At 39.7% G+C, this 67,990-nt stretch overlaps 3 protein-coding genes across 3 annotated transcripts; 2 read left to right on the top strand and 1 right to left on the bottom strand.

Annotated features, from left to right (window-relative positions):
• The first annotated feature begins 7,300 nt into the window (after positions 1-7,300).
• Positions 7,301-26,527, top strand: LOC139725329 (cytochrome P450 2U1-like). The gene is made up of 8 exons (XM_071636416.1): positions 7,301-7,787; positions 11,903-12,096; positions 13,806-13,954; positions 20,259-20,400; positions 21,705-21,904; positions 22,733-22,911; positions 24,088-24,380; positions 26,220-26,527. Exons 1-8 carry the CDS (start codon positions 7,627-7,629, stop codon positions 26,399-26,401), a joined length of 1,500 nt encoding a protein of 499 aa, XP_071492517.1. The 5' UTR covers positions 7,301-7,626; the 3' UTR covers positions 26,402-26,527.
• Positions 26,528-31,752: 5,225 nt separating this feature from the next.
• LOC139725328 (cytochrome P450 1A1-like) lies at positions 31,753-37,796 on the bottom strand. The gene is made up of 5 exons (XM_071636414.1): positions 37,748-37,796; positions 34,467-34,840; positions 33,597-34,090; positions 32,668-33,136; positions 31,753-32,178 (listed from the first exon to the last, which is right to left on the bottom strand). Exons 2-5 carry the CDS (start codon positions 34,831-34,833, stop codon positions 32,006-32,008), a joined length of 1,503 nt encoding a protein of 500 aa, XP_071492515.1. The 5' UTR covers positions 34,834-34,840; positions 37,748-37,796; the 3' UTR covers positions 31,753-32,005.
• Positions 37,797-60,102: 22,306 nt separating this feature from the next.
• LOC139725349 (uncharacterized) lies at positions 60,103-62,871 on the top strand. Its single transcript, XM_071636434.1, has one exon. The coding sequence runs from the start codon at positions 60,678-60,680 to the stop codon at positions 61,404-61,406; it is 729 nt and encodes a 242-aa protein (XP_071492535.1). The 5' UTR covers positions 60,103-60,677; the 3' UTR covers positions 61,407-62,871.
• Positions 62,872-67,990: the final 5,119 nt, after the last annotated feature.

Raw genomic sequence — 67,990 nt, 5'->3', positions numbered from 1 at the left:
TCCCTTTTCCACACTCGGACCTTCATACGGAAATAGTGCACCAGAAGTGCGCTTCCGGAAACGTTGTATTAATGTATATACGGCAACAAAAAGGGAGGACATTAGTCTGTATAATCAGTCATCGTAGGAAGGGGGGGGGGGGGTAATAATACACTCGTTCCTTTTATTCCAGACATTTCAGCGTAGTTCACTGAATATATGATGATGATGATGAAGTCTTGTATAGCGCCGGTATCCGCCAAGTCAGGCGCTCATGGCGCTTGCTCCAAAATAAATACATAATTCAGCTTAAATTTCATATTGTCGTCATCGTTGTTGTTGATGTTGAATTCTTAGTTTCCTACCTTGAGGTCAAAGAAAGAAACAGCATAGCTATGTTCAGAGACTCCAACTCTGTGTCTCCCGTTGGAAAGGACTTCTTACTTATTTGCTATTGTATGTTGAAAAAATAAGCCTTAGATAGCACCAGAGAGCATCTAGAACCCTCATGGGAACTTTGCGCTTCGCACACATCAACTTGGAATCTCCCGTTTGCTTGGGGTTTCAGGCGGGAGAATCTCCAGATCAGAAGGTGCTTTGGGTTGGAGTCTCTGTATGTTGGTAGATCATCACCTTGAATTGAAGGATAAGTAATATTATGTTGTCCAAACACTTCATGTATTTGTGATGGTGTAAACACCCCTGCGGTTTACTACACGTTGGGTTGTTCTGCGCAGTATACTGAATATCTTTAAAGTGTGTACCCTGCCGAACAAAGACAAAAAGAGCCATCACCTCTCCCTCCCCTCCCCCCCCCCCTCTCTCTCTAACTATCTATCAATCAATCTCTCGTGGGCAGATATACATTTCATACCGCGTATAGAATACCAAAGTGTACATGATATCATAGCCATTCATCGTCAAGGAAACTGGTTTTGAATAACCTCACCTGGTTCGAATGTCGTATTCAGTGAACACTATTGTTACACACCATTATTCGCACCTGGTTCCAACTCTGCCTATAACAAAAGACTGTAAACATCATCACCTTGGTACTCTGTGTAAAACCTATGCCGTGAAGTTCAGAAACAGGACTGATATTTTCTCAAGTGTTTCCTCCTTGCTATTAGATTTTCCCTTCGCGTGTTATGGCAGAGAGTATGAATATTCTTTCCTGTCTGTGATGTCATAAATGTCTCTGGTTCAGCGCTGTATGTACGTACGAAAAATATGAGAGAAAGTAGACCTTATAATACTGCCCTACTTTGGCATAAGGAAGCAAGTGACAAAAGTGACATTTCTCGTAAAAGAGCAAAATGTGTCTGTCATTTACACTGATGTCAATGGACTATCATGCATGTCCTATCTAACATATCTCTTAGTAGGATGAGTGTTTCTGCATGAAATTTGGCCTGGAAGAAGAGCTCATTATGTGAATTATGAAAACATCAATAACTCAAATTCAGATGGTATGTCACTTGCTTCCTTTTGCCAAAGTAGGGCAGAATACCTCACAACAATAACAACAACGACGAGGATAATGAAATATTTTTTTGTTTTAATGGATTTAAGTATTCATTCATCGTTCAGTCTGGAATGACCTCGTGATGACTGGTTGATTTTGCTGTTATTCCCAACTGGAGCACGACAATATTACGAGATAACCACTTCGACCGCGTGTACTTGTAATGATTGCTTTACAACTGCATGTCCGAGGCTCATCCGAACATGAATACGAATTCAGAACTCATCAGTAACCCCTCACGGTATGATTGCCAATGACTGCCACTTTTTAATACACAATACATTATAAGTATCAAAACTTCAGTACGCGCAGAACGAATTTCAGTAGATTCTAAATAGAACTGAAAGAGGCGAGTAGTTGTTCCTTGCCAAGCCTGAAATCAACGTACGTACGGTGAATATAATTATGATTACACTAGACAAAAATGCCAAAGCCGGAAACCAGCGCTTGTGAATTTGATTATGCCAGAACAAATGCAAGAGCTAATCAGGTCATTGCTCACGAAATGCAATGAGTTCCGTAGCTTTGGAAGAAAAGACATTCACAGCTATCCTTCGCGGTGCATTTCATCTTCCACGTGCTCGAACAATATTTTCGCGAAAAAGACGATGCGGGCCCAGATGCTGGAACGATCTCTTCCTTCGCCCTTTAAACGCAAATTAAGAGACTTTTTGCTGAATGTATTAAATCTTGTAGACATCAAAAAGATTTGTAACGCCTTTATAAATGTGATCAATTGCTGTACATCTTTGTTCCTACTATCCATACCTTATCAATACGTTGGAGATCGCAATCAACTGGGCCTTGCCTTCACGCTCTCGGAATTCATCATTAGCAATTCCGCAGTTGATTTCTTTTTCCCCATTTTCTTCCAGGAGCTCGACTGGACGGGACGTGCTCCTGATAATTTATTAGTACCTATTGTACACTACACTTGCTTGTGCTATTTATGTTGAATACTTACTTCCAATGCTACAACAGTCTTGTATATACCAGAGTTAACAATATACAATAATCACGTTTTATTCTGAAAGCAAATTAAAACTCGGTCACATATATGTTTCACATTAAGTTTAGTTATATATACCTCAAGTCCTGTATTAGGTATTACCCTGACCTGATCTGAACTCTCTAATAAATATATCTGCTCCCCGTTTTTCAGTCACAAACATTTGATTATTCGGGACTTACAGCCAAACAAGTTTGATTCATGACAGGTCCTGTCATACTTCTCCTTGTTCAACCCAAACCGTAATTTCGACTTCGACCAGTATTTATCATCATATTTATGATTACTGTGTGCATACGGTCATAGGCTCTACAGAAAAATTCAAATCCATGTTAAAAACGAATTTTGTTTCGTTGAATAGTCTCATGTCTTCATTTGTGTCTAACCATCTCTAAAACTCTATACCTTCTTCCTGTTTCTTTCCTTTTTTTCTGCTAGCGCTTAGAGACATATGAATGTGATAATGCGCTATATAAGTCTTGTATAATATGATATAATATTATATGAATTTTCTACGTGTTGGACTTCGAATGTTATTATAAGAAGAAGGTTATTAAGGAGTCTCGAATACGCCATTTGTAGTTCCAACAAGGTTTTTATTCACAAAATTTTCGGCTCCATCTAAACCCCTTCCTCTTACATATATATACACGTGTATATATATTCATTATTGTTCACTATTGATAAAGTACAAGATCTTGTACTATCATTTTCAATGAAACTTGATAGAGAAGTGTGAAATAAACTGAAACTGACACTGAAACATAATCACAAAAATTGCGTGAACTCCTTCACGACTAATACTACAAATATTGTATTGAAATGCGATAAAGCAAACAGTTGATAGCAACGAGTATAATGAGTGATCTAAACTAACTTGATAATGAAAGGTAAACACCGATACAGAAAAAAAAAATACATGGGTGCAAGGGAGGTGTTCTTTGTGTCCATACGGCGTAATGTTACCCGTGTGACGTCTGAATCAATGAATGTTAACTAATATTTGTAATGTCTTTTGTTTTTGTTTTTTTGTTTGTTTCTACACTTCATGTTAGTTACGTTTACACGTTTCTGTTAGGTTTCTTTTATTTACCTTTAAGTCTATCCGTTTTATGAGCATGATGGGTAAGTTTAGTTAATCATGCACTGCTTTGTCACATCATAGGTAGATTGCTGTTGTTCCACTTCGTTTCTCATTTGTACAATAAATCATTGAGCAACATAAAACATAACTGAAACTGAAACTGAAATTGAAACATCTTATCGTGACTCAGCATGGTTTAGGATAGCACCTACAGAGGTCTTATGGCTTGACGATAATAACAGGAAGTTGTGAGTTCCAGCACGAGTCTCGAACACGTGATTCACGGCATTTTAGTGCGTCTTTGTACTAGAGAGAGTACTGTATTGTAGTCGAGAGCACCATAATATGCCCCCCCCCCAAAAAAAAAAAAATACAATCGGATTTGCGCATTGATAACTTAATATGATTCAACTGTTTGAATGCTATTTCAGGGTCCAAAAATGTAACAAATTATACCGATAATTATTTTGCACGAAATCCCATTCAATTTAGTTGAGTGGTCACAAGTGGATCGTTGTAAAGCATGTCATGGGTCTGATTCTTCCACAAGTTTAGCACTTGGATGCTCTTGGATCCACATAATGTGTGAACACAATGGACAGAACTTGGAGGGAAGGGATTCCTGACATGTTCTACAAAAATTCCCATTTCTCTTTGACCAGTGAAGCAAATCGGATGGGGTTTTCTGTAAGATTTTGGATAATAAGTTGTACTTTCATGTACCCTGAAATCGTATTTGGATTGATTCACAATTTTTAAAGTTATTGTTGAGAAGGCTCCCGTTGTCAATTTTTCGGGGACATACGGTATATTAATATGATATAGGCCTGCTTCACTGGTAAATCCTCGATTCCGATCGGTTGAAATTTGAGGTATTGATTCAATAGTGGATGTTGTCACCGTCCGATAGTGCTAAATATTGCGCCATAGAACCAAACCGCCCTCTTTTGGTTAGTTGCGGTACGTTCAATTGGGGTCATCCCACTAGACCGACACCCACGAGTCATACCGCCCACGAGTTCGACATTGAAAACAGGTCCACGAGTCATACAGCCCATGAGTTCGACGCTAGGCAAATAAAGCCCATGAGGCTGACACTAGGTAAAAACAGCCACGAGTTCGACAGATACAACACGGCGCGTAATGTGTCGGTCTCGTGGGCCTTGTTGGCTTAGGCCCCCATCTCACTAGGAAGGCGACCATGGCGACCATGGCGATCGTGACGATTTAACAAATCGTGGCGAGATCGCCGTCCGTCTCCATTTTTGGCCTCCGAGGCGATTGCATGCTACGGTTTCTCTACGCTCAACCTGCGCTGTAGGCGATAGTGCCACGATAATGTTATACGACGCTGCCACGTTTTTGCCGCTTTTCCATGCCGACGAGACGCGCTGCTTCTGCGATCGTATTGCGATATTCGTACGCTTACCAAGACCTCGCAACAACAGTGATTCGATCAGAGCGACAGTGATACGGCTCATGCTACGATCTCAAGCGATCGGGGTATAAAATGGGTTTCATGATTGAATTTCTTCTGGCAGATGTCAGTGTCAAACCAACATGGATATGCAGAATATGGTTTTACTCTTACATCTTGGCATTCTAAAACACATCAGTTAGAATCTGATGTGAAATTGCATTATTTTGTCATCCATTCAATTAAAAGGGTAAATGTGTATATAATATTAAAGAATCGGCTTACGAGCAAACTACATCCTACAATGAGACAATTTTGTGAAGATATGTTTGAAAAGATTACAATTAAATTTACTTTCATTGACTTTCAATGGTATAGATGTACGACAAACAAACAATTTAGTAAACACAGTAGATTCGTACTGAGTATACGTGGAAAAATTGAATTTTATACGCTTTTCTCCATGTCCACCTTCCTGATCTGTGCATCACTTTCTTTCGTTCATGGCTGGTTCTTGTTACGTAATACTGTAAAAGTGGTAATTTTCATGGCCGATGGGGGCCGCTTTCGATGCGCTTGAGTTACGTCTAACGCGTTGCTACCCCGTTAGAGTTACGAATGTGGCGCTTTTAATGCGCTTGTGAGGCGATTGTGATACGCACTAAAACCACGGCGACCTCGCTACGGAGGTTTTGGACATGTTCAAAACTTCCGTAGCGAGGTCGCCGACCATGGCGATGGTGGCGACCCTCTACGCTTCTGAAGCGCCCAAGATACGACGGAGAAGATTTAAAGCGAACAAGCCACGATCCGCCGCGCTTTGTAGATTTTTGATGATCGTAGCGGAATCGCCGTCTAGTGAGATGGGGGTATTAGTGTCGAACTCATGGGCTGTATGACTTGTGAGCTGTATGACTCTTGGGCTGTATGAGGTCATCCCACTAGACTGATACCCACGAGTCATACAGCCCACGAGTTCGACATTGAAAACAGGTCCATGAGTCATACAGCTCACGAGTCATACAGCCCATGAGTTCGACACTATAGGCAAATAAAGCCCATGAGTTCGACACTAGGTGAAAACAGCCTACGAGTTCGACAGACACAACACGGCGCGTAATGTGTCAGTCTCGTGGGCCTTGTTGGCTTAGTGTCGAACTCATGGGCTGTATGCCTTGTGGGCTGTATGACTCGTGGGTGTCGGTCTCGTGACGTGCACCCGTCCAATTTACATGTACTTGTATGTGCGATTGCAATACAAACATTATTGGCAGCGCAGACGACAATCCATCATTGTTCACAATACAGTGTGTAAATTGGCCAGCACGATCGATGTCGCCCACGACCATGACCACGCAAAAAAAAAGTCATGTAATTTCATTCGGTATATAAAAGAGATATTGACTTTTTTAATCGGCGCATTGTGGATACTTATCATTGCCCCTCGGCTCGGGATCTCAAGTTTAACTCAATGCTATGACCCTTGGAGCCAGGTCCTCAGGTGATAGCATGCTATATAATCAGGGAGGTGAGCTCACCTCCCTGCTATAATGTAGATCCCTCGAGGGCGATAATTACAAAAATGGCACGAGAGCAGTCCATACTTGTATACAGTACTATTTGCTTTACAATTCGTTATACAGTTATAACAAACTGAAGATTTGATAGCTTCATGCGTAGTGATAGTTGGTGCATCGTCGCTTTACCAACACTCAGTGTACAACAACGATGTACAAAATGTATAATCATCCCGGGACAGCGAAAGTTTCTGATATTGAATAGAAGAGCGCGCAAGTCATTTCACACTGGCATTGACTGGTCGATTCTATCTGTAAATGACACCACGTCCAAGACGCTGGAATGTGTGGTTTGATTTTGTTGCACCAAACTTCTTGGTTGCATCAAAGTCTTTTCACGTTCTTTTCACGACATGAAGTTTCACGCTTGCTGAATTGATGCTTCATTGAACCATGGAGGTAGTGGACTGTGATTGTCAAAACGAGGGCTTTGAGAATGTGCGTCAGTGTTTTGTCGCATTCAGGTTGAAAGAAGTTACACGGACCTTCATCGTCAAACGCTAAACGTAACTCGATCTGTGATCCTATTGGTCGGTTGGCTGACTGTCGTCATTGCTTATCGTAAAGACATGCGTTTCTTCACGACGTTTCATTGTATATAGTTGGGTATGTACGTACGAAAACACGTGACTTTTGTTTTGTTTTGCCGCGAATGATGGATCAAAGTTGTTGAAATGAGTTGCAATTGAATCGGTCAGCGTGTCAATCATTTTTGACGTCAAGGGTGCTGTAGACAGAGTATTGATGTGGCGGAAAAGATAATGTGTATGATATGCGGGTATATAGCTGGTATCAATTCGCACCCCGATTTTGCCGAGGGACAACGTCGCCTAAAGACCGAGTACTGATTATTTTGAGGGTTACAACGTGAAGAACTCTACCGTGGAGAGGTACTTCGTGCTCACTTTTTGTTGACGATATCGATTCCTCTTCCAAAGTCGGAAAAAAATTAAAACACACAGAAATTTCCACTTCAGCCAGCAGTACGTGTCTAATGAGTTCCTGTGTGGTCTATTGGAATAGGAAGAACACACCATGGAATTATACTTCTTGTGCGATTTGCGGTATGTATTGATGTCGACGGTGGCCGTACTGTTTACATCGTGCTTGGTGTCTGTTTTGGGTGGAAGGAAGAGGAACTATCCGCCCGGGCCACCCGTCTGGCCACTGTTGGGGAGTCTCCCTTACCTCGCCAGGTGAGACAAAATTGATAAGATTAGCTACTCCCAGCAATAATGCATACACTAAAGCTAGTCTCCTCAGGTGGAAGTTTCTCACTGAAATCCGACTCCGATTCAAGCTCATTAATTTGTGTCGATTGTTACTTCCCTGTCGTATGCGGAAATTTATGAAAACATGCTATAGGTATCAGTTTCATACGTTGTAACGTTTCATGTTATCAATTTCACTTCTCTTCATCCTACAATCGTTACGTACACTGAAGCATGTTGGTAGGACAGTTCGGTGAAAGAATTAACATAATATGACAGTTGGTCTACTTATGGTATGGATAATAATTGTTTCTTTGCCATTTGGGTCTCGTTGATGCATTGCTATGAATGACGTTTACGAAATCTCGAGTCATTGATACGTAATGTACGACATACCATGCACATCGAATCGTGTATTCTCTATACATAGGCCTAGCTTTAAATCGTGGCGGTGCACAATAACAGGAATGAGACAACCAAACTCAATATTCTGCCTGATTGCCCTCCATGAAAGAGCCACAATGGGTTTGAGTAAACAACCTAGCTTGCCTGTGAAGATTCCTTTCCTGAACGAGACCAGTCAATCGTTGATATACTGTGCTTCACTCCCGTTGGTATTCATCCCCAGTTTCACACTTCCTCTATCACGTACGTCATTCCCATCGAGCCATGGCTATGTATACAAACCAAAGACGATAATGTCTTATCGTCTTGGGCAAAGTGCTTTTCTTCTGTTGTAAAAACAAGGAAAAGAAAAAAAAAGTGCACGAATAGGTAGATGAACAAGTAATACAGCTGATGTGATAAAAATAAATGATAACGATAATATTTACCACCATGATGTACATAGAAAGAATATGTAGTGAATACTCTTGTGCTGAAATAGAATGGCAATGTTGAAAATGAAATGATGATGATGATAATGATGACGATGATGATGACGAGGAGGATGAGAATGACGATGATGAGGAGGATGAGGATGAGGATGATGATGATGATAATGACGATGATGAGGATGATGATGATGATGATGAATAATGGATAAGATCATTATTGTTGCCGTTGCAATTGCAATAATCCAAAAATGCCATAATCAGCAAAACCCTGAATGGTAGCAATAACACATCAATGATAAAGATATTTGTCACGACATTGTGTACTCGATCTCTAATGATTCCGTGAAATACAGTATAATCATCATTATAGGCCCTATATTAATAGTACAAAGGTTTATGAGATCAGAGAGGTGTTACAGAGAAGGAGAGACAACTCCTCCTCTCCTTTGAAGTCATGCACGGCACCGCCGAGAAGTTATGCGTTCAACTACAGGTGTTACCCATGTGCTTTGACAAAAGAGAGCATCAATAATCGGGACTAGCGCTCTCACATCTAGAAATACTTGCCCCTACTGCAATTCGCTCTCTCTTTCAATGTGATGGCAACAATGAATTTGTGTACCTTGAATTTGAGCAGCGAATCAAAATGCAGTGTAAAATTGACAATTTTAAGAGCGAATAGTTTAAAAGCACGCTGGAACACGCTTTAGCGGTACTTTATTTGAAAGATCAAAATATCCCAGATTAAAAGATAGAAAACTAACGTGCGGAAATGTGCCCATTATGGAAAAATATTAGGTTTTTAAGAGGGCCTAATTTTCATTTCATTTCGATTTGCGCATTACGAAGAAACTAGAAATACATATTTATAATATTGAATTCTTTCCTAAACTATTCTAAATCAATTCGAGTATTTCATTTAAAATTTTACGGTGAAATAAAGCTTGTAATTCATGGAAAGGTGAAATGCGTTCTTCGTTTCCGAACTTCGTCTTGCAACTATTATAGAGCGGTGCCGAGCATGACTTAAAAACATAGTGGAATGCTAGACATCCCATTGTCATGCCTTGAACCCAAACACGTGTTTGCATGAATTAGGAAGAGTTGCCACTCCATCTCTGTAACACCTCCCTGATGAGATATTGCACGCTTTCTAAACCTGTTCGTTTTTCAATCGTATCATTGGAATCTGAATACTGGTATATTTGATATAGGGTAATATTGATGTCTTTCTTTCCTGGTAACCATTCGTTTGCTGGTTCCAGCCAGGGACCAGCAACCATGTGAAAAGCAGAAACCAAATTTGAAGATGCATTTGTATAGTAACGGGCGAATCACAATAGCTATATTTATCGAACCCTCGGTCACATAGAATTCATCAAAAGGAAAGCACTGCATCAGAAGTAATCTGGCCCTTTGTAAACTTGGAAAGCCTGTTGCCATCTGTATAGATGGGAAACATTCATGGTCTATGTATAGAATGCATTTACGAAACCCAGGTTTATTGTCCGTGACACCGCAAATAACAATGCATGGGTTGTCGGAATGTCGTCACATTTCTTTTTTCTTCATTTTCATTTTTTTTTTTTTTTTGGGGGGGGGGGGGGAGGGAATGGCGCATTCACCTATAGTCAAAGCCAGTAATTTTCTGCGCTACTTCACACATTACTTGAAAATTTGTTAAGTCAGGTATATGCCAGTTCGTTATTAGCTCATATAAATATTGGTTTAAATGACCTTTCTGTTTTTCTCAGTTGGTTATAGGCACTCGATTCGTTTTCAATGCGAGTCACGCACGCAACAAAATGATCGATCTTCCGAAAATTAAAATACTTGGGAAAACCTCCGTGCCATTGTTCTGAAGTGAATACATTAACAAAAGACTTTCTATTGATAATGTGGTATTTAGGCTTGCTGTCAGGTGGGTAAATAATTATTAAATTGGCAATCATGCACCATGCATTGTTGGTACAAAATTTTTTACAATTTTTCTGCTCATGCGCAAAGTGTGACTTTAATACGAATTGACTGATATACATACATAATTATGGTGCACAATAATTTTGCAGTCAAACGCGCGACACCAGATCGGAATCATTACGTAACCATGTAGAAAACTGTCAAAGAGGTGAGGAAGCGAGGTGAGCTATTGCTGTCGTGGAACAATTGACCATCAGGAAATTGTTGTGTGAAGTGGAAGTGTACACTACGCCAGCAGCAATTTGTTCTTACTCTCGGAACTTTCAGGGACAAAATTTAGCATGGTGATATCTGTGTAGCCTAACCAATGCAATCAAAATCCCACAGAATCTACCATACAGTTTATTTTTACAGGCTAATAATGAACACATAGCACAAAGCGTAACGCTTGAAAAGTATGTTTTTCTCGGAGTGACATGGATTGTATAGATAAACGAGTAGGACCAACATTGTCCTCTCACTCGTAAATCCTGCAAGGTCATCCACCAACGTAATAGGATTCTTCAGCAATCTGATGGTATCATGTCCTGTTTGTTAGTCTGCAATGACCCGTACTATAAGAGATCTTCCTCCCACGTCTAACTAAACTAGTGAACTTTTCCCCCATGGTATCACCGGAAATCGTGAGAACGGTTCTTCCGTCACTGACTTCGCCCAGTTTTTGGCATGATCACGATGAGTTTGGAGAGAGAAATCGTTAACTCCTGAAATGCTGAGAAGTGATTACAATATTCTTCGCTGCTTGTCCAACCCTTTGAAAGTTGAAACGGTCACTATAAGCTCCCAATAGATCAAGTCAGGTTCATGTTGTTATTGTTGTATTTAAAAGGCGCCTGTTGTTTTGTTTGAATATGATTATTTTCTTAAACAAAAACATGATTGTATATAGCTTTACTTCAAGCCTTTTTATGTAGATCTTTCCACTTGATTTCATTTACACGAATACTTACTGATACAGGCGTTTTTCATGTGAATGTTACTTCATATTGTGTCAGATCCTGTGATCAGATGATATGGCCTCTATGTAGACCAAAGATCAAATAATAATGTTGACATGATACACGGGCAGACTTCAACTGTCCGTAACTGTGTATACATTTACGTTTATACACAAGTAACTTTAAACACCTCCCGAAACATCATAACTCATTACCTTTCTTCTTCATCATCTACTTCTTTTTTTCTTCTTCTTCTACCTCTACTACGAACTCTTTTAATTCTTCGTTCCTTTCCAAATTTTTCCTTCACTGTAATTTCACTTTATTGGACGTCTCTCATGCACAGATTACGACTGCCGCATTTACAAATGCTGACAAAATTGCCCGAGGATTACGGAGACATTGTCTATCTAAGAATCTTAGGCTTTGACATAGTCGTTTTGAGCGAGTACAGTGTCATCAAAGAGGCTTTTCATCGGGCCGACTTCTCTGCGCGGCCAGTTCCAGTCTACTCTACCGTCGCTGGTCGCCGAAACTTTGGTAAGGCTGACAAAAATATCATTCCATCATTATGACATGTTAAGAAAATACAGGGATCTGTTACTGATCAGCATCATGCCAATGGGTAGTACTATGTCAAAGTCAAACTTCACAAAACCTGAATATCTTATCCTGAACAAGCAAACTTAAGTGAACCATCGAGTTTAATCTCCTTTGATGTTCAAGGAAGAGGTGAAACATCTCCAGCTCCGCTAGATGTCAGGAGCAGTTTTTAGCAGCACATTAATAGCACTGTACATAATGTGTCTTCATGAGCAAACGTCTTGAAATGCACTGTACATGCATAACTGCACCTCGCACCACACTAGTACGCTGATACACCACGAGGTGGCCTGTACTTTATTGAAAGAAGAAGAAGAAGAAGAAGAAGAAGAAGAAGAAGAAGAAGAAGAAGAAGTAGAAGAAGAAGATCGTTGATATCTCGGGTGCTGTTCGTTATTCCGAAGGTTCGTTAATCCGAAACACACAAATTCCCTATACCTTGAGATTCGTTCATCCGAAAATGGAAAAAGGTTCGTCAATCTGAACATTCGTGGGGTTATTCCGAACGTTCGTTAGTCCGAAAATGAAATAAGTTCGTTATTCCGAAGGTTCGTTAAAGGGATAGTACAGTATTGGTTGAGATGAGAATTTGGGGTTTTAAATTTTTGCAAGATACCAGAAAACACTTATGATATAGCACAAAGCATACCATTTTAAGAGCATTTCAAAGTTTATTTGATGAAAATCGGGTTTGGAATAACTGAAACACCCAAAAACAAGGTAAAACAAAGCGATCGTTACAAAGTGTGGGTTCCACACTTTATTAGAATCGCTCTTTTTTGGATATCTAAGCCATTTCAAAACCAATTTTTATCAAATAAACGTTGAATTCCTCATAGAATTGCATGCTCTTTCATATTTCGCATGAGATTTCTTATTGTCTCACTTAAACATATTAGAAACATGAAATTAGGTCTCAACCAGTACTGTACAGTACCTTTAATCCGAAAATGACACAAAGCTCGTTATTCCGAAGGTTCGTTACGGACTCTATTTCACTTCGGATCAACGAACCTTCGGAATAAGGAACCCTAATTCATATTCGGATTGATGAACCTTCGGAATAACATACGTTATCACATTTTCACATTAACAAACCTTAGGAATAACGAATCTTCGGAATAACGAACCTTCGTAATAACGAACCTTCGGAATAACGAACCTTCGGAATAACGAATTGTAACCGATATCTCAAAGATTATACCGATGTGAAGCGACCTTTGTATTAACGTGATTGTTCTAAATCGTCATATGCAGTCATCTCTTGCGGCCTTGTGAAATTGACGTATTTCAATAAACGTCTTATTCTGATTAACTTTATTTTCCGAGGGATAACAGTCTGTGAATCTGTAATGTCTTAGCACAAACCTCCAGGGCCCTGTTTCACAAAGCCGTTCGTAAAGTACGACTGTATGTCAATATTTCATCTTTATACATTGGGGCAGAAATACACTTTCAACTAAAAACGTGTGTTAAGAATGATAGTTGTCATTTGCAAATTTAAACTTAAACTATGTAATGACTAGAAAACCTTCTTGGCTTGCCATATTAAAGTCGTTCGTAAAGTCGTGCATGAGCAGTTTTATGAAACAGGACCGGAGATATATTATGCTGAGATCATTCAATTTCACAATCGTCTGGTACAGGTTTGGTCACCTCCTCGGGTGAAGTTTCTCGCGAGCAGCGGCAGATCGCCCATTCCTTCTTCCGCACCTTTGGGGTTGGCAAGACGAGGTTCGAGGAGGACATCAGAGCAGAAACGTCACATCTGTTGGAAGAATTTCAACGAACAGAGGTAATAACATGGTACATCCACTTCAAATTGCTTCAATTATCAATAATAATGCGCCAAGATGCAAGTATATTCAGACACACGAACATAGGACATATACACTCCTGTCAAATCTAAATACTTTCTTATATACTACATTTTATATGGGGACCAGAAGTTCCCTCTTGAATTTTAAACGAGATATTTCTACAAACTTACTTCCAAAGCATTCTAAACTAGTTGGTTGATTTTGTTCTTACATTCAAATGAATAGCTGAATGCGATATTATGCCCTATGCAGGTCAAATGAAAAATCTGTACAGACAGAAATACGCTATTCACTTCAACCATTAAGTATTTTAGTGCGTTTTGGCTCGAATTCACGGAGCGCAAAGTGTCGCATAGCCTATATTTTGTTACGAAATCAGACATTTTCGTCGACGAAATGTACGAAATAGGCCATGCGACACTTGGCACCCCATACAAGTTACGGTCTTTGCCAATAATGGACACAGATGGTATCAACTTCGTGAATTCGGGTATTTGAGTCTGTTAGGTTACTGTCACACACACACACACACACACAAAACAACGTAGAGTTTTGTTTATGTAAAAATAAAGAGTTTGAAAAAGAAAAAAGCGACAGAAAAGAACGTCAATGGTATATAAGCAACCCTCAACATTGATGACACAGCGGGAAGATTTACCACAAGACTTCAGTAGAGGTTAAGGGAACAAATATTGTTCAAGTTATTACGGAACTGTATCATAATGATTGTGGAGTGAATGCGTTGCCATAGTATAGCATCTAAATGTATGATGGGCTGGGTGCTGCAGTAATATGACAAAGTGAAATATGACGAGTTTTCCTAGAAGGAGTGCAGTCCATACTCTAACTGATAAATTGTGCAAGTAATCATACGGAAATGTATCACAAGAAAAAGAGTGAACGCGTTGCCATAGTAACATCCACATGTTTGGGCTGAGTGCTGTAGTAACTTGTGAAAGTGAAAAAAATGACGAGTTTCCGTGCAAGGAGTGGCAGCATGATACTCTTTTTTAAAGCAAAGTGTGCAAGTTGTTACGGAACTCTATATGAGAAGGAATAAAGAGTGAACGCGTTGTCATAGTAACATCTACATGTTTGAGCTGGCTACAGCAGTATCATGTCGAAGTGAACGTATAATTACGACGAGTAAATTCCGAAAGGAGTGCCACCGCTCTAATTTGCGTCACTCGCGGCGTTGGACAGAAACTTGATGAAATCAACTTACTCTTTCTTGGCCCAGACTTGTTGGCCGCACCTTGGAGCTGTCACAAACTAGTTCCGTAATAGCACCTTCATGATGTTGGGCATGGCTAGAAAAAAGAAAGAAAGAAAGAAACAGATACAGGGAATTGGCGATTGCATGGGTCAAAATTGGAAATGGAGAGATAGGAGGAGGGGAAAGAGGAAGAGGAGGAGGAGGATGGGAAGAAGAAGAAGAAAAAAAAAGAAAGAGAGAGAAAGAGGTATATAGCGAGAGACGTGGGGATATAGAGGAGGAGGAGCAGAAGAAGAAGAAGAAGAAGAGAGCGAGAGACGGGGATGTATAGGAGGATGATGAAAGAAGGAGATATAGAGGATGGAAGAGATAGACAAAATGAAAAAGTGTGGGAGACTGGGAGAGGGGCAGACAGACACATTTATGACATGTATAACGTTAAAAAAAAGAGCATCTGGGCGACAGAAAAAGAAGGAATGAAACTCATTGTTATTGTTATTGCTATCAAGGTACACTGACAGTTGATAATCATCTTTCTTGTCATTGACACTGCAGTTTAAGAGGATGGAGAATTCTCGTCATAATTATGACGATCAGTCAAATTAATATTTCTATGGTAGCGAAGTTTTGTGTCCGTCTGACATGCCTTGAGGGAAGAAACCCCGCAGTCCATCGGCGACCGACATACAGGGAGAGATCCTAACCTTGATACTATCTGTTCACGCGTGGTGTGAAAGTCGTGTATAGCGTCCCTGCTAAGATCGTCAACCTTTGAAACGGAGAAGACTATGACCCGATGAAAATAATGAGCTTTGTGCCTCATTCAGAAAACCAGTTCGTCGCAAAAGACAGCCTCAAATCACTATTGGGAAGCTGGATTATTCATTCTTTTGGCGTTAAGACAGTAACATAAGCTATTGTATAGGGTTATCCACCTCCTTGCAGGTCTGGTTAATTCCAAGCGACAGAGAAATTTGACAAGGTTATGGCGTACGCTATATACCACCAGCCAAAAAATACACAATTACGCAACACCCTGTTCGACAAACAGAGCCAGTTACTAGGGAATCATAAAATTTCCTGACGTTCAAAATTTCAGATGACGTAATAACAGAACAGCATACACGACATGACAAAATGGAAAAAACTGCATCTCAACCACGCGTAGAACAAATTGCGCATAGAAATATCGCACAAACTAATGTTGAGTGACCTGCATTTAGTTTCCTTTCATGAAGTTTATACAACTTTAATACGAATCAACTGTAGGACGTCAACCCTGTGATATCACGGCAATCAAGACCAGGAAACAACGATCGGATTAAACGAACGCGAATTCTTTATCTCATCTCTAAAGAAGCATCCGACATAATCTACTTTGATATAAAGGGCGATCTCCCATTGCAAATCCTTCATTTGAATCCGTTTGCGTTGTGGACATCCCTGTTGTCAAGATGACGTCACCAATGGCTTTTCACATTCACAATAGGAGAAGAAAAGAATTTGGGAAAATCCGGACAGATAACGCACCATCATTGACAGTATTATGTCCCTGATGACCAAGTAATCTTCTTGTTGGCAGCCTTCAAGGCGATGCAAAGGGACTGTATACAGTTCTGGTTGAGGTGGGGATTTAGCTTTTAACGTTTTGCGAGATATTCACAAACCACGCTATGAGATGTCAAAGAGCATGCATTCTAGGGGGTATCAAAAGTTTATTTGATGAAAATCAGTTTTGAAATGGCTGAGATATCCAAAAACAAGGTGAAGCAGAGAGATCATATAAAATGCGCGGCCTGTCGCCTTTTATTATTATCATCATCACTATTTTGGATTTTTCTGCCATTTGAAAACCAATTTTCATCAAATAAACGTTGAATCGTTTTTCAAATTACATGCTCTTTCATATTTCATAAGAAATATCTCTTTATCTCACGAAGGGTGGGATTTCACGGAGCGCGCGAACGATTTGCGAAGGACGCGAATGACAAAATCCAACATTCCGAAAAGTTTTTCTCCGGAAGCGTTCCGACAATGAAGCCGAAAACTATTCTTGCGCAATTTGTGCAAAGTTTCCACGACGTATGTGCGAATGTCGTGTGTATCATTGCTAAAGTACAGCATGTTTCGTACACGAAGAACACGCGACGGAAATGCGAACATCGAAAAATTTTCAATAATCATGGGATCAAATGTACCCAAGGAGAGGTGGAAGCTGTCTTGAGTTGATTTTTATTTCTTTCCTCTATTTCTCCTTTCTTTTTCTCTCAATTTTTCTATCATGTGCTTGCCTACATTTTTTTTTTTCCTAGGACCTATCTCCACTAGTAAAGCATTTGATTTTTTTTTGCAGTTCCTCCAACACATAATCTCTACAGTTCAAATGAAATTTTGCATACCTTAGATTAATATTAAGTGTATTCTGCGATTTTTTTTTTTTGGTATATCAAACATTTCTTTCTCTTTGCTAGTCTTTAATTTCTTTTGTTACTGTAGTTGTTAATAATAATTGTTTGATGTTTAGATGTATGCTACGATTTTTATTTGTAGAAAACGTATAGGTCATACATCCCCCAAACATGCGCTAAACGTTCGCGGGAATGTCTCAAAAGATACGCGAACAGTTTGCGATTACGTCGTAAAATGATCGGAAAAACTTCGCAGATTTCGCGTAACATACGCGAGACATTCTCCAAAGTTTCGGAGTCTGTTTGGGGTTTCACGAACATTTTGCGAACATCGCGCGTGTCTTGCAAAGGTCTTGCGCATATGACGAGGCTTTAAAGACACTTTCGAGAACAATTCACGAGCAAATCACGACCAAGTGTGCGGAAAAGGTTCGCAAAAAATGTCAAACTTTTTTGAAATTCTCGCCGAAGTAAAAACGACATTCGCGAACAATTGACGACGCTTCCGAACCCTCACGTTCGTTAAGCGATCTTTTGCGTCCTTCGCAAATCGTTCGCGTGCTCCGTGAAATCCCACCCTAAGGAATGTTATAAACCTGAATACTCACCTCAACAAGTACTGTACAGTCCCTTTATAGACATAATTACTGCCACTAAACGGTTAGAATCTCGCCCCCCCTCCAAACCATGAAGCCCTTTTTACACTTGTGTTTCCTAACCCCGTACTTTCTCTGACCCAGGACTATCGTTAGCCCCGCACCAATTTTTTCAGCTTTATACACTCGCCAATTAGTCCCGTACTAAGCTCTAGTCCGGGGCTAAGGAGAAAATTGACCTTTCTACACTCGTATTTCTAGTCCGGTACTTTCCAAACCACATGAATATTCATGACTACGCTGTGCACTGTACACGTACACGCACGCAACGGCAGCACTTGATTACCTCGTTTCTGATTGGTCAGTGGGGGTCGGACTTCGTCTCCTGCGCTTAGCCCAGGATTAATTTTTTCGTTCTGTTTACACTCGCTTGCTTGGCACCGCGGTGCTAACCCTGCTATTTTGCAGGGCCAGATAGTACCGGACTATCGGTGGGGCTAGCCCACTTTGGCAAAAACGAGTGTAAACAGAAAGTGGGCTAAGGATAGTCCCGTACCAACGGTGGGGCTAAGCCCAGCCAGCTTACTCATTGTACAAGTGGAATGAAATGAATCGTGCATACTTGCTGTGTCGGATGTAGATGCAGGATGAAGCTATGTATACAACAGTATATGATAGCTGCTTCCCTGTTCTTAGACCGCCTCCTCAAAATGCTAGTGACGCTGATACCAAGAATCAGATGCAGTAACCACAGTTAGATTGTAACTAGCAGATAAACCTGCAGTCAGAATAATAGAGATGATAATCAGATTTTGCACCGCTTTCATTTCTCATGTTATAGCTACTAATGTACACGAGAAATAAACATATTATTACCGCAAGATGGGTTGACAACCATTTTCAAAAATGTCGATGTCCAGCATTATATGCCTATCCTGCGAATAAAACCTTTCCCGTGATTAAACCTCACTTGTTGACGAACAAAGAATGGTAGTGAAGTTGTTATCAAAAGTATCTCAAATTTTCTCTTTATTTTCTTTGTTTTCAAGCAGGTTCAATCATAAATAATATCTTCTCATATTGACAAGAATTGAGTTTACTCGTTTTGTCACCAAACTCGTCATAATATATTGCAAGACAACTGCATCACCAGAAGTTGATATTAGATTTTGATATTCAAACGCAACAAATCATAGTAATCTCTTGCGAATCTTTGCAACGCGACTGCATGGTGTCTGTACTATTGGTAAGGGTTTTGTTTCCCTATAATGTACCGTCAGTCCCGATGTAACTCAGTTGCCATGGATTCGGGCAAAGAACGGAACATTATTGTTATGATTGAATACTTCAGTTGGCTCGGGTCAGACATGGATGACATTTCGTGCAATCACATTAAACATGTGCGCTCTTCAATAAGAGTACATTTCCTTTTAACGTTTTGTGTAGGAGTGCAGTAAATCTTGAGATCTGGGGCATGATTACATGTATTTTTTTTTATCCCATCAATGTCGATGTCGTGATAATACGCAAGAGACCCAGATAACGTGTGTGGAATGGGGATGCGTGTGGGTGAAGGTCCAAGGATATGATTCCTAGTACTGTTAGTATCCTGTATTTCTGCATTCCCTATATTTTTTTTTCGATTGTGTAGCTTACGTGGACATATTGTTTATGACTTGCATATTTATCGGAATAATAATAGAATCAGTTGATAGCCTATAAATGACTGTAGGAGGGTATTTTACAAGTTGAATTGCCCTCATATCTAATAATAATATGTCTGTGTGTGTGTTTGAGTGGGTGAGCGTGACAGAGAGAGAGAGAGAGAGAGATAGAGGAAGAGAGAGAAGCTTTAAAGGGGGTCATGTAAATATAATATAGGCCCTATAACGGACAAAAGTAGCTTGAACTCAAAGGTAATTGCTAAAAACTGATGTCTGGCAAATCCGAGGGAAATGATAGTAGGAAACGCGTGCAGCCTTGTGGGGAAAACACCGTTGTTTTTAGACCTGGAATTACAATGCTATGATTTGTACGTAATATCATTTGTCTATTTCAGGGCAAGACATTCAACCCAAAACAAATAGTAAACAACGCCGTGTCAAATATCATCTGCGCAGTAGTCTTCGGTTCCAGACACGAGTACACAGATCCCGATTTCAATGCACTGCAGGACGCTGTCAACTCAAACCTGAAAATAAGTAAGTACGTTTCACTCAATTTATAGTGTTTTTAAACACACATGCCCATTCTTCTCTTATTTCTACTCTTCCCCACTTCATGTATCAGAGTTGGGACAGCCGTCGTATTTACTGATTCGACAGAGAATGAGAGAAACAGAAGAAAACTACAATATCTTTAATTAGTCTCCAAGGTTAAATAGCATGTATGTGACCAAAATACAAATATATAGGCAGACATCTTTCGTGCCGTGTGTAACGATGTGTTTATGTGTGTGTGCGTGTGTATTATGGGATGGGGTACTTTGTCACAATAGTTACGGTCGTGGCGTCTCTTGCTCTGCAATTTAATGTAGTTTGAAAGATACAAAGAAGATATTTGATGAACTTTGTCAAGTTATACCGTGTTTCATATTATCTTATGTCACCATGTGTATATTATCATATAATCAATACAAGATGTACAACAATTTCCAAACTATCCTGCATGCACATATTTTTTTTTTCAAAAAAAAAATGGAATCTAAAAACTGTAGGACTACCAGGTTACAAAACCAGGAAGCGATATAATCTTTCATACCAACACTATTCATTTGGAGTCATCGGCTTTCAGATCGCAGCTATTCTGTCAAGATTATTTTGCATTTCGCTGGTAACTTCCCACACTCTGTATTTACTGCGTTGATTTATTTTCTTTTTGTTGTTTGTTGTGAAAATGAAAACAAAACTGAAAGAAGTGAATTCTGTTACAAGCATTTCGTGACTAATAAAGATATTGTTGTTTTGTCAAACTGAAAGACTTTAGTACTGTGGAAACTCAGCAATTATTTTGTAGAATTTGCCAAGTGGCAAGAATTGATTCTTTCTTTACATCCCGCAAACAACTTTCCTTCTCGAAAGTAAGATTTAATTCAGACTTTAAAGGGATGGTACAGTATTGGTGGAGATGAGAATTGGGCTTTTAACTTTTTTTGCGAGATACCAAGAAAACACTTACGATATAGTACAGAGCATACCATTTTAAGAGGAATTAAAAGTTTATTTGATGAAAATCGGGTTAGGAATGACTGAAACATCCAAAAACAAAGTATAAATCAAAGCGATCGCAATAAAGTACGAGTCCCACACTTCATTAGAATCGCTCTTTTTTGGATATCTCAGCTATTTCAAAATCAATTTCCATCAAATAAACGTTGAATTCCACATAGAATTACATGCTCTTTCATGTGTCATTAGAGGTTTCTCATAATCTCACCAAAAAATGTTAGAAACCTGAAATTAGGTCTCAACCCAAACTATACAATGAAACGACACGCTTTTGGCAGGTAAATCGGGTGGACTGTTCTTTTTTCTGGAGAAGCTTGCTCGGATCCCTCGGACTCCTGGCTACCACATTCGACAGAATGTGTCCAGCATCATCGCCCAGCTCCGAAAGTTTTTGGCCGATCACCGCAAGGACCACATCCCGAACAACCCACGTGACATGATCGATATGTATATCGATAAAATCGCGGAAAATGAAAAGGTACTGCATACTAGTAAAAAGACAAGTGACAAATTTGTATATGTCCAGGGACACAGCAATTGCTATACAGGTAAAGTTTTTACCTATTCATTGCAATCATGAAACGTTAAGCAACATAAAATGTTGATATAATCGCTTGTCGTTGCTCTGAAAAACGTTGTATCAATAAGCCATAGATGGGAATCAAAGCTAGAAAATGTCTCAAAAAAAGTAACCAGCAGCAACAATCGATCAATCGATCGATCAATTGTGCCTTGCGTGGTAATGAGCCATCCAGAAATAACTAGTGTATCAACCATGACCAGGAAATATCTACAGAGGAAAACAAGTGGAAGGAATTAACCTTGGAGAAGTTCCTCCTCTGAACTATCGGTGTATCAATACACAATGGTTATAGACTCCGAGCAGGGCCGTTATTTCTCGCTCCCTTCCGCCAAAATCAGCCAGCCATTCTTTCCTTCATTTTCTCACACTCTTTCCTTTTAAAATACGCTGGCAGTGCCAATTAAGCACTTTTGCGTGCATGTAATATATATATATGACACGCGAACCGAGGCACCCGGATGATTTTTCCTTTTTTTTTCCTTTCTTTTTTTTTAACCGCGAAGCGCTGGCGTCGCGGAAAGTATACAAACTCCGAAAAATTCAAAGAACGTTGTTTTTTTTTTTGTTGTTAACATTTCCGCTTTGCTTTCCCTCGATTCCATCACCAATTTACCATATCTTTTTTCAGTTCTTCCCCTATCTGTGTACATGTATTAGGTTCCTACATAATATACATGCATGTTATGATAATCATGCGCATTGTTCGACTTTTCCTTTAACAAGAATGGAAGCAGCCTGTCTTACGACGAGACCAACTTGCTCTTCACTTTGGCCGACATCTTCAGTGGCGGCACCGAGACCACGACCACGGTGCTTCGCTGGCTGCTGCTCTTTATGGTCACCAATCCTGAAGTCCAGAAGAAAGTCCAGGACGAAATCGACAGCGTTATTGGGCGCGAAAGGTTAGAAGAAAAAATAAAACACTGGACACCTGTTTAGAATGACGTCACATTTTCGAAATCCTGATCAAAACTGTGTTTCCCTCAGGTTCACAATAGAAAGCGTCACTTTTTTGCAGGTGACTGTGATCAGGGGGATTTAATATGAGTGAGGTTTGTACCGACAGGGTAGCATCGCGTCGCGTTGACTGCCGGAAACACCAGTGGCCCAAAGCCCATCGGTGTCACCTATGGAAAGAGTGGAAGCGTGTCGACTTTCAAAGAATTGTTAAACAGTAATAACAATAATAGTAACAACAGAGAGGAAGAAGAAAAAAGAGAAGATGAAGAATAAAAAGAACATGATGATGAAAATGAAAATGACGGAGGGAAAAAAATGAGAAGAAGAAGAAAAAGAATTATGTTTTTATTCCCATGATTTTTCATCTTCGTTATTTTCTGCAGCCACACTCGTATGCTCCTGATCGGATTCGATGTGTGTATGTGTGTGTGTGTGTGTGTTTGTTTGTGGTGCTGTTTTTCCTGTATTTTTCCTGTTTTTCATGTATTAAAACATGAATATATCAAAGAAATGAAAGTAACATTAACTGTCATGGCAGGATATCCCGGAGAATCTCGAGTACACTGCATGGTCGTTTCCGCCTTCCATTGCCTTCAGAAGTGATACCAGTCAATCATAAACTATCGTAGGTAGTACCCACGGTCTCGCCAGCAGCTGCTGCAGAACTTTTTAATGCAACAGTTAGCTGAATGATAATGATAATATTATGAATAATTAAAATGTTGAGCGCAGAAATATGTTTATAGGCCTATATTCTATTGCTGCGCTGCAAAGAGCTCCTGAATGCTATACTTTGATGCACTGTTCTAATTCATTTAGGTAAGTAACAAATGAATATTCAAAAACATAAAAAGTTCTTCCTCTTCTTCTGATTAAGTCTGCCTCCTTCAATAGGCTGAAGATTCTTGCAGACTGTGCTATTTACATTATGATACAGTTTATTTACAGATATTTACAAGCACACCTCATAACAAATTTGAAGAAAATAACTATAGCCACTGTGATCAACTAGTCGGTTACGGAATGATCCCACAGATGGCGCTGAAACAATTGCCGACGACATCCTGAGTCGTGACGTATTTAACACAATTTTAAACTGTCCACTGTGTCTTCTCCAGGCAAACCACGTTCGCGGACAGGCCTAAACTGCCCTACACTGAGGCAACCATCCTCGAGGCACAGCGGGCCAGCTTTCCCATACCGCTGGGGGTGCCGCACCGATACACAGGCAAGGGGATGTGCAAATTTCATGGTTACAATATCCCAGAGGGCGCCCTAATTCTCGCCAACAACTGGCGAGTATCACGTGACCCTAGGCTGTGGACTGACCCGGAAGAATTCAAACCCGAGCGTTTTCTGGACGTCAACGGGAATTGCGTCAAACCGGATGAGATGATACCGTTTAGCATCGGTACGTGTAAAATCTCCTTTGAAGATTCTGGGATATCTTTTCATTTCATTTCTTCCCTCTGTCAAAAATTAAATCAAGAAGAGATGATATCCTTGGCATTTAGGCCTAACCATGTTAGTGTCTTAACTATTTAATTAGCATTACAATTGATATTTCGTCAAGTTAGGATGATCTTCGTTGTTGAACTATAAAAGACTGATTTGTGATACAATATATTCCTTAATGTATTAACGAGTGCGGGTCCGTAAGGCTATGATCTTAGTACCTGACCAAATATTATCCCCATTTTTCTGATTTGACTAAAAGTGGTTTTTTTCCCTCTCTTTTGAGAAAGACAAGTTCAGCTTCAGAAATCACATTGCACTGTCTCATTCTTTGTAAGTTAAATTAAACTTTCTCTTTCTCTGTGTTATACACTACTATTCTTATTACAGCCAATTTAAAGATAATAAAAAGTTTTGGTACCTCAAAAGTGTCCTTGAATTTCCTTGTCTTAGTTTGTGTTTCAGGTTAAAGTACCTTTCATATAACTAACACTGTGAGACTTACTCGCCCCAAAGTGCTCTCATGTCTTAGTAATCATGCAATTAACTGCGATCAGCAGCCCCATACGCATAGCGACCAGCAGTCCCATACGCATAGCGTAATCGGTATCCAGTGTATGTAGCTCTCCCAAGGTCCTCTCGACCGAGTCACATTCAGTCATCAATTCGAACAGAAAGGGACTATTGGCAGAACCAAACGTTGTTCGAAGCCTGTTTTCAATACTTCAACTTAATTGGTAAGTCTTCAAATCGAAGAAATTTTTGGATTTTAAGTTGACATTTACCCGCGATACTAATTCTGTCATGATCCTGAATGCTACAATGCAAAGCCCCATTACGCTATGCGTATGGGGCTGCTGGTCGCAGTTAGCTATGCGTACAATGGGCCATGGGCTGCACGCTGCTGGTCGCAGTCAGTGGTTTCGTACAATATCGACGCTGTACAGCGTCGGCTCTGGTACGAAACCATTATTGCATGATTGCTAAGACATGAGAGCACTTTGGGGCGAGTAATTCTCACAGACAACGTACTTTAACCTGAAACACAAACCAAGACAAGGAAATTCAGGGAAGCTTTTGAGGTACCAAAACTTTTTATTGTCTTTAAACGTCAGGTCCTTTGTGAAAATGAAAATGAAAGGGTTAAGGACTGTTTTCGATCTTTTGTAGACATGAAAATCATAGATTAATACGAATGTCGGACTTCGCCATTTTTTTTCGACATTCGCTTCCTTCGCAAATTATTCGCGTGCTCCGAGCAGCCCTGTAATCCCCTTAAACACCAGGAAGTATGTCCTGTGAAGTACAATGTACATCAATCTAACCGGGTATAACATACCGTGAATCTAAATCAAACGATCTGCTTATACAGATAATGATCGTATGCTTGACTGCAGTCATTTGAAGTCATGATTCAAAGTGCTCTCATAAATGTGCAGTCAAGAGTTCAGACCGTAATCATGAACTTCGGGGATAAGCTAACTTCGAGGATAAGCTCTATGGGGCACCAAGTGTCGCACGGTCGATTTCGTCAACGAAAATAATGACTGATTTCGTAGCGAAATCGGCCGTGCAACACTTGGCGCCCCATAACAGCGTGTCCTCGAAGTTCGCCTATCCTCGAGATTAAGAATCACCGTCTGAACGTAACTATTGTTGTTTAGTCAATATCATTGTATGATAGAATTGAGTTGAATTTTCGCTTATTGAGTGCGGTGGTCAGAAATGTAGCCTTAATGTATAGCTGGAATGTGGAAGTTATCTTGCTATAATCATTCCAACGTTGTTTTTGAAGGTAAGCGGGTTTGTATCGGCGAATCCCTGGCGAAGATGGAGCTATTCATCGTCTTCACTAGCCTTATGCAGCGCTTCTCCTTCCAAAAGCCTGATGGTGTATCGTCGTACAGCACGGGCGGAGACCTCGGAGCAGTGTTCGAGCCGGAGCCCTACACGCTTTGTGCGATGCCACGGGACTAAACCAGGATGGCCCGCTTTTGATTCGCCATCCTATCACACTCCGGAGCCTTTTCACCGGAAACACAGCCAGCGGAGTCGTCTTAGTGGCCACTCTCGTGGCAGTCATGGCAGTACAGGGGTGGGTCTCGAGGGTGGGGGGTTCTTAGGGGCGGGGGACCGAATTGGGGCGTAATTTTCACTTTTTCTTCCTCTCCTTGAAAACACATGATCAAATTTGTCATCAAACTTGCCGGCATTGACACCATGATCACCATGATACTCGGGTGAAAATCATATAAAGGATACTTCCGGATGATTTATAGACTTTTACGTACATGAACAACTTGGTTATACTTGGTACAGAGTTTCAGCATTTGTAGTGACTGGGATGAAGAATAAGAATGTTTTCAAAATTTATAATAAATCACAATCAAACAAGGATGATGACACGGCACATGATTGGGTGCTGGTGGAAGCGGAACAAAAGATGAAAGCATACATAATAAATTCTACACAGGTGAACTTAATAAGCAAGTGGCACTGTAACGGAAATACATTGCTGCTTTTCTGAAATATGTTAACCTTCTATGTCATCATCCTTGTCATTGTAATTTTATCTTATCTTTTTGGAGTATTGGAGATGTCAATTTATGTACTACATGATGTGAAATTATAAAAATCGCCTGGAACTTCCCTTTAATACAAGTACCCTAGAGCGCCCATATTAGGGAGTAAAGGGGAGGCGCCTTTACATAATCAGGGGGGGGGGCGCCCCCCCCCCCCACATTTTTTTTTTTTTTTTAAACAAAAATCAAGAGTGGGCGCGCGCCCAGTTCTGAGAAGTTCTGAGAAGTTCTCTTTAGTAATTCTCTGGTGTAGCGTGCAAGAGTGCGTGGAAGGTGAACTTGTCATACTAGTAAGGTGAGCGCGAGACCACCCCTGCTGGGTCTCATAGTCAGGAATATGTTACATGGATAGAGTGGCAACTAGTCGCAACTCACGAAAAAAAAAAAAAAAAAACGTGTTTGGGTTCAAAGCGCTATAGTAGGATGTCTAACGTTCCTCTACTAAAAGTCATACTCGACACAGCTCTGGCTGCAAGACGGCGTTTGGAGACACATCACATTTCACATTATTCATTGAATAACGAGCTAAATTTCAGTGTATCTTAATAACATTTTTAACGAAATACTCGATTTGATTTAGAACAGCGTAAAATGAATTCAAAGTTCTAAATAATTTGTCTCTATAGTTTCCTAATAAGCAAATCAAAATGAAATGAAATCTTAGGTCCTCTTAAAAAACCTGTGTTTTTCCCTGATGCGCACATTATTGTTTCAATCTGGAATATATCGATCTTTAATCTTTCAAGTAAAGTACTCAGTGAAAGCCTGTTGCTTTAAACTTTTGCAGTTAAAATTGTCCGTTTTTATACACTGCACTTTGATTCGCAGCTCCAGTTTCTGCATATAATGTTTATTACAATCATGTACAGTCTTGTAATGTTGTAATGTGAACACGTATACGGTGTATCGCCTTCAAATGGTCGTCCATTATGTACGCTAATTCTGCCAGGATTGATTGTGATAGACGTATCTGTGTCAAAACACGCGGAACTGATGGAAAACCAGAGTAGATAAAATGTCCATTTCACCTGGACAGGATCTTTGAATGATGACGACAGGATAATGAGCTAAAAGATACCCACTCCTTCCTGTAAAAGTTGGATATGGGAGCCGAATGTGGTATATCGTGAATAAGGATGTAGACTTTCAATCAGGCGGTCTTCAGTTTGATGTTTTACCCACATCGCCCTTCTTAACCATGTTGACCAAGGTGTAAAGACCTTGATAACTAACTGTCAGTGCTGGAAACTGATGATAGCGTGGCCTTTAGGGCGGTACTTGGTACTTGGTAGGGATCCTCCAAAGGCAACCAAGCGGAATTCAAACTGGAGGTGGAGGCAGAGAATGGACTCATTTTTAGGAAAACATTATGATATTGAAACAGCAGTCTTAAAAGCAGTCTTAAAAGTGGCGGTGCTGTAGAACTGAAGAGGCTATGATAATATGGGTAAACCAGGCATCATTGTCATCACTATACTACTACATTGTGCCGCTATTGGCACAATTGTCTAATAATCATGTGTCCAGTATACATGTATTATGTTTTCGACCATTTCGCGACTGTTAACGAGATTATTGGTCTGTAGGATATTACAAAAGAGATTGAACTTAACTTTCGTACCGCGAATGGGATCTATACCATTTCCTTTGTACCGCTTTTGGTACTATTGTATCATAATCACATCGTGTGTCCAGTATGTAATGCTTTCTACCATTTAGCGACTGTAATTATATTATTGGTCTGTAGGATATTAGGAATGAGATTGAACTGAACTATTATGTACATAGGATGTAAGGGATCTAACATTTCCTTCGTGCGTTTCGTTGTATATAACATTTTGTAAATATATTATGATACGTGTATTTTTTTTTTTCAAACATGTTAGTGGTGGTAGCACAAACGGGTATCATATTATTTTGTACAAATCTAGTCCACATTATTGTTAAGCTTATGTATTTATATGAATTGTGATTATATGCTAATAAATACTGTATTATATTAATAGTGAGAATAATCAAATTAGTTCAATAAAGATATTATCAGTCATTCCTTGAATTTTGCAGAATAGTTTTGCGGCTTATAAAACATGTGTACATAATATCATATTTGAAACGTCTGAACAGAATTTGTCGTTTTCTTCTCAGAGTCTAATCACAGCAAACGCATCGATCTGCATCACGTGCTTCCGGTTTCTTCTCTCTGTGCTCTTTTTCTCATCCTTCTTTCTTTCTTTCTATCTGTCTGTCTGTCTGTCTGTCTCTCTCTCTCTTTCTCTCAATCATCCTGTCAGTAGATTTGGTTACAATGTAAGCAGGGAGGTGGGAACTTGTACCACCTCCCTGATGTAAGCATGCTTTAGATAGTGCATTCAAATTTGTTGATGTTTTGGACTAGAAGCTAGCTATAGGTTGTGCAAGTCAATACATACAAGTCAAAGGTACTGCGGGAATCCAGTTTGGATGCATTCGTTTCTGCTATGTCGGGAAATGCTCGGGCAGGCTTTCTAATTTCTGGAACAACTTTTGTTGTAATGGTAAAAAATGCATACAATGTTTGTGAACTGGTCTTTTGCGTCAGAATATCCTTCATTTCCTTAAGATTTTTGCAGAAGACTAAAAAATGCGGAAATAGACACACACACACACACACACACACACACACACAAAACCCCAGACAAATAAACGAACAATCAGATAACCGAGACTCAATCTGCTCTCTGGATAATTCTAGAATGATTCAAGAATCAAAAGTACATACACAGCGTCAAAACTCTGGAGAACATAATACCAATGACTAAACACACAGTTATAGGGAAAATATAGGACAAGATGCTAATTACTTACTACAGTTTTAAATTTATTCAGCTTTCAACACATTTTTTTGAAGAAAACATTGCAAAAATACAAACAGCTGAGTAAGTAGCTCTAATCGCGCTATTGAAAGAAAAATACACCAAAATATTTCGTAAACGCAACCTATTGCCAATGAACCATAAATGCACAAGTTATTTCTCATAGCAAACAAAAACTACACATCTGCATTTCAGCGGAAATTCTGATTCGCCGTCGCAAAAGAAAAAAAAAATCTTCAATCGAAAACTGTGCAGATGGATCGAAACAGTAAAGGTTATTGACCCATCTGAGTCCTACACTAACACACTCCTACCGCAAGACCGAAACGCTGGACGCTTTCAACTTCTTTCTTACTGTTTGTTTTGAACAAGTTAATCATACGGATTCCAGCACCCATGAGCCAGCATTAATAATGTTAGTCAATAGTTAACACGTTCAGACGGTGATTCTTAACCTCGAGGATACCTATCTTCGATGACAAGCTCTGGCCCCATAACTACGACGCGCGTTCTCACGACGAAGCTTATCCTCGAGGGCAGGCCTACTGCCATCCCCCCCCCCCCCCCCCGGTAACTGCGCGTGCCTACAAGTTCCTATCAAAAAGTTCTGTCCACACGATGCTTTAACTAGTGGGGACCACAGAAAAGTTCTGTGGTGGGGACCCCGCGGCTCGTTGATAGTGTAAGAGCGATAACCCTGAGATATCTCGTTAAAAGCTATCTTCGAGTGAACGAAAGTTAGCTATTAAGGAGTGCATCTACACAGTGCTTAGCGGCGAGCTTATCCGCGAAGATAGCTTTTCTCGGGGTTAAGGATCACCGTCTGAAAGTAACTAAACTTGCCTGAAATCTATTCTATCATGCCAGTACACATTCCTAGCATGATACTTCAGTTATCGACATACAGTTGGTTCAACTCTTCCTTTGTAATAATTATGTCAATATGCCCAGGGTTGTCTTTCTGCGTGTTACCTCTCTCCCTTTTATTCCCTTTTAGTTCAGTCAACTCAGCAACTAAAACTGTTCCCCATCTAATAATCAGATCCATCCACAGACGGTGTTAGAAAACTCAATTGCAATCTCATCCGGTCGTATTTACTATCCCACGTGTGAAAAACAAGGGGTTGTGGCATTATTGAATTTCTAAACCACCAGTACTCTCTGAGATTTTACGACAAAGTCAGTACATTCGCACACTCGTCAATCGCACTGGTGATTTTACAATTCTGAGTCAATAACAAAATCCCTTCTCCGAATCTTCATGCGTTGGCCATGCGGTGACATTTAATAACTAAACCTGTAAGTTTTCTTTACCGCCATAACGCCATAAGTACTGTACATCTAGTCATGAATTGTGTCATAATCATTGAGATTCTGTCATTATCAGTAATCATTTAGCGATAGATAGCTTATGCCATATAAAAGTTTAAGCCACAAATATTTCAAAATAATTTCCTGGTCAAGGTATAGATAACTTAACCCACAAACAGGCTCTGCAAGTTGCAAGATCATTAAGTACTACGTTTCTTTAAATTTCAATCTGTCCTGAGGTTTAGACTCATGAGAATTCTGACACCATGCCGCTTCTTCAGCCGAAAGTAGACAGATATCATGAAAGCTTACACAGTGATTTTACTTTTAATTCACCGCCAAGCTTTAGTCTCAGCTCTCTTAAATGGATGGTATAATATTAGTTGAGATGAGGATTCAGCTTTTAACTCTTTGCAAGATGCTTAGAAACCACTTAATGAAAATGTTAAAGAGTACACAAGAGGAACCCAAAGTTTATTTGACAAAAGTTGGTTTCGAAATGGCTGAGATATCAAAAAAACAAAAAACAAAGTAAAACAAAGTAAACCTAATAAAAGGGGGCCCCACTTTTTATCAGGATCGCTCTGTTTTGGATATCTCAGCCATTGTAAAACCAATTTTCATCAGATAAACTTTGAAGTCCTCTAACAATCGCATGCTTTTTTTTTCATATTTCATAAGAGGTTTCTCATCATTTCAAAAAACCTCAAACCTAATCTCAACCGAAACTGAACTGTCTCTTTGAGCATGAGAGAAAAAAGAAAGTAAACAAGGAAAAGAGCTTCATCATCTCGTCACGGTCAGACGCGAGTCCACGGGAGACTATCTTGCGCCCTCTACGACACACGAGGAGAGGCAATGAGTCTTCCGGACAAACTTTGGATACACGTTGGAGGTGAGAGAGCGGGTGTGTCTTTCGGCGTGCTCAGCGTCAGCCTCTGGAGGATGCGAGCGAGGAGGATGAAGCCGATGGAAGTAGCCATGCTCTCAGCTGGAAACACCCTTTTCCCTGCATAGTTAGCATGATAATGTAGGAGAAATTATAGTTAGGCCTACATGATAACATTGCAGAAAGGAATACAACTTCTTGGCAATCGTGAAAAAAAAAAATGCAAATTCTCAACACAGAATGAGTACTCACGAGTCAACAATAATATCGTTATCTAAACCATTGATCTGGAGATGATGGCCAAGTATCACAGTGTTTGTTGTAATCCCCTTTTCAGGGTTTAAAACTTTACATTGTTTATCTTATTTTGTCTTATAAATGCGCCATTATGGTAAACTTTCAGAAAAAGTAAAACTTCTTGTATCATTCTTATATATAGGTTTATGCACTACAGTCCCTTTCTGATCTACACTAACTGGGGTCATGGTACTAAAATAGACCCTACATAACAGTTTGAGGCGTCAGTGTGCCTTCGATGGGTCTACAGCCTATAGTGCTGCAGAGCTCTACGGCAAATCGTAAACGCTTGTGTTCTCCTCTTATACTCACCACCCCCAAAGAACATTAAATCTTGATGCATTGAGATCGTGCCGTCTGCCGCCAAAAATCTGTCGGGGTTGAATCTATCCGGTTCTTTCCACGCTTGCGCATCGTGACGTATGCGCTCTCCGTCGGCGACGACGACAATGCCTTGCGGGATGTCGAAGTTCCCCACCGCAACATCAGCCAGGGCGACGCGTACCAGCAACCGTGGGTCGTCGCGGCTGATCCGCAGCGTTTCGAGAAGAACAGCTTCGATCGCGGGAAGCTTCGGCTTATCGGCGGGAAGTGGACCTTCTTCCAGCCCAATTTTGTCAGCTATGTCCTGCTGGAGTTTCGCCTGTACTTCAGGGAGATTCGGCAGAAAAAGGAGGGTACCAGTAAGAAGTTGTGACGTCGTGCGCACTCCCATTCTAATCAGGTCGTAGCACGTCCACAGAAGATCAGTGTCGTCCAGTGAGCATACCTCGTTATTTTCCTGGAAGCAGATACACAAAGAAAAATACGCATTGTTACGTAAATGTAATTCTACAGGATGCAAATTATATCTTTAATCTACCGCAAAAGTATTACGTCTTATCTGATTTTGTGTGTGTCTGTGTGTATGTGCCAACGTAATTCCCGCAGATTAGTGAGTTGGCAATGAATTATCAGCATCGGATTTAACCATCACGTATCAATGACCTATAGAAGATATAACTTACTAATAATTCAGATAACAATGAAAATCTACACTGTCTTCCTGCCTATTTTGCTACCATCTGCGCTGGGATTATCACATACGTCAGCCCTAATGGATTATCAAGTTTTCGGCTGTCTGTGGTATAAGATATTGTTTACTTGTAGTGAGCACTACCCCGGAGAACTTTTATTGAACCTCTGAAAGGTGTGAATTTTACAGCAACTGAAAGAGAAATTGAACCAAGACGCCTTCATACCACTTTGCGCCAACGTTCGTCCATCTCCTTGCGATACACACTCACGAAGCAGCTGGACGCAGAGGAGCTCGGCCCACACTCGTTTAGCAACCCAGCCACAACTTCCACCACCTGCTTCTCCAGGTTGCGCCTCTGTCTCCCGGAAGTGAACGGCAGCTTAGCAAGCCACCCAGGCAGCAGGTGACAACCGAGGCCGAGTTTCTCGTCCACATCCTGCTGCTCGATGACGAGATCGGCGAACTGGCCGAGCGCCGGGTCGTCGTGCTCGAACGCCTTGCCGAAGAGCATCTGGCAGAGGATATTGATCGACGACATGACGACGAGGCGGCGAGGCGCGAAGGGGGCGTCCTTCAGATCTTGGAGCGTCCTCACCAGTTTTGATGCCTCGTCCAGGCACGCCTGTTCCATGTTGTCGTTGGTGGATTCCCTACCCAGGTAGACGGCCAGAACCTCCCGATGTTCTTCCCATGCATTCTTGCATGATGTCTCAATACCTGGAAATCATGTATAGTGCCTTCCATTACAACAGTTGTCCGAAACGCTGGAATCATGCATGAATCCACTGTAAAATGATACTGAATCTTTTAATTTCTCGGGAACTTCATTCATTTATATCAACATCTCCAAAATAACTCTTTTTTGAAAGTTTTTATTGTTGCGAATTCAGACATATTTGCGACGATCGGATCGTTTGTATTTTTCATACAGGCAGCAATGTTATTCTTTTGAAGAAAATGATCAAAAACAATGCGAAAACATTATGTGTGACATCATTTTTTTTTCAAACACATCATATAATGACGATGTCTCGCAATACCACAGATATAAATGGAATTGTAAAGAGCCATAAATATCTAATGCTATCATCACCTGCCGTCACTCTCTTGGAGAGTTTAGCTCGAAACTCATCCTTCGGCTTCGCACACAGATCTGCATCATCGAAGGCCTTCTTTGCGAGTTCGCCATCTGGAATGACGACCACATTTTTACCAAACACGCGGTAGCTGAAGAGCGCGCCTTCGAACGACGCGGACAGACGCGAATGGAACGCGCGAAAGTCAAACCCAGTCGCGAGAAGCCGCGGGAGGTTTCCTACCAAAGGCCACGCCCTTGGTGCTGGTAGAGGCTTGAGGAGCGAGACGGGGGTTTCGAACCACTGGGAGTAGAGCACGAGTACACCCATCAGAAGGCTCAACAGGACGTATGGGTTCAAAAGGTCCGCCAAATCCATAGCCATAGACAATCTGTACTTGACAAAATATAGAAAATGAAAGTAGAATAATTAAAAAAAAATGTAATCGTTTACCGCAGATTGACATAAAATTCAATCAGATTGAATCTACTGCTTCATTTTTTTTTCTTTTCTTTTCTTTTTTTTTTTGGGGGGGGGGTCTTTGAGTAGAAAAAAAAACGCAAAAGAAAAAAAAAAATTGTAGATAGGCTCTATAAGTATCCGCAGTGGAGCACATAAAATATTTCATTAACTTCCACCAGACTCAGGTAAACATTGTGGTGATTATGTTGATAAGGTGTTAATAGATGGGTTAATTATAATGACGTATGAAAACAAAACAAAACAAAAAAGTCATCAAACTTAATTGAAATTGTTTACATTCATATGATTTTGTCTGTGATGTATATTCATGATCAAATTAATTATTCTATTGTTCAGAAATTGTCAGAAATTTAACTATTCCGTGTTTAGTTCGGTTACCCAATGGTTTGTATATTTTGTTTTTATATTTTGCAATATATTTTACTATTTGTAAAATATTTATTGTTAATTCTAATACATGTACATGCATTTTTATTGAGAGTTAAAAGGTCAAAGGTTTAGCGAAAAAAACATATTTGTGCATGTACTGTTTGTTGATGATTTTCTTGGACATTTTGGGGTCTGGGATCAAAGGTCAAGGATTTAGGGCCGGGTTGAAATATAAGGTCTTATTTGTATGTACAGTGTTTTCGTCATATTTATATTCATATTGATAGCTAATTTCAACAAATATAATTCTTTTTTTTTATGTCGTACATGTGTTTTAATTGTAAAATGAACAATTTCAGCTTTTGAGCTGCATGTTCTTTTTTATTGTTAATAAACCTACATTAAATTGAATTGAATTGAATTGAATTGAATTGAATTGAATTGAATTGAATTGAATTGAATTGAATGAAGCGTGTAGGAGTGGCATTTGAAAATACGATAAGGGGCAGAATGCGCCCCGGCCTCTGTTGGGTTTAAAAACACGTTCCGAGGCCCCTAGCTACTACGAAAACTTGGTTGTTGCTTTTTTTAATGAATTTCAGGCACAATTGCAATTGGCATCCCTATAAATATGCTGGTTTCGTGTAGACCACGCAGAGAGTGAATCCACCGCGATCGCCGGAGAAATTTACATCCAAAGGCAGTTATAGGACATATTGCGGAATACTGGCATCCTGCGAGGGCATCCTGTGAAGACGATTACTGAGTACAAATTTTGTACTATCCTTTGCCTTGAGAGATTCTGGTTAAAACTATATGGGGAGAGGTGACTCCAAAAGAATTTTTCACCGAGGGCGCTGCCTCAAGAGAATAGTTTTTTTTTTTTTTTTTTTTTTTTTTGGAGGCACCGATCCCATAGTTTTCACCGGAATCATTCTCTCAAAGCAAAATATTTTGTTCTACATTTTGGATGAAAAAAAAAATAAACAAAAGGAGGGGGAAATGTGCTAGGCGAGAAGTTGCATGGTGGATGCGATATTGCGAAGGGAACCTCTGACCCTAAAGAAGCAGCGCACGATGTCAGAACTGCTTTGTGATGTTACAGTTGATTTGTTCGAAAATGGACAGAAACGTAAAGCTGCGCACAATCAGAATTGCTTTGTGACATAATTTCGCAAATAGTTTATACAGTGAAATCTGCCTTAGTGGTCACATGTCCATAACGGCCACTGAAAAATCCCCCGAGAGAAAAGCCCTGTTAAAGACCCTGTGTATAGCGGCCACCTGTCTAGCGCGGCCAGCGGCCACAATTTTGTTTCCCGCGGTAGATTTTAACCTGTCTATAGCGGCCAAAAACCTGATGGAGCCGTAGCCGAGCCGATAATTCAGTGTTTTTCTGCTTTGTAGCCGTGCCAGACTAGCCATTCCTGGGCAACGCTCAGTGATCGCCACCGCTGCATTCATCGCTCATTCAGTCATAATAATGCACCAGTGTTAAGTTTTCTTCACGACTGTACACATGCTACTGTGCAACAATTTCATAAACACCGGCATTGTTCAATGCATGAAACACACGACTGTGTGCCTATACGTACACATATACATGTACATGCGTAAGTACTTATAGACGTATACAACGATGATACACGTACATAATTTAGGTAATGCACACAGAGTCTACCAGTCTATAGCGGCCACCTGTCCTTAGGTGGTCGCTTTAGACAGGTTTAGCTGTACTAGCAAAATGTCATCATAGAAATGCAAATAATACTTCTTGGAGAGTCAAAGATTTCAACTTTACCAATAAATCTGGCTTAGCTGAAAATACATAGCCTACATTAAATTGTAATCACGTGAAGCCTTTCCAACCAATCACTTGAGGATAAATTTTGACCCATATAAAGGGCCTAAAATAACAGTGTAGTACATAGATGGCGTACTAACGTTTTAGAGTACGGGGCGAAGAGCGTAGACTGTTGCAAAATGCCAACACTAATTGTACCCGTCGTGGTATATGTAGTTCAAGCTGCATTTCTGATTTGAGAAATAATTATTATGCATGTACATGCAACCCCGCCATCCCCACCCCGTACTTGGAGTACGGACTTTACGGGACCGGTACCGAGCCTGCAGAGCACTCCAATCCAAGGGAAGCCGCGGAAATCTTCTTCATCAGTACCAGACTTCCCTGCTTTCACTTTCATGTTGCAGACTACAGTAGTACAGGTTGATTGGTGGACAACGCGAAAGTATTCACGCATGGTGGCGCCAGGCCTGGCGCCAGTGCAGTGTCGACAACTTTACCCACCAACCTGTTGGTTGGTCTCGGAAACTGGACGATGTGCATGTGTTGCGATACATAACATTCATTACGAACATGACAATAATTATGTGTCAAGAGTGTGCATGTTTATATGCATAATCATAATACATGTATAATACTCACGTTACACCAGAGAATTCAGGGCTAGGTAGAAGTAGACACTGGCTTCCGGTTCAGATAATTCACCACACAGTGAGCGATGTTTTTGACAAAGTTATGGAGAAAAGCATGCAAAAACACCCTACTGGAATATACACTGTACGTGGAAACCGCTCAACCGTCATACAATATTGTTCACAATAGGCATAAGATACACACTTGCATGCTATGCACTCACTTCCTCATTCAGACCGAAATTAGATCGAGATCACACCCGGAACTGTCTAGACTTCACCGCCCCCCCCCCCCCAACACACACACACACACACACACACACACACATACACACACACATTTTTTCCTCCCTGGCCCTCTCTCTCCCCCTCTCTCCTCTATCCCTTGACACGCGCGCGCACGCACACACACACACACACACACACGTCAAAGCAAACATGCATAAACAAAAGTGGTTATTCCATTCCATATTCAAGTTGACTCAGATAAACGGATAAAATCTTGCGAATATATACTTTTGGTCAATACAACTCGGATATCCCCTATGTATATAGGGCCTATAGAAGTCGTTGCTCCTGGATAATTACTCGACAAAGATGTAAACGATACTCTGTTTATTTTTAGGTCAGAAAGAGGAAGTTTAGAGAAGATTTGTGTCCAGTCCATTGGAAAACTTCAAGTTTTAGCAGATCACTAGTTATGTGGATGCGACTGAACTCACTGATTTCATTAGTGAAGACATGTGAAACTTATTGATAAGAAGTCCATAACTCTTATCATAGACCTAAGTCCAATTTTAATGAACCCTCTGGCATTCTGTTTGCATGGACTTTTCCTCTCCAGCACAACCATTAAAGCTACTAAGTATTCAACTTCAACACGGTGCGTCGATGTTCTTACACTAAAAGGCCCTGTTTACCTTTGGGAGCAGTGATTTAAAAGTGTTCAAGATATCACTTTTGATGCATAATTATGTGTAGGTCAGTTGTATCACAAAACATCCTACCATATAAAATGTGTGCATTAAAGCCTAAAATATAAGGAGATACCACTATTTTTCTCATTAAACTATAACTGTATAGTCTGGAAACATTTTTTATTATAGCTATTGTTCACATTTTGTATATCTAACAATACTTAACATCGATTATACTGATTCAAATTTTTACATTGGTTGTTTCTATCCCTCACTCACATTTTAGAACTATTTTGAAGCACTAATGCTGGGGTTTTGTTTCATCTGCAAATGGTAAATTATGCCTTTAACCCTTTTTATACCAGTGAGTCAAATGCGCACAAAATAGTAATGTTAATACAAACATAATGGACCCAGAAAGTAATGCGGTACACAGAGGGTTAAAGCACGACTCTTCCTTATCACCAGCTGCCCCTTCCGGTCATTTTCATTGTCCAGCTGAATTTGTTATGTGTGTGTATCAAACTAAGAGCAGACCAGGGACCTCCCGTACAGAATGCCTGATGATTAGTCAACATATTGTCAGTCCAAGAGGTGACTGAGAGAGGAATATCGTTTAGACTGCCATATACCGTCGTTTACTTAATAATATTAACTTCATCATGCTAGGCCAAGGTTTATAAACTCCAAGAATTTATTTCAGTTGTGGCAATCTAAGTTATGTAGTGGTACCAAGTGCTCATGTCATTACTATTTTATGACAGCAATAAGTGAAACTATCGAATGTAATCAATCTATTTATCTCATTATTTCCGACATTCAAGAAACTCCTGCGCTTTCAATGGAAATCTCTAATATCTATTTCTTCTAAACTTTCACATTCTCTGGCGGAGTTGTATCCTGTAATTTGAGAATGTCAAAAACAATGTCCGATCCTCACACATGCTTGTACCATGATATTTTGCTCCGTGCGCCAATTGCTCCCATGAAATATCTGCACGCTAAGCCAAACATAAATTCTTCCCTAATCCTAATCCTAAACCTCACATCAAAGTAAACCTAAAGCCCTATCGCAACCCCGACCATTATAGCGAAGGTCTCGGAGAAAATAAGACCGGAACATTCTTGTTGTTGCAGGAATTCTTTATGTCGTATCACCTCACCAGCAACATCTCATTAGTCCACAGATTATCACAAACCTCGTTATTACAGTCGAAATCGATGGTTATTTTAGGTCTGTACACACCGTTTGTATTCTTTTTGATCTCTTGTTTCTCTAAAATGTTCAGTGCTTTGTTTGTTTGTTTTATTTCAATATAACGGTTTAAAGAAAACCCACTATCAGCCTCAGGGCTGTTTTTCAGTGAATAATTGCAGCAGTTTACAACATACAAAACAACAAAATATGATACAGAAGCTTTCTGAATTAAGATGATTTTTTTAAAATCTATTCTTCGGTACTCTTTGGCAACATAAAAGTAAAAGTTGTTCTATATACGTCGCCATAACAATGATAACAAATCACCGAGCAGATACTTTCGTGTTCCAAACAGCAGATGGCGCTCTTATGCCATTAGCCACAGCGCCCTTGAAAGAGCTCCCGACCAAGCGTGTCCTCTGCATGTGGATTATAGCGACAGAATTTTCTTTTTCTTTTTAATCAGTTTGATTAAGCTTAGTTTCATATTTCAATATTTAGTTTTGATTTTAATGATGAGGGTTCAGTTGTGTCACTAAAACCTTTTCTGTGCTCAACATTCTGAGTAGTATATTTATATACGCCAACGGTGTATCGTACATGCAAATGAATCACTAATCCACGTAATTGTATATACATGTACTTTGTCAGTCGTGGTAATGTCCTTTACCTCCCTGTTACATTGTGAGCGAAAATAATAGACTACAGCTGTATGTTATTCCCTGGCTCCTCATTCCTGATGTCAAAGATATACCTTTGAGATTGAACACGAATGTTGAAATCGATTTATTCAGATATTAAAAGCGTATCACGTTTTATTGCAAATTGTAATAGACTTGAAAATGTGATATAAGGTGATAATCAATGTATTCATAAAGGGTACCGGTAGCTTGAGGCAGAAATTAGTCCGAAAGAGCGCAAATTTAATTGACTCTTGCCGCAGCGAGAGTATTCCCCGCATCGTTAATCCTTCCTCCGCCAAGGACTTTTGACCAGTGCACAGTACATTGCTATAATATGGGATTTTCTGTGCCGATTCAAAGCATTCAAAGCACAAACATTGTTTAACCCCTTCCCCCCGAAACTATAATAGTTATGAACTTATAGGGATATCATAGTTTTAGTTGAGATTGGGATTCAGCTTTTAGCTTTTTGCAAGATAATGAGAAACCTCTTATGGAATTTTACAGAGCACACAATAGCCGGAATTCTGAGATATCCAAAAACAAATCAAAAGAAAGCGGTCCTAATAAAAGGTGGGTTCCACCTTTCATTATTCCTTCGTTTTGGATATCTGCCATTTCAAAACCGATTTTCATCAAATAAACTTTGATTCTTTCATAAACATAAGAGGTTTCTCATTATCTCACTAAAAGCTGGAAACCTGAAGCCCCATCTCACTTAAATCTATATCATCCCTTCAAACTCTCATACGGGAAGTTGCCAGTATAATACTGGAAGCAACGAATACATATATTCCTTTTTAAATCTGTTATTGTTGCTCGATGTTTTAAAAGAACTATCTGCTGATAACAACCTTCTATGGCTTCGTCCCGTGTGACAGAGCATGACGATCGCAGCCTTATGTATACTCTTGTGACACGGCTGCCCTGTGCACGAACAATTCTCGATTCCACATCAATCAAAATAAAGAAAAATCAGAAAATTATAGGTATATATAATTATATCAAAAGTCTCCCATCATCTTATCAAAAAACTTTAAAAATTGAAATACAAAGTATGTGAAAAAAAATCAAATTACAGTCCAGTAGACTTCATTCAATTCTAAACTAACCCATTCCACCGTGGTTTCCGAATCAATGTTCATCCAAGTAACGTATACTGCCGTTGAGGGCATCCTCTATTCTGCCCCTGAAAGGGATGAGTATATAGGGCTCACACCCATAAATATTTCCCCATAGGGATGTGTGTTAAAAATCAAATTTCAAAAAATTCTGTAAAATAGCTGGGAAAAATGAGGTGTTTCAGCTTCACTAACCTGGATAAGTGAGATATACCCTTTCATCCATCAAATTTTCAGGGTGGATTCTTCAGCTCAAATTCTGTCCAGGGGTCCGCAAAGCCAGACTACGAGTTCTTGTCACTCAAAAAAATCACCTATTTTCCGTACACGTACCCAATGAAATATAGTCCCCTCAAATTCCATCAGAAAAGCTTTCATCTTCCAACCAAAATGCAGTTTGTAGAGGAATTCATACTCAATATCTACAGCTATTCATTTTTTTTGCCAAACTACATCATTGATTTTTAATTAATTTTTTTCTTCATTTATTTTGGTATCTTTGGTACGAATTTGTGAAGGGGTCTGGGATATTCCATTGTATTTACGGGTGTGAGCCCTATAGTTTTGGTTGAGTTGGTGATTCGCTTTGCCGGATGATAAGAAACCACCCACTTATATGAAATATTAAAGAACATTATATTGTTTATTATAAGAGGAATTAAAAGTTTATGTGATGAAAATCGGCTTGGAAATGGCTAAGGTATAAAAACAAACAAACAAAAAAGCAAAACTTTGGTCCTAATGAAAGATGTGTCACAAATTTCGGGCGGACAACTTGCAAGGATGGTCTGCAATTAATTCTCGCCTCCCCCCCCCAAAAAAAAAAAAGAAAAAGAAAAAAAATTGCTCATCTGTCCTCCCACCTTCCTCATTCCCGCTCTTATGAACGAATGAATGAATGAATGATGAATGAATAAATAAATAAGTACAGGCAACATTGATACTTGAATACATGATTATCAAATAAATCGAAAATAGATACAAATAATTAGATTAATAAATAAATACATAAATAAATAAATATATAAATAAATAGATTAATTAATCAATTAATTAATAGAAATAAGGTTCAAGTTCAAGAGCCTCACTGGTAACCATGAATTGTATTGACACCTCCTATAACATGGTATAGGCTTTATAAAACGTTTAATTCAACCTCCGGTTACAATAGTATAAACACTATCAAAGCACCCACCATTCACCGAGAAGCGGAAACCATTAAACATGATTATAGTGCCTGACATAATGTTTCCTTTGAAAGAAATCATATTGTACATGGACTTAGTCTCATATCCACTTTTATTATGTACGAAAACGGAGCATTCCTGACGAAGAAGAAATAAACTTTATAAACTAAAAGTGCAGTTCACACTGAGGAACATTGCAATGGAATAAAGACAAACAAACAAGTACACACAAGTAAACCCTGGAAGCTGGAAGCCAGTTGAGCCTATATCAACATTTAAAACCAGCAGTGAGTGAAATGTTTATTGGTTGATAAATGATAATGATGATGATGATGATGATAATAATAATAATAATAACCGGCAATAATGATAATAATAATAATAATAATAATGATAATAATAATGATAACAATGACAATATTAATAATAACAGAAATAATGGAGTCTTGTAATGCGCCATGTCCGTCACACAGTGGCACTCAGGCGCAGAAAGGTAAGACCTCCTCTCTCATTTCATTCAGGAAAAGACCACAATTGAAAGAAAGCACACAGTTACTGGAACGTAATGGAGGAGATAACGACAGTCAGTGATGTCAAAAAAAAGGAGAAAGTATTTTCTGAATGGACTATGAGTAGAGGGAGTTATTCTTTTAGCTTCTTTACGCATGATTTGAGACGGCACCTTTTAATTCCAGCGATTCTTTTCATTCTTCAACACCCATTCATTCGCAGCGTCACGTTTGCAATGCATCCGACAAACTTTTCAGGGTCATGTTTTGTTGATTGGAGGTCGACAAACTTTCCACAGTCGCTGGAGGAAGGGTACCGTCTTCATTGTAGTATTAGCAACGTTTGATATGCAAGTTTGTGAGAACAAAAATGGCATTTTTACTTTACATCTTCTTAACAAAAATGAAACGTCGGATAAAAAATACAAATATCTTACTTCATATTCCTCGGAATGTGAAAATACACGCAGATTGTGTTCTATTTTAGCTAGAAACTACTAAAAACTAAGATTTATTTTTGACCCGAATTCAAAATAGGTGTAGTTCCTATTCACTCCGTCCACGATTGATTTCCAATCGATTCCTCATCGCACGCGGTCTGTGCGTGCGTGTTGACGAACGTACATAGTATCAACGACACGAACAAAAGCCCCACCTACTATAACTTGAGCGTAACGACCGCGTAACACGCCAAAGGAAAATCGCCCCTCTTTTACCGCCCTCTATCAAGGCAATGCTGCCCACGATATCGCATTGAGATATCGCAACCCCCCCCCAAAAAAAACAACAACAACCAGGTGGATATCATGAGTTTGTTCGCACTTTTCCCCTGAATTTACAGCTTAAAAAATCTGACTCTATATAGAAAGAGAATAATTGCCGAAAGTGTTGATGAAACCCAAACTTAACTCGTTTGGAGGATTTTTTTCCCCCAGTCAGGAATGTGACATTATAGCTATATTTACAATGGGCAAGGACTTCTGTGACGTTCTATCATAAATGCTTCAAATCACAGTCGCTTTCTTGTCCTTCCAAAGCACAAAGGAGAAATATGTTGGGGGCGTTAAAATCACGGTTATATGAACATTTTCCACACGCCCATGCACTTGTGATTCTCCACACATATATGTTGCATTCTTTGCCACTGTTTTCAGTGTTGATTACTTTTTGTTTCTCTCGGCTCCCGAGGTCTCAGTTCACGTCAAACTAGAATGCTTCGGGAGTTTCCTTCAAAATTCTCTCAAAGCGACTTGAATTAAATTGGACGTGCCGATGCGTTAGACATGCATGCAATGACAATAGGTCTAACATCTTCAAAGGCAATGAATTGATTGCGATTATTGAGTCTTGCTGTGTAGAATGATTATTTCGTATAAAGAGCCTATTTTTAGTCGAGTATTCTCCAAGCCCTAAATCCTATTCCACTCAGTTTATTTAAAGGCTAAATTCAGTTTGCTTTGTCGAGCTCTTACAATATTCTAATTTGATAGGTATTAGGCCCTATTGCTTGTTAAAATTTGGCTTTTATGGGGCCTGACACAATCAAAACGTATAGGGCCTGGATGAAGAAGTTGAAATGCCAAGTTAGGGGCCTAATTTATGCGTCAAATTGACCAGAACAACTTCACAGTATTATAACCGGAGTTAAAAATCATAGTCCGATCATCATAAAGGTCTTATCATTATCATAATCACCATGCACCACCACCACCACCACCATCACCATCAGCATCGTCATCATCGTCATCATCATCATCATCGTCATCATCATCATCACGATCGAGGGTCAATGGAGATTCGTTTCCAGGAAACTTCCATCTGCATCGGGTTCCGAGGGTAGGCGTAATGGGTTGCAGTAGTACATGACTATAGTTACATGGCCTAATGTGGGCAATATAGGAGCCAGCTCCATAGTTTGGCCAGGGGCCCATGACACACGAGGGCCCACCACAGCTTAACCATCGTGTTGCTGGTGGGTATATTACACTGTGGTGATAGGCCTATCCTCACGCTTATCAGTGTTATTATCATTTATAGATGTAAAATTATGTAGGTATATTAATTCACCGAGTTAAACTTGTTATGGTGTAGTGGGTACTAGGAGTTTTCTCTTTCTTGATTTCGGCCAAATTTTCGATGATTCTTTACTTTTATTTCACAGATGACATTTTATTTTGTTCTTGTGAATCCATGTCACTCCGGAGAGACCTCTATGCCCTCGACTGACTTTATACCTGGATCCCTCCACCCTCCCCCCCCCCCATAAAAAATAAATCTAGATCAGATGACCATACTAATCAATCAAACAGAGTTTTAGAAGTAGATTTTGCACAAGTTCAATCGTATGATGATTATACATACCATGATATGACATGATGAATTATGATGTGAACATGACAGCATGCATTTCTTGCATACAAAACTTGGAGGGGGCGGGGGTGGTGTGCATGCTCGCAGATGTTTTAGGGCGAGACATCGCGGTGAAAGTCGATAGTAAAGGGCGAATATTTTCTTGCGCTTAACCAACGCAATGCGACATCGCAACAGGCCGAGATTAGTTCCCACAACGGTTGATACTCGTCGTAACGAGTGAAGCTATGACGCACGCAGACACTGGGTTTGTTGAATGTGAATAGAAAACTCTACGGTCGAGTGGGGGTAAACTGTACGGATCGATGAGCGTCTGCTATTCGCCGACAAACAGGGTTATGTGTGTTTGACTTCAATCGTCTGTGGGCTGCCATTGATAGATAGTTTAATGCTTAGCTATCATGCATGTCCCTCATTTTACTGGTTTTGACGTTACACTAACCACGACTTGGACATTTCAACATCTCTACAAGAGTGCTAAATGTTCGTATCTCCCGTGCCGAGATTTGAGACGTCGCTTGTGAGTGAGTAGCTCCACCTCATCAACCGTGTCCGTACATTATTTTGTACGCGCTGCACGGTCTCATGGTCTGCCTCAGTTGAAGCTTCCAGGCCAGCATCATCAGCAGCTCCAACAACAGCTTCAGCAGATGTCGACTCGGTAAGATTGAGAAATTTTCATGCATACAATTTTACCCATGTTTACATAATTAGATAATAAAATTCATGTGAGAAACACTGGTCCAACGTCTAACTTGAGTTTTGAGCTACAGTGAGTGGCTGCTGCCTACGTACTGCTGGTATTACGGTATCGAGCTACTCCATTAGGTCTAGTCTAGATCTAGTAGTAGCAAAACTGTTACTTATTAGAACACGGGAAGCAGCAAGTTCAGCCGTGAACCATTATTATACAAATGATGCACAGGATAGAGTGCGTTTCGCCTCGTGCATGTTTCACAATTGTAAATACCCTCGAGTGCGCTACATCTCCACTAACGCCACAAAATAATCCTGTGCATCATTTGTTTTATAAAATGGGTCGAAAACTAATAGCATTTTTCCGTACCTTTGTGGGTCAAGATGTCCGAAGATGTTCGTCCCAAACATTTACGCACGTCGCACTCGGAAATCCCGCACATAATTCTACGTATATTGTAAGAGTATACGTACGCCACACATGTTATGCACAAGAAAGGCCGGCCGGCCGGCAGCCGGAACTAGAAGTTGTTTACAGGATTGACAGCGCGTATGCATGCAATTCAAAGGAGCCGCCGCGCGCACAGACGATCGGCAATAGGATTTAACAGGCAGTGCAATGGGACTAAAATAACCAACGCACACGTGACTCATTTCAGCGCTTCCTATTGGCTACATTCTTGAACCCATTTCATTACTGCAACAGTGCAGTGCAATATTCATTGGATAGATTTTCTCCATGAAACTTGAGTTTTGTCCCTTTATTTGACCTTCTCCTTGCAGTTAACTCGTAGATATAAGTGACATAAAGCAAGCCGCCCATAATTTGACCATAACGCGTAACGCCATCCAAAATTCGACCACCGACTAGAATCTGAATTTAACACTTTTTGTGTGTGGTCAAATTTTGTCATACATGGCCGTGGGAGGTCGAACTGTGTAGGTTAGTGCAGATTTTTTAGTCTAGATCATATATAGATCTAGGCAAAATATCTAAAACTGTTCTTTGAACACGTGAATGCTAATTTGTTAAATTTACTGTACCATGAATGCTCTTAACTTGAGCATTGTGGTATTCTGTTCTGGTAGACAGAAAGATCCGTCTGTCCGGACACATGCCGGAGGAGTTTTTTATTTTTTTTGACGTTATCGCTCTCCTCCGTATAAGAGGGGATCCATGAAGCCAAACGCAGTCTCCGCGGAACATATCCCCGACAACCAGATACGGACCGATCTTTCCGTCAATAGTCTGGCCTGGTAGACTCTAATCAATGTCATTAGATCGAAATGGCCATTACTGTTGAACAATAATTTCAACCTTTCTGACTAATAGATTAATGCCAAGTTTTAATGATAGTGTATTACATACTATATACTTTGTAATTAAGCTGTAAAAGTGGAAATATTTGCTGTGTTGAATTTTTGGTGCATTTCACGAAAAAAGAAATAAAAGCACACAAATATTTTGCTTACCATAGACAGTAGAGCCCATAAGTTGATTAGAGGTCTATGTCCCAGTAGTTAACGTCTTGATTCCATGGAATTAAAAACATCAAAAACGAAATCTTACCCGATGGAGCGCCAAAAATTAATCGCATGAAAATATTGACTTTTAACGTACAGTATTTTTCTGCTAATTAGCTCATAGTCTTAAACTTCCAGTCATCAGTAATCTACAGTTACTTTTAATATCAGAGATTGCAGGACTTTGGTAAATGCATAGGTACAGTAGCTAGAGAACAATGGTCTCCGTACAGTCTGCAGAAGGTATATAACATTACGAGTACAGTGCATGGCAGGAATTTCTAGTATGACCACTGTTAGATTAAAAAACTAGATATATCGCTACGGCTACTGATATGCCTCCGCCATAATGCATGGTTCTGGCCTATAGTACAATGTCTTGACAATGTGTGATGACAGTTTCACACAATTGGCAAAATATTAAAATGACAAGTTTGACACAAATGTGCTGAATGTTCACTTTCCTAGAACTAGGTTCAATTGGATGAATGATTAAAATGTCAGAGTGCAGGTATTTGGGGAACTGATGATTTTTACTTGACTTTTGACCCTTTTATAAGTTTATGCATTGAGTAATTTTCAAGGTATTGAGAAAAAGTATAATTTCAGTATCAAATGGGAAAATAGCATTATCTAAACCTGGCCTTTGACCTTTGATCTCACAGTTCCAAAGAGAATCACTGTTAGGTTGAACATGCATAAATATGTAAGTTTCATGATGATACCTCGAGTTACTTTCGAGATATGGAGGAAAAAGTGCAATTTAGCACTTTCACTTGACCTTTGACCTTTTGACCTTTGACCTTTTGGCAAGAAACTTCCCCAAAAATATACATTGGGTAATACATGCCATACATCAAGTTTTTAAAAAAAAAACCTTCAGGCATATTGCATTTTAAGGAAAGTAGTGATATTTTGAGGAGTTGACCTTGACCTTTGACCCCCCTGACCTTTGACCCATGACCCCCAACTTCCCTAGATAATCACTGCCCATCGGTACAAGCATATATACTAAGTTCCATGAAGATACCTTGAACCATTTGCGAAATATGGAGAAAAACATGAAATTTCAATTTTTTTTTTCACAAAATAACCTGTGACCTTTGACCTTTGACCCTGTGACCCTAAAATCCACACAAAGTATTATCCCCCAAGGATATACCCTCATACCAAGTTTGATGTAAAACCACCACACGGTTCTTGAGATATTGACAAAAACAAAACGGGACGTACGGACGGACGGACGGACGGACGGACGGACGGACGGACGGACGGACGACCCGAAAACATAATGCCTCCGGCCACTTCGTTGCGGAGGCATAAAAAAAGAAACTTAGAAGAATATGATATCAAGTGCACACACAAGAATTATACACAAAAAAAGTAAGACTGGAAATGCCTCATCAAATTTCTGTTTCCTTGTGTGTATCAAGTTTATTGCAAAGCTGTTGCCAATGCGGATAGGCACATTTAATATGTTGCATGGGTTACGGTAGTGTGCCCCTGCATTTTAACCTTTGCTTACAATGTAAGTTACGGCCACATCACTCAGGAGTGAATAAGACAGCTGCCCGCTGTACTCGTACCACACATGCCAAGACTATGTAAGCTGCTGTAAGGGAATACCAGTAGGGGATGTTTGTCACTGTCATCCTGTTTACGTCTTAGCTCCATGGCTACATCAAACAGCCCAGCCCTTCCTTGAGAAGATGTGCATCCCACACTTATCACCACGACTTCCATGTCCTAGAGATATCAAAGAGAAAAGGAATAAATAAGTTATCTATCATACATCATACATGTATCTGCTTCTTTAAATGATTTCCTCCTTGGATTACGCTGTGTGGAGATAAATGTCACTTCTGTTCTCACTTTACACTGCTCATTCTGGGGATGCTTAAACTTTAAATCAAAATATGCCCAGGATAAATGAATTCATGTCAAAGTTTTGGCAGAGGGGTCTGATTGGTCCAAAGTTTACAATAATGCCAATAAAACAGACATAGAAAACAAAAGAAGCCATAAGGTCACATGTAATAGTGTATATCATATCATAATGATAACCACCTACCAAAAACTTTGAATCAAATTCTGTCTAATGCCCGACCAAATGTTCAAGCAGTGTAGTGTAAGGCCTATCAATTACTAGGAAGAGTAGTGCCTTTTATCCGTAGAACATCTCCGGAATAAATTCATTTTGGAATGAACTAGGGTGAGGGGTATGCAAAAGGGGAATACAGTGCACTCCTGTTAAAATGAACATGGTTCTAATGAAGTAAAAATTCGGGTCCCAAAATTACTGTCTACATATCAGGATACATTATTGTTTGGCTATAATGCAATTTTGATATAATGAAAGAAACAGCCAGTCCCAAGGACTTTGTTATAACAGGAGTCACCGTTTCCATGATATTTTAGAGACAATCTTCTCATTATTAGCATCAGGCATGCAGTCTGTGTCATCTCTTTCTCTTTCATTATATATGTTTCAAGCTTTCCCTCAATCCCATCAAAGTCATAACCACTCGTATTTAGCGGATCCTGTGGAGGATCATGCTCTCACAGGATTGCTGATTCACATCTATCAGCCCACAGAAACGTTTATTGTGACAGTCGACATAATTTGTGCCAAAGAGACACAAACGTTACACAGTTGTCACAGCAAGTATGGATGAGTTTAATCAGAAATGCCAATACAATTTGTGAAGTCACCTTACCATCGCAAGTGTTTCCTGTTTTGTTAGCCTTTAAAAGACAAGAGCAATGACAGTGTCATGTCTGTTGTTTGGGCCTACTAGGCAACGCGGTCTCAAACAAGATTTGACGAGGTGTATGAAACACACACACTGTCAAGTGATATATTGCATTGCAGTCATGTGGTATCTCAGCACCTCTCCATTTCTTCCCTGGATATCCCATGTTTATTGTTCCTCGCATATTTCATGCCTGGTAATGTCACTTATTATATCCCCTCCATGTCCGGATCAGAGCCAAGCTGACCATGATGTACAAGTGTACATGTATATTATGCACATTATACAACTGTACAGTGCACTCCCATTATAACAAACACAGTTATGACGAAATTCTGGTTGCAACGAAGTAAAAATTCAGGCAGCAAAATTATCCTCTCTTTTTTTAAAGATTACTTATTTGTTCAGTTTATTACAAAATTTTGATATAAAAGAATACTGTCAATCAGAGGACTTCGTTATAATAGGAATCCACTGTACTAAGTCGGTAGTCGATGTCTTACCAGTATCAAAATGTGTACCCTAGACACCTCACAGAGTTTGAGGAACTTGAGCAACTGTTACCATTTACCTGTATGTGAGATGCCTTTTTAAAGAAAAATAATAATGAAAAATAAAAAGGAACAAAAGAAGTATCTTTTTTCCCCCTTTTACATTCAGAAGTTAGAGGTTGTATTATCAAAATGTCAAATATGACCTGCTGTACAGTGTGTGCTAAATATTGTGCACCAAAAGACTTGCAGTGGTATAGTAATTCAAATTCAAGGATTATTTTGTTTTGTTTTGTTTTGTTTTGTTTGTTGTTGTTTTTTGTGAAGAACCGATGATGAGCTGCTCAATTTACAGAGTGCATTGTATGCAACCTTTATACCTGGGTCATTTCAATATCCTCCGGACTACTATGTAGGATTCTAGTTTGCATGCTCTGCCTTTGCAAGCTTGAGCAAGAAATGTTCATGGCATGATTTTTTTTTTTTGTGTGTGAAATGAAACTGACATCCATTGCAGTGTAGTGTAGTATAGGCAAGAATTCTTACCTGCATTTTGATTTCATGAATTCTGGCTCTCACAAAATAGGCAAAATTAAAATGCATGCAAAAATTTGGGGTTTTACAGTACCATGGTATACTGCAGGAGCTGAAATTTTTGCGTACAGATATTTTCGCGGATTGCTACTTGGAGGACATTTTCGAGTGTCGTTAATTTCGCGGTTCAAAGGCGATTCGCGAAATTCGCGAAAATGTCAGCTCGTACAGTATGACCTACATACACTGTACACGATGTACATACAGTAGGCATACAAATTTTTAATAATGTACCAGCAAATGGTTTAAGTACAACAATATATTTTATCACAAAATATGATACAGAGAAGCAGGTAAAATAAATAGCTTGTCAGTGGCATGCAGTACAGAGACATCCAAGACTCAGAATACGCCCCTTATGCAAAATGATCAAATTCTGTGACTTCTACATTGTAAATTGCTTTGTTTGGTAGTGTACAAGAAATGAAGAAATGATTTGTAATACTTTCAAGTACACGGCATATTGTAGTGCATCCATATGCTGGCAATTCATTACTGCCAAATGAGTCACTGTGCAGTAGATTATTCTTGGAAGTAGAGACAGCGAGTGCATAAATCGCATCCCTAGTGGCAACATGCAGGTGCACCTGTGCAGCTTGTGCACAAAGTGTCTTTCTACATGTAGAGTTTACTTGTGACTTGACCGAGTGTGTCTGGTTTCTCAAAAGATTGAATTACTGGTAGAACAATAATATGCAATATGTACTCAAACATAGAAAGGGGCTTAGATTTTATTCTCCCCACCCACCCTCCCCCTTCTCTCGTTCTTTGAGATGAAAACATGGGAAATTCCTGCTTGAATACTGATGTTTAGATCATGAGTGAGTTTTAAAGCAGTTTAGGAACATACACTGTACATGTGTACCTCATCACAGTGTACAATGTATGTTTATATATAATGCAAACAATGGCGCAGACAGATATTTGTAACAAGAAGTGCACTAAACAGTACTTAAGAATGTCTTGTACTGTTATGTGTGAATGACATACTTGTCTAGCAAATGCATGAGTCGAGCATTTATCTGAATACCAAGGTACTCCTAGAAAATAAAGTAATTAAAGGAAGAAAAAGACATTATAATCGAATGTTACAAGTAATAGCCATTCATTACACTCCACCCTCTACTTGCCTTTGTTCTGTGAACCTGCCAATCTTTTTACATTTTTAAAAGCAGGAACAGCAAAAACCATCCTCATCATGGCTGTGTGACAATACACTCAGAGTACATATCGTAGAGTGTTTTTTGTGCTCCACCACTGAGTCCTGTATCACGGTATTCATCATAGCAATCATCATATTTATGTGAAATTCTGCAATATATCTTTATGGTACAAATGTACAGGTGTATGCAAAGACTGCCTATTCTGGGTACACTGTACATGCATTTCACCATTCCAGTCTTTCCAAAGGAGACCTACAAGTAATGTATGTTTTTTCTAGTGCATTATCTTCCTGAAAAAAAAAAGAAGATAAACATACAGCATAGATATAGAACCCAAATTTCACTAAGTGCATTTTAAAATAGTTTACATGATGATGGTAGAATATCACATCCTGTAATATCACAGGTATTCCCCAGGTCATGTGACCTTTTGATATTTGTGGGGTAATCAGTGTGAGTGGTGCCTCTTGGAGTACAGCCTTGATGTTTTGAGTTGGAGTGAGTCTTGACGAAAACATGATTAATGCAATTTGCATCCCGGGGGCTGTGCAATGCATCACTTCATCAAGCAAATGGATTTAGGCACCTAGTCAAGAGTAGATTTGATGTTGGTTCATGGTCAACAGCATTGCAGAGTTGATGCAGACAGCTTAGATGATGGGTCCTACACAGTCACAGTTTATTGAACTGGTGAATCCTACTTGTATAGACACCCGAATGCAAAGCTATGAGTGTAGAGCCGTTGCCACGTGCAGATGTGTGTGGGAAGCGAATGCATAAATAGCAGTGATATCACAGGGGATGTCTACTTACAGTTGTAAATGTTGAAGATGACTTTGAAGGGAAGTGTTAAAGGGCAAACAGAACAAAAATAATTATCATTAAGAATAAACTTATTAAAAACCACGGTAGAGTTGCAGTTTCTTTGTAGTTCACAAATTACTGGTAGTACCTGTTCATTATCAAAAATTACAAATGCAAAGAAGGTATACAGTGTACAATATATAACTGAAATAATCACATGACGACTGTCACAATATCAAAAAGTAAATCATTTTTCATATACTGTGCAGTGTATACATGGTATGAGTGTACTCAGGGTGTACATATTGGGAGTCAGAAAACTTATTACCGGTATTGGATAATCATTAAAACTTGCTACATTTTGACTGATTACATCAGTGTTTTGTTTTTTTGTTTGTTTGTTTGTTGTTGTTTTTTTTAAAGCAAGTGAAACTTTAACATTCCATAACTTCTTTGTTCCTTCTCTTATCGTTTTTTTATTTTTATTTTTGGTCAAATTGTAATGAAACATTGATTGTGTCACTTGGTTTTACTTGGTATGTTTTTTTCTAGTCAAACTAAACATGGTTGAGAGTATCTAATCTCACCAACTGACCAAAGATATTCAACAGGGCCCTGCAGAACCACGCACATTTGCAGTAGACCATTTCTGCAATTTATTAATTCAAATTCTATGCAAGCATTGCTCTCAAAAGCTTGTCTGAGGCTTGCCCTACCTAGCAACAAGTGATGAATACCAAGTGAATTCCTACCCAAGAAACTTTATTGAAGGGAGCAGGTGAATGAAATGGTTTATTTTTAAGGCTGTATTAAAAGAAACATCCTTGAACTAATGAATAAATTACAGAAATGGTCCATTACCTTGCAAAGAGCCAGTTCTGAGTCAGCTCATGTGCCCATTGCTACAAACTGCAACCATATCCCCTTTTTTACCTTGTTAAGGTACTTTATTCTTTTTCAAAGTAATATCATGCATAGTCTTGCCTGATGTAACAAATTTATGGAATTCATCAATCATGATCAAAACAAATAATGAACTTGGGTAGACCAGGTACTAGAATGGTCCATCACTTTACACTATGGTAATAAGCATCTATTTCATAATTTTGCACGAAATATATTAAACTTTTTCTATGGATATTGCCAAATACCAGGCGTGCTGTCAGTTGGATGAACTGGCAAGCACCATTTCCAAGGATTGCATGAATAATTATGATATTTAAGAGATGCTCGAATCTCCAATTTTAAATCTCACATGCCTGTTGGTACAAATGACTTTTTATACTTGTTTGCACAGTGGAACCACAAATTGTATAAACTGGCTTTAATTGACTTTGGGGAAAGTAGAAAGTTTGTTCCCAAATATCAATTGTGAAAGAAAAGGAACTGCTATCCACTCTGTCATCACAAATTTTGGACCCAAACTCAGAAACCAGAGTGCCGATGGCTAGCCATGCTGATCTGAGGTTGAAACTGAGACTGATCATAGACTGATGTGAAGAGCTGCACTTTACTTTACCCTTTGGATGTACTCTTCAGTTATGGGGCCGGTAGAATTACAATGAAGCTTGATGCTGTCAGAATGCACAGACCCAACAATGCTAGAGTGAAGCTGTGATTGTGCATTTAAAATGAAGTAAATATTTGGATATCATATCCATTGTATGTACACAGTCACTATGGCATTATCTGTTAAATGGGAAAGTTTCATTATCTTACATCATTTCCATGTCGTATTAGCACACTGTACTTGAATGAAGGTGAGACATCGGTTGGCATGGACATACTTTTTCGGCAAACATTCTAGAATGTAGGGAAGTGTGTTGAAGTGGACTTTCCATCAGAGAATATTCAGCAGATGGAATGTGAGACACTGTGAGCTCAGAGGTTGTTTGAAACATTTTGGACATGCTTAGAATAGTGTTCAGTGGAAACTTCTTGCACGAGCTATACTGTAGCTTGAGAGTCAATAATGTACAGTTTTGTCAGTCAATACATCATGTAGCCTGAGCCCTCTTGGCTAGACTGTTGCATGAGTAAGCACCAAGCTTGAAGCTGATGCATCTGCAGTGTACACTATGTGCAATGCAGAGAAATTCTGTATTCCTACAAACTGATGTAATAATACAATTGTACATGTACAGTATTTGTTCGGGAATTTGACATCAGGTATTTTCCTTCTGCTTTTCTTTTTCTTTTTCTTTTCTACCGACAGGAACTGTAAAAAACACTACAAAATAAAAGAGACATATGAAAAAAAAAAACCCTGGTGCTAATAACAACAAAGCTTTAAAAAACAACAACAACAAACCAACACAGGTTGTTTGTCATGACTGTGCGTGTAATTGGCATGTGACTGGTGCTTTTGCGAGTGGACTTGTGCCACACGCACAGGTACACCATGTTTTGAAAGCATGCCACATCCAAGGAGCAGAAAGTGTGTTCACCCTCCCCAACATACCAGCATTTCTGGCAGATCTTGTGACTTTTGATGTGCTTTGCATACGGCCACACTTTCTTCTGCCCTGCGATTGGGGGACGTTGTCTGTGCAGTCTGTACTACTCATTTTTATGCAGAGGAGTAGCGTGACTTACAATTCCCAAACATGCTGCTTACGTAATATGTTAGAGTTTAATCAATGTGGTCTTGAGGTAACAGCAGCCTCCCACTCACAACGAACTCTCAGTGTTCACTTCACTTTTGGCTATCAAAAACACTGTATTTGTATATATGTGTCAAAAGTAGAACAGAGCTACTGCTAAATTTTGTTGGAGAGAGGTCAGAAGTAGCTGTATTCCTTGCATAATCTTTGTATCTACTTGTCTTGCTTGTGTAAGGTGACCTCTATTCTCCTCACCCTCTGTTGTAAATGCCTTCTGTAAATATTGTACCGTGTTTGCGATGCGAATGTTATTTGCCGACTTGATTGAGTTGTCACTTCAGCCTACAATGTCTGTACAAGCAGCCCATTTTCTGCTAAAGATTCTCAAAAGTGCATTCCCATTTCAAATCGCAAAGATGATTTGCATATATATTCAAAACATTCTTCCAGAGCCTGGGAACAAACCATAAAGTAGATATAATTGCTTGAATGATAATGATAGAAGTAAATCATCACTGAACTGACCTCCGTATGACTAAATACAGGATACCTACAACCTACAATGTATGTGGTAGAACTTTGTTCACTGTGTGCATTTAAAATGTACAGCTGTAGGTCCAAGAGAAAATGGTATAAAATGTATGTTTGTTTGGTTTTTTTTTTACTGTGATATAGAAATCATAGCCCATGAAATACTGAGTATGCATAGTAGATCATGATTTCCATATCAACCTCATTATCAGTAAGCAAAAAAAAAAAAAAAAAAATATATGTTTGATTTATCTCAGATTTGTTGCTAAATCTTAATGAAAGTCACAGATTGATCGTACAAAGCTGTACATGTAGTCCTTGTTTTTGTCGAGGCCACCGGAGGTGTGGGGAGACTAAGGGATCGCCTGCGGCGTCTGTCCGTCCGTCGTCTGTCCGTAACGCTACAAAAACTTGAATAACTCTCTACTGAGGATTTCAATTTCAATCAAACTTGGAGGGAAGAGTGGTTATACAAAGTTACACATTTTACCAAACATGAAGGGCACCTCAAGGTCAAAGGTCACAGGCAGAGGTCAATGAACTTTAGGGCCCAATGTTAAGTTTTTAGGGCACGTTTCGTTTATGGCTCGTAACTTTTGATGTAGGCCTATCTGTCTGTTTGTGACCAAACTTGGATGGTAGATGTCCCTTGGGGAGGTGAAGGTCATCACAAGGTCAAAGGTCACAGAAAGGGGTCAACAAACTTTTAGGGCCCAATGTTAAGTTTTTATGGGGCATTTCGATTGTGGCTCATAACTTTTGATCCCCAGTCCGTTTGTGACCAAACTTGGACGGTAGATGTCCCTTGGGGAATTAAAGGTCATCACAAGCTCAAGGGTCACAGAAAGGGGTCAACAAATTTTTAGGGCCCATTGTTAAGTTTTTATGGCGCGTTTCGATTATGGCTCATAACTTTTGATCCCTTTGTCCGTTTGTGACCAAACTTGGATGGTAAATGTCCCTTGGGGAGTTGAAGGTCACCACAAGGTCAAAGGTCATAGGCGGGTCAATGAACTTCTGGGAGTTAGAAAAGTATTAATTTCTTGTACGTGAATGGGCGAGACACAATTTGGCACTTGCGCCTTGTGTTCAGTTATTCAAACATACTATTCCAAAAAGGAATTAGAAAAAAATAATAATTTTATACATTTTATAATATGTACTGGTAGTCATTTTATTGTACATAAATGTATCTAAACTTTCAGGGACTGCATCACGATCAGGTCCTTCCTAAAGAGCAGATTGTTGATTTACAAGTGTAGATACCATTGCTTAAATGCAATTGGTAATTCAAATGTTACCAAAAGAAAAAAAAAAGAGTATTTCCTCATTGGGAAAAATCACTGCTACAATTAAGTTCATTCTTCTTAGATGAAGTTTTTTTTAAAATATACAAATGTATATATTTACCAGTAAAGCATCCTAGAAACTGATTGAATTTCTTCAGTTTACCTGCTCATAATTGTACTTTGAAGTTTAAGACAATTTCAGGAATGTGTTTCAATACACGGTGTATTGGGGTCAGTGAACAAAGAAAGGGAATTGCTCTGTTCTGGCATCTTGCGCTCGGACGCACCGTCAGCTGACGAAAACAAATACGTCCAGCAGTCTGCTTGCCCATTGACTCTTCCATTTTAATCGTGGTTCGGAGAAAAATATTGATTGTCACGCATAGATTTTCTCTTTTCTTTTTTTATGGTCCCGCTCCATGGGGCTATGCACACATATTGGTGGCGTCTGTGCTTTGGGTTTTTATTTTACTCGCTTGGCACTGCCCACAGCAGGGGGACAATGCAGAAATTGATTGGTGCCATCTATTGATCCGTAGTGCGCCAGGATTTACAGTGTACATATGTTCAGTCATTGTAACGGTCCATTGTCGTGTTAACTGGACGTCCATCTGTAGATGAGAGAGTTAGAGAGAAAGGGAAAGAGAGAATTACACATAGCTCCCTCAAGTTTATTCTCATATGTTTGTAGTCCTTCAATGTTATTTGATTTGTGTGTGTGTGTGTGTTTTGTTTTGTTTTGTTTTGTTTTTTGAGACAGGATATTTACATGCATCCTGTACATAGAAGATACAGTATGTGATGTAGGCCTACGCTGTACTTGTACAAATTTTTTGATTACCGAAATTGATTCTGCTCTGTATCACTTTGCCAAGAGGTTGCATTTCCACAAACATAATCTATGCCTATGTTGCATGAAATCGTACATGTAATTGACTTGGCTGCGTAGTTGCTTTATCTTATTTTCATTTAGTAATTATAATTGAAGCAGTACAAATCACTTCTTGAGCAGAACTTCACAGCTGCCAACTTTTATTAATTCTTTTGTATGATGTTTAGATATTTAGTTTGTTCTATCTTCAAAATCAAGAAAACATATTGTTTGGAATTAAAAAAGAAATCCCAAATTGAGGTGAAATATTAAGGATTTTTTATTGCATATTTTCCACATTCCAAAAGAAACAGAGCTTTTGACTTGAAGATTCATTCTTTTATCATAGTTTTTTTGTTAATGTTTTTACTACACAGCCATCTGGTATTTGATTTGCAGTTTGGAAATATTTCCTGAATAATTGATGCTGAGTGTAGTGCATGTATTGACAAACAGAAAAATTATGCCAAATGTAATTCTGACTTTGATTGACACTGTCATTTAAAAATGTATGATACTGGTAATCAAATATCAGCATCCATGATTGCTATGCAGACCTACCATGTGGCTACAAAGCTATGATGTGACCTGACTGCATTTATTTCATTATGTTCAGAGCAATATACATGTAATAGCAAATCTTTGTGAATGTGTTTCAAATGGCTAGGCAGTCACTCCCAAACAAGTAGCTCCAGGGTATAAGTCTGCCAAGAGGGTCTTGGTAAACTCGGTGATGTTTGTGGGAGTGTCAACCAGAGAGAATGTTTACCGACACACCTCTTTTGTAGCATCCTGCAACCCCTTCCATGCAATATGGAATAACCCGCAGCCGTAGCACAGGATTTGCACCATTTCCTCATTTCCTTATGCATTTTTTTTTTCCTTCCCTGTCTGTAGGTCACTCAACTATAACGGTTGTGAGAAAGACAGCAAGAGAGAGAGAAAGAGAGGCGAGACGCTCCACTGATTGGCTGAGGTCCTGCATAGGAGACCGCCTCTACTGAATACACTGTGTGCCAGCAGTGGTGTGCGTGTGGATTCCGTGGGTTAGCTGCTGCGTCGTTGGGCTCCCATCATTCTAATTTCGTAGTAGTGTATGCATAGTGGATCGCTGGCTGCTACTTGAATACATTACAGCTATGCCCTGTGCCCCGCTCGGAGTAGTTTTCCACCTCTTGCTCTCCGCTAAAGCTTACTACATGTAAAAAGCAGCAGGCTTGACAGGCAGCAGTTAACCGCTCCCTGCTGCATTGGCTGGAGGCTTGTTAGTGAGCTGCTGGACACCACCTCCTGACACAACCTGACGACAACAACTGTTGAAATCTACCAGCGGGGGTGCTTCTGGGCTGGATGCTTGTTGACCACATTTCAGTGAATGGAGCTATTGGGGTCTTTGACAGCCACTCACATCTTATGAGCCTGGAGTGCCAAGCCAAACACTCCGCCACAGCTCTGCTATTCAATCAACTGGCTCATTCATAGCAGAGAGGGACTCCTGTCATCACACAGCAACATACTCTGCCAGTCTGTGTCACCCGGAGAGTGGTTGCATCTTGATGTGATTGTAAAAGCAGCTCCGCTTGCCCATCTCTTCTCGCCAGAAGGATTCCATTCGAATTGTGCGGAAGATTAAAAAATGGCTTCGGAATTCCTGCGAAGGCTGCTGAAGCGAGGGTCCGATCAGGCCCAGCGACCCAAAGTCGATGTTCACGCGCTGTATACAAACTGTCAGATGAGTCGGGTTCTCATGCAAGGGCAGCTCTCAGTACACGAACCCTGGAGGAAACACAAGAAGAAGCCCAAGAGTGTTCATATGTCCCTCTTCACCAATGATTCCAGCCCTTTCCTGGTGTGGTACGCGGATAAGGCGCGGAAGAAGCCGCGCGGATACTGCAACATCCAGGGGGGAAAGATTGCACCCATTGGGGAATACAGCTTCCAAATTGTGTTCAGCGGAAAGAACAACCAAGTGTACAAATTCAACACAGAGTGTTGGGACAAGCGGGAGGAATGGCTTTATGCATTGCGCGATGAGAGTAGACGGGATCCCGCGATGCCCGAGTTGTCGAGTGTGACTCCCTCGCTCATGCACAGTAAGGACGATATTGCAATTACGCAGCAGACGCAACATCAGCGTCCTCCATGGAAGGGACATCGTAGGACTCTTAGTGCTGGATCGCCATCACCCCAACTTGATCGGTGCCAGGTTTCACTGCAGCGATCGCGCAGCCAACCTCACATTCAAAAGGGAAAACTTGTCAAAAAGCGACCAACACTGCTCAATTCTTCAAAGCCGAGCACAGTTGGACAATCTATCCAAGGACAGAAATATTTTGTGAGGTCACCTGAAGTGTGCAGAAGTTGAGGATGAAGATCTCCAGAGTGCTTTTGTATTGATTGTGATGACATTTCATGAGCTAATGCTGATCAATTTGTGTGTTTTTAAAAATTTTTCTTGTTTATGTGTATTGTCCAAAGCTATTACTCTTGCAGTAATTTATTGTAAAATTTGCAAACTCAAGTATATTGAATGTGACCGAAAATAATTGCAATCTGTATTTATTATTGACCCAATGCAATGCTTACTATGTATGTCCGTATATGTGCATGGAATGCCATTATTGTTTACGATGTCTGTTCCTGTATTTGAAAAACTGGTGCATATCAGTAGGGTACAATCATTTTCACAATATGCATTGAACTACCTTTAGAAAAAGAAAAATATGAAAAAGATATTATGAACTGCGATATTTTTTTGAGGTACAGCGCAAGTACTATGTAAGATACCGGCCAAGATGATATTAAAACCATGATTTTAAGTAGAGACCAAACATATTTTGTGCAGATAATCAATATCCAATTGGTGCCTTAGTATATATTTACAGTGTATATTGATAGGAAGTTCCACTCATCAAATGTGTTTTGAGTTTTTTTGGAAATCAGAAGGCAACCTCAGTACAAAGCTCTGCTGTTTCTTTGGGTCCAGAATATTCCAGCTGCAGCACCTGATTTAAAAAAAAAAAAAAATTAATTTGGTGTTGGAATTTTGAAATTATGAGTATTTCATTAGATTCTAATGTTTGTAAAAGGCTACAAATGTGAATCTGGATTTTGGTTCTGATGTGCTTCATGCACACTACGAAGCTCTGAAACTAATTTTTGTCTTTTGACCCTATCAGCAGGCTTCATGCCATCTGTATTAAATCTAAGAAGAAACAGTACTCTACAGTAAAATTCTAGCTGTTTTTAAGTTAATGTAATTTTGAAAAGTCGATTTTTAAGAAATTTGGTTACGTTGAGATTATTCTTTATGTAGCTCCTACATGTTGTCACGTGCGAGTTTCGGAAGAAGTTGGGCTTTGTTCAAAGCTGCAGTTGTTTACATGAGATTGCGACTTTTCCCACCCCAACCAATTAATTGTTCTCACCAATTCTCTTAGATTCAGAAATTGGCAAACACTGTTACTGGGAATTCCCCTTTCTGATGGGCATTTCTTTGTGCTGCAAAGGTGATATTTGGCCCTTCCCCTATCCTTACATGTACTAGAGACCAGCAGATTCCACCGATTTTATATTTCCAGCGTCAAAAGTAGTCCTAACATGTACCTCCTGCGTTTGTGTGCCATAGAATGATAAACGTTTCATTACATTGTAGGTGTCAAATGGGCCCAACAGCTGGATGGTGATTATCATATCAGTGGTGGTAAAATAGCAGATTACAAACAATCAGGTGCTCCACAGTTGCTGAACTTCAGTAATCCAGCCAATATGATGAACAGATGTATCGAGGCAGGTTGATTGGTTGGTAGAGAGCTGCCTTGTCCTGTAATACATGTACTCACTAGAGTGCATAGATGCATTAGTGGTTGCATCACACATTCTCTGAAATTTTGTTTGAGCTTGGGCGACTTCTCTTTGCGTTTCCCCGGTATATAAATCTTATTTGTTGTGATGATAATTGAACCCACGATGACCAATCTTGTTGCATTCAGTATGATTTTTCTCACAGTATCAGTGAAGCTCGGTGTTACAAGATGGTGACACACAGTTGATTCCAAAGCTTCAAAGCCAAAGTGGGCGTTGAAACAGGGAAACAATGGGGGTTCCCAATGCCACTTCAATTGTTACTGAGAATGCATTGCAGAACTTACAAAGAAGTAGTTGTGGGGTGGATTAGGGGGCTTAGCAAAGATTCCCAGGACTGAAACAGTGATTGTATTCACTAGCTGGGCCCATACTTATCTGCCCTTCCCTGCCGCTTTACCCTTCATTCTTTCTAATAGCTTGTCCTCATAGGTATGTGCCTAGTCATAAAGTGAAATCGTAGGGATATGCAAGGATGCACTGTATTTAACTCTTCCCTTTTGGAGTAGCGTTCACACATGAAACACTTGTCTAGGGTTTCACATACACGACCATTGATGCAAGGCGCGCTATTGTAAGTGCACAATGCGTGTCACAGTGGTGCTTTCAGCCACCGATGAAAGTGTCTTGCTTTGTGAAGTTGCCTCCTTTGAAAATGTCTGGTGACACAGTTTCCTCATTGGGACACAAGATTTAGAGTTTGAGCACCGGTGTGTCGGCACTCAGAATCTACAACCCACCCACACCCCTCCTCCCCTCCCTTTACCTGACTTTATTCTGTGAGGGTTTTCCCACCGAGCTGTGACGAATACAGTTCTCACGTACATGCACTTAAAGTGAAAGTGGAGTGAAGATTTTGTGGTGGGCAATCCAAGTGAGATCTAGTCACTGCCACCGTCAGAGCAGTTGTCAGGGAAGCATCGTTTATTACCTTGTTAATGTGTAGTAGACTCACGTAGTTGCACATGTGGGTGCAAGCTTAGCTTGGCTTGTTTCGTGTCGAGAAGTATAGTTTGTGAGGGGTTTGATTCTCGAGGCACAAGCATAGACTCGAAACATCAATCATATATTTAGCTACTGATATACCAGTAAACATTGTCCTATTAATAGTTCCGGGGGGGGGGGGGGGGGGGAGATAGAGAGGGAGAGGGAGCAAGGTGCTCTCGATGAGATTGCCAGAGAGACGGGCCTTTAATAAGGATATTGCTACTGCAGCGGGGTGAACTAGACGCACACCGTAATGAGCTTTCATTAGGCTACATTAGTTAGCATGTCATTTTCATTACGCTGCGAGCAGGCACCGTCCTTTTCCCCCACATTGGTAGCATTCCCAGAGCCAGCTTGAGGGGACTAGTAAATCAAGAAAGCAGCTGCCGCCTCCAGGAAAGCGGGGCAGCAAGACGTGGTTTCTTGATCAGAGAGTTAATCTCATCACCTGTTTAATGAACGCTTTCCCCCTCTTGGACCCGAGTGACTAATATACCAGACAAAGACCCCAATGTTCCTCATGTTCCTCAACCAACTCCCCCCCCCCCCTTCCAAAAAATGTAGTTTGCGAACCAATTTCTGGTGGTGTTTGACTAGCCTACTTCTCCCATGGTGATCCCACTCTAAAAGTAAGTCCGATAAGTGAAAATAAATATCGGGGATGTTAATACTAGGGATGGGGTGGCCTCCTTTAGTGTTGTACCAGAGACAACAGCAGGGCATTACAGGAGATACAAATTTCTTCCGATTGCTCAGTTGGATAATTTGGCAAGTGCCCCATTCATTTCACTTGCCCAACAGTGAGATTTACTTGCCCTCTGCCAGTGTGCAAGTGAGTTTTGTAGCACTTTGGATAGGGAGGTTGACATGGTGCAAAGATAGTACCATGCATAAATGATCATGCTCTTCGAGTGGTCACCATGACCTGTGTTGGAAAGCGTCATACTGATTGCAACATAACCACATTTTTCCTTGCGATGGGGATTTCCCCCAAGAATTTTTGTCTCATACTTTAGAGAGCCCCATGCGAGATTCAGAAAAGAAGTTTGTGAACCATGGGGGCCCTGAGGCTTATAGAGTGAATGTCAATTGTTGAAGCTTTCCGAGTTCATGACGACCTCGAGGGCATGTAATGAACAGAAAATCAAAATACACTGTACACCCAAAGAAGAAAAATCAGGTGAAATAGTAGCGTATACAATGTGCAAGGCAAAGAGAATGATATCTGTGTTTGTTCAAGGATTACAGTTGTAACAAATAACGTAGATTCATGATTTATGTCATTGTGTAAACCCAGGTTCATCGATCTTGCCAATTCAGGATGAGACGCATTATTTTCCATCCTCAATCGAGAGACACATTTCTCTCCAGTGTCTCCCTCTCTCTCTATCTCAGCTGTATCATACATTATGACATGTTAGTGGGCATTATGTGAACATTGTGTAGTGATGGAAAGGAGCAGACTTGTGTGATGTGCACACCTTTGGACTGGATGGTCGAGTATCGTTAATTAGAGCTGCCATCGGACATACAATGATTTATTTTGTGAGTGATGTGGCTTTCAATTGTGCAAAAGATAGCGGAGGTAGGAGAAAGACCCGAGCTTCCTGTATCCAATCTATACATGTTAATCAGCAGCGATGCATTAAAGCCCGCTCACTGTGAACACTCATGTGACACTGTCTAGGTACTTTGAACAGATGGCAGAGGGGGCAAAAGCATGCAATTAAAATGGTTGCTCCTGCCCCATTCCAGTTTTATTGTGGATCCTGTTGTAGTTGAGGATGAAAGAGAACATTGACTTCAACTTACTATACATTGAGACTCTATTCCAGATAACTAATTTTACAGAGTGAGAATCTTGCACTCCCATTACGAACAGAGGTTTTGTGGAACTTTAAGGCACTGTTAAACTTAAACTACAATGTATATCTACCTGTTTAAATAATGTAAGCCAAAACAATTTGACTCACGGCAAAGGAGAGATGTCATAATTCAGAGCTGTTTGGAAGTCTCCCCTACGAGCATGTACCAGCATACACTATTTGATTTGAATTCAACTGCTTTATGATTTTGTAGTACGCTGAAATCTCTGCTAGCCAAATATTTATTGAACTAATTAACCGTTATATTTTGATTTGTTTATTCAGTCAGCAATTTGTACTTTTTGTTTATCCTCATATCGGTGTATTTTTCCAGAAGTTATTGTATGTGTGTTTAAATCCATCTTAGGATAATGACTATTTTGTGATGTCAATATTACATCAGAACTGCCAAGCCTCTGCTACTAAGATGCTGTGCTTTAGTAGGGACTGAGTTTGCCAATAATTGAAGATTACACTTGTTAAAGATTTCACTGCAAAGTAACATGGCATTTACTTGTGTGGCAAAAGGCAGCATTAGAGGTACTGTACATGTTTACACATACATGTATACAGATATGTCCAATTTGTTCCAGTAGCAACCACAAATGAAAAATGTAAGAGTACTTTAAAATCAGCTCCTAACTTAAAGGGAAAACTAAAGTGGATGTGCCATCTTTTCCCTATCCCCTATCGATCATTCATCCCCTGAAAACAATCTTGTATGTCACATGTGTTAGCTCTATGCAGATGGACTGAACTATTCATTGTCTAGGGGTGGTATTTCCTCTTTTTTTTTCATTTCCTTTATTGTCAAGACATTTAATGGCACAAGAAGTGTTGACTATCATGTATATTGGGACACAGTGCATGCATGACCATGCATGACCAGCTATGGAAAAGCTGAAGTGCACGGTGGGATTGCAGCTATCAGTATTATCTCTTCCTGTGATTTATACACACAGTATTATGACCTTCGTGATGAAGGTCTGCGCATTGCATTTGCAATTTTGTCCCAGTCAGGGGTGGGTCAGATGACAAAAAACAATTTTCATAGAGCTACTGGCTGGATTAAAAAACACAAAATGTACACAACAAGAAGCCTGCAAGGTTCCAATTTGCAAGTGCATGCAACTGTTTGTAATGAAATCTGACAACATTTTTATATAGCATTTATAAAAGTACTAACATGAAATGGCGTTTTTGTTACTTTTGTCAAAAAGATGAGGTATCCATGTTATATGTCATGCTCTAAAAGTATTTTTCCGATAATTTCACACAGAAGAGCTCATTTTGAAGTACTGCTAATTTGACATTATTTTTTTGAATTAGCTGTTTGCAACAAATACTTCCAGTAACACCCTGTCACTACATTTTTAGATTTTCTTCAATACATAACGCTGACTTTTGGACAATTTTCCATTTTTGATAGATAATTTGCAGATGCGTTTGCAAAAAAGGCACATTTACAGGTACAGTTTTGTTGGGTTGTTCGTATTAAAGTCACACCTGTGTAGGCACGTCGATTAAAAAAAAAGATGAAAATTATGAGCAGTCTTGGTGGAACAAATAACTGCCTACACTCTTGTATTATGGTGATTTTTGTCAACTGCATGTGAAATGTTTTATGACAACATTCCTTACGACATTGTGAAGATAATGAATAGTAGGCTCATTTTTAAGTTTTGATTTGTATCATATAACAGTTCATCATACATGCCTGCCCTTTAAAAACATACATGTATTTTTTTACTTTGATTGATTATCTTTTGTACTGCCCGTAAGTTGTTAAAAAAACAAACAAAACAAAACAAATCAAAAACAGGGTGATGCTGTTCTGTGTAGGTACAGAGAGGCCGCCTAGTCAAAACTGGCTGCCAATGCCACTTTTAATAACAATTTATCTGCAAGTAGTTCTTGAGAAAATAATTACCAAAATGAAGTATTGTGCAAGAGATTGTGCATTCAGTTGATGTTTTTTTTTTTTTCGTGGAGAATAATCATGAAAACCATGCTGTAGTTCCAAAAGATGGGAAAATCTGATGACAATTTCTGTTGATCCCAGTTTAATGTCCCGTTGAAAGTAATAAACTGAAAATTTGTCCATGTCTGTAAGGCAGATATGCTATCAGCTTTACTGTAGGTATTTTCGTACATTTTCATTGGTCAGTATATTGCATTTGTATGTGGCATATGGTGCTTGCCAGTTTCATATTTTGTTTACTTTGTATCAACA

Source organism: Diadema antillarum, unplaced genomic scaffold (genome assembly GCF_040938485.1).
Source record: "Diadema antillarum isolate AM-2024a unplaced genomic scaffold, OU_Dant_1.0 seq00000035_RagTag, whole genome shotgun sequence".
In the NCBI taxonomy this organism is placed as follows: Eukaryota; Metazoa; Echinodermata; class Echinoidea; order Diadematoida; family Diadematidae; genus Diadema; species Diadema antillarum.
The sequence above is the reverse complement of the archived record's forward strand: the minus strand, read 5'-3'. Positions and strand labels throughout refer to the sequence as shown.

Coding starts and splice junctions, on each gene's coding strand:
- LOC139725329 (XM_071636416.1), top strand. CDS start 7,627: ATGGAATTATACTTCTTGTGCGATTTGCGGTATGTATTGATGTCGACG. Junction 13,955..20,258: donor AAGAATTTCAACGAACAGAG/GTAATAACATGG, acceptor TGTCTATTTCAG/GGCAAGACATTCAACCCAAA. Junction 20,401..21,704: donor CAACTCAAACCTGAAAATAA/GTAAGTACGTTT, acceptor CGCTTTTGGCAG/GTAAATCGGGTGGACTGTTC.
- LOC139725328 (XM_071636414.1), bottom strand. CDS start 34,833: ATGGCTATGGATTTGGCGGACCTTTTGAACCCATACGTCCTGTTGAGC. Junction 34,091..34,466: donor CTCCAAGAGAGTGACGGCAG/GTGATGATAGCA, acceptor CATGATTTCCAG/GTATTGAGACATCATGCAAG. Junction 32,179..32,667: donor TTTAATGTTCTTTGGGGGTG/GTGAGTATAAGA, acceptor CTAACTATGCAG/GGAAAAGGGTGTTTCCAGCT.
- LOC139725349 (XM_071636434.1), top strand. CDS start 60,678: ATGGCTTCGGAATTCCTGCGAAGGCTGCTGAAGCGAGGGTCCGATCAG.